This window comes from Pinus tabuliformis, chromosome Q, assembly GCF_031772625.1.
Source record: "Pinus tabuliformis cultivar Carrire ecotype Pingquan chromosome Q, CPIR1, whole genome shotgun sequence".
In the NCBI taxonomy this organism is placed as follows: domain Eukaryota; kingdom Viridiplantae; phylum Streptophyta; class Pinopsida; order Pinales; family Pinaceae; genus Pinus; species Pinus tabuliformis.
In genome coordinates this window covers 38,436,534-38,508,622 of record NC_142296.1, presented here as the reverse complement: position 1 = coordinate 38,508,622, position 72,089 = coordinate 38,436,534, and the positions used below count along the sequence as shown (strand labels likewise).

The window sequence follows — 72,089 nt, the reverse complement described above, 5'->3', positions numbered from 1 at the left end:
CTGCCATAAGAGCAGAGAAGAAAAGGTTGCAGGATAGCTTGGAGATGCAAAGGTTGGAAATCTTGTCTGAGGCAGAGAGAAAGAGGATATTACATGATGATCAGAATACTTTTGCAGCAGCTATGGCATCCGAAGGAACATCTAAGGAACTGAGAGAAAATGACCCACTGATTTTCCCAGAAAGCACAAGTGCAGATCATGTCCCAATGGATATAGCCAGGTGCAAAGACAGTACTCTTATTCTCCAGAACAGTAACTAGGCACAGTTTTGTGGCTCGAGATTGATTGGAGTGCCTGAGCACATCAGTGAGAGCAATGAAAGGAAAGCTGATACGAATGGACAGAAAAGTTTTGAATTTTTGAGGAAATGTCTGGGTATGACTGATAACCCAACAGTTGAAATTAAAGGGGAGTGTTGAAATATTAATTTCAAACTGCCGCGTCAGTTTCCAGAAAACCGTTGAGCCTTCCATCGCACCACTTTTGTTGAGCAAGTGGTATTCTCCGGAGGGGCAGCGATACAGTACACCAGCTGACGCGTGCCCTCAAGCAGTTTTGAAAACAACCATTTTTCCGGAGCGTAAAGGTAGTGTGGTTTGATCAAGCTTGAGTCGTCCAATTGAAAGGTTGGTTGGTGTCCGTTGATTGAAACCAAGTTGCGTACAGGCCTGCAGCAAATGAAATTGACGTGGAGTAAAAGTTTTGTTTGACTGCCAGCGTTTCAGTAAAACATTTAATGAAGTTTAATGTTATTCATAGTTTGTTGGTAAGAGTTTTAATTTTAATGTTTTTTAACTCACAGGAAGTATGCGCATAATAAAAACACATTTTTTATGTTTTATTTTGTGGTGTTGTTGTTCATTGTATATAGAATGTAAAGTGAAACTTGCCACAGCGCAGGAGAATTCTTTTGGCAGGTTGATTGAAATGAAACACATGCAGCAGCATGTATGTTTGGTTGTTCGTTGAGTGAAAACGAATGGGAATGCGCAGCAGCACTAGTGTGAATGAAAGTTTTTTTTGTTGTTGTTGAATATATAATGCGTAATGGAATACATAGCATGCAGCAGGGCAAGCGCATGTAAGAGATTTTACAGCAATAAATGTTAGCTTTATTTTTACACATAGTAGTGTAAAAATTTGGAGCTGAAACAGAGTAATTTTTTTTTGAGAGACAGTGAAGGTTTTTGGAACTGAAGTGTTCCTGGTTTAATCCCTCTGTTAAGAGGAAGATCTTTTTGTAACAGTTTGTTTTATTAATGAATACAAGCTTTTATTGTGCATGTGAAAAACTTTGTTCTGCCCAGAAATTATTTTAGCTTCCCTGTGTTAAAGATCCTGTGGAAAAAACAGAGCATTGTTCTCTGTTCAGTTTTTGTTTGGAATTACCAGAAATTCCCAACAAACATAACATGTATTTACTTCCATGTTATTGTGATTTTTTTAAGGAAATACGCTTTTCTTTATAAAATTGATGCTTTTATGAATCAGAGAAAGCCATCTTTATGCAAAGATAACATCGGCTTCCCAAATCCCTAGGGATTTAAGGGGAGCTGCAAAGTCTTCAAAAAAGTTGAAAGGATAGCCCAACCTCAAAATCTTAATTCACCAATTAGCAGAATCCACAAAAATGGATTTGCTGAAAAAGGAAGTTAATTACATGCTTCACTCTTTCATATGGAACATTACAGGCAATGATGTGAGACATTATCCTGCAAGGAAAAAGAAATGATTTGTATTTCTTTTCTATGATGAAAATCCATCGTAAATTTGTATTTTTTTTTTGTTTCTTATCAATCTAGAATTACATTCTATTTCAATCTATTTGTTTATTCTATTTCTTAAATTCTCTTTGGAATGTTGGAAATTTTAAAATACTAGAGAAGACGCATTACCTGTTTTTGATATACGTGCTGAAGGGCAAGTATGTGGCATGCATATATGGTTATGTCAGATAATATTATGCATAGATAAACACTATTAATAACTTGCAGCATATTGGGCTTGCTATTATCTTATAGGTCATTCGTATAACTTGAAGAAGAAGTCGTTGAATTGGGCTCTAGGCTTGCAGAGTTGGTCATCACCACTAAAGAAATTGCAGATAAAATTGGAGATAAGCTCCCTGTTTCACTCTTTCAAGTGACATCATCCTAGTCATCTTGTTCTTGTTCTGGTTTTAATGGTGATGATGTTAGTGAGTGTGTCGTGTGCTTAAGGAAATTTGTTGCATGCCTTATCGTCATATATTCCATAAGATTTATGTGGACAAATGGATTCTAGATTATCAGAATATGACACGTCGTATTTGCAGAGTATTCCTTGTTTTTCCTGTAGAAATTGGAATTTATATATAAATGGAATAGGTGAAGTCATCTACATTAACAATGTTATGGTAAGAACTATACTATATTAAATTATAATATATTCAAAAGTTGTATATCTTAGTTATCAATGTCCAAACTGGTGGCTTTGACAAAAGCAATATCCATGCTGATAGAGTAGAAACGATTACTCCTACGCTTCAAAGGACATTTTGAACCTCCACTACCCTTAGATTTGGTATGCATGTCAGATTGGTTTGTTGGAAAATTTCAATTGTTGATAGTAAACATTGGGCTTATGGGCCAAATTTTCAGAGTTTAAAATGGCCCCTTTTTTCTACAAAACCATCCAAGCGATCCAAGGTTTAATTGGACTTGAAATATGTAGAGTTTGTTGCTGATGTGATATTTTTTGAAAGTGATAACAAGATAATTATGCCTCTGTGATAACTATCGTGATAAAATTGGGTTACTCAGGAAAGCAAACATCAATTGGTATCTTGAAAAACTCAGAGTTTATTTTATACTCTGCATCAACTTATTAATTTATAGTTTGGATTATTTTAACTTAAGCTCTTGTAGACTACAAAGTTGGAGGAAATCAACCATGATTATAATCAGTATCTAAGTATAGATATTACCTTGGAGATGTACCATGAAAAAATAGAAGTATTGTTATAATTTTCAATTTCATATGCACTAAAGTAAAATAAATCATGCTCTCTAGGGAAAAGAAGTAAACAACAGAAATATTATAGCCATATATACATGCTGCAGATATGGATGAAATAGTAAATATGTATTTTATAGGTCCATAGTAGGGATGTTTACATAATGTCTTGAGGTCCATGAAACTCCACATTGAATTTGTGGATTCCACCATTCAACATCTCCACTTTATAGTCACTCACCATCCTACAAGAAGAATCAAGGACAAAATAATCCCAACATAAAAATAGGAATGTATTTGTTGGTTCAATCAATAAGAATCCAATAAAAAATGGAAAGAGGAGTTTGGGAAAAATAACAGTTAATGATTGCAAAAGTCTTCAATGGGTACTTGGTCAACAAGTGTAGAACTACATTGCATTTAAATTCAGTCAATAGGGCTATAATGCGAAATGAAAAGAGAAGAAGATAAAAGCAATTACAAAAAGATTCCTGTGAGGAATCCAAAATATTATGCAATTATCAAATAGCTTATCTTTTCATAGCAATGACTTTTTTAGTGCTATTCTTAGGGAAATGTGTATCACATTTTACTGCAATACAATACAAATGTATATCATGAATGATACATCATTGAACCAAAAGAAGGTCACATGCGCTCCCCCTCCCTACATCAACAAGGAGACCTAGAATGTCTGCTTTGGATTTCAAACATTTGACCTTTCTTTCCTCAATTTTTCTCCCATATCAGCTATGAAGCCAAAAAGGAGAATGAAATAAATATAACTATGGTTCCATGGAAATGCTGAAAAATCTAAATAATTATAAGGAGGTTTGAGGGTGATAGATCCATACATTCTGGGGATTCATTTCTATCTGCAAATATGCATAATACAATTATGCTAGTAGGAGTTGGACCAAATAGATTATCCTTTGAAAACTTAAAAGGGTTAATCCACATGGACTACTTTTCAAAAAAATGGAACCATTAGTAATGATATGTGCCTTTGAGGTTGGAGTGTGCCCATTTATTTGTGCAAATACTTTTGGATATCTTCATCAAGTGTTCACAACAACTTTTCTGGTACTTTTATCCTATTGTTAGAAGAAACTATGTTTATAGCTATTTTTTCGGTATTTTTGTTCTATTTTCAGGAGACATTATCATTTGGAATGCTCACTAGGGTGTAGTTTTCTAAACTCTCGTAACAAACTCTTGGTGTATTTTGTGGTTGATCTAGCTGCAATATATTCATATTTTCAACTATTATTGCAGTATGTGTTAACAAAATATTTTGGGTATGCTCAATAATAAGAGAAAAGGTTGGTTTTTAGCTTGGATTTCTAGCTTGTGTGCCCCTTTTCTTGAAGAAGGCTACTCCTCTCACTGAACATAAGACCCTACTACCAAACAATTTTTTGGGGCATACTAGACAAGATGATAAATGTCATGAGAATCAACATGGTCTTATAATTAGACAATAAAATATGCCAGCACACCCTTCCAATCATAGTGAAATTGATAGCCTTGATGTGGTCTTTGTGAAATCGAAAGGATTAAAGGACATTCTATGCAAGAGTTTATTTCATTTGGTTGGGCTCTCCATACAAAAAGTATGTTGCCTAAAATGTTGTCTCAAATAGACTAATGTTATAAGTTTTCTGACGAGTTGCACAAAATATATGAGATATTTTAGCATAATATCATAATGGTATATTCTTATGCCTATGTTAATTTACCATTACACATTGCTTCCAACTTCAATGCTTTGGTAAGAGAAGTCCCGCGGATATATTCCTCATGGAAAGGAGAGTGTTGTTGTACTATATCAGTTGGCTTTCTCTGAATAAAATTTTTGTAGCTTGTTATGGATAAAGAGTTGGACATGGGTATTCATGTAGGGGAGAGGTTGGTTCTACGTTGGAAGATAAAACTATAGCAAGAAACTTAGAAACCCTAATAATTGTTACCAAGTTCGAAGTTGAATTCTATTCGATATCAAAAAACGTAACTATGAAATTTGGTAGTATACAGCTTATCACTATTAAAATAAATAATTATTATTATTTTTTGTAGTTTAAAAAATTTAAATTTAACAATTTTGATATTCAAAATTATAACGGCTCGTCTAAAATTGTAAGACTATACCTCAAGGAAATTGTAAGAGACTTTGTCAAGGAAATGTTTTTTTTTAAATCAATATAAATAATCTTGTTATTCAAAGTTTAAAAGGATTTTCAAAAAAAAAAATTCAGCCATGTTGTGGAAACTACAAATAAAATAACGAGAAAATGAGATGGAATGATGAGATTATTCCCTTTGGCATAAACAAGAAAGGGATGAAAAGTCTCTATTAGTGTTGTTGGTTGGTTAATCAATAGATAGTAGTTAATGAGGTTTTTGTGAGGTAATTCTCTATTTTGGAGTAGTTGTTAAGTGCCACTATTTGGAGTTTTTGGTCAATTTTTGGGTGAAATCTAGTGAAAAAAATTGTGGTCAAATCTTGATTTGTCTTGTTTAAATTGGTTTTTTTGACTTCATAAATGGATTCAACACCCTCAAAATCCCCTTGGGCACTTTAATTGTAAATATTTCACCAGTCAAACTTGTGATTTCAATGAATCCCTGCTAGATTCTAGACAAATTAGATTAGAAAATAAACATAAAAACTTTCCAAAAGATCCTACTTAAAATCTAATCTATTTTCTATTAACTAACTGATCCAAGAGGATCCAAGAGGATTGATCCAGGTGGATCTCTAAAAAGTACCAGTGGCATGGTAAAAAGGCTCAAACTTGAAAGTGGCAGAATATTTATAAACTTAGCTTCAGATCAAAGTGGTCGTCATCCTAATTCTAACAATGTGAACGACACTCGCATCCGAGCTCATATGAAGAAGTTAGGGCAAATCAAAGTTCAAGTTTGACTTGGACCGATGGCAAGAAGAAAAATTACTTGGCAGAAATTCAGCGAATGGGGAAGCGCCAAGTGGCAGGCCGCCATTCGCCCCGCATTTCACAGATCGCAAAAGGAAGAGGTCCACGGTTAAAGAAATTGGCCCCCAGAACTACTGGGTTGTGATATCGTAATTGTAGATCAGAGGCAACACAACTTTAAATAAATCAGCCCCCAACATATCGGGTTGTGATGCGATAATCGTAATCACAGGTCGCAAGGAACAACGATTACAGAATCAGCCCTCGACAGTCAGGGTTGTGACTGCGATATCACAATCGCATATCGCACAGTGCAGAGTCCCGTATATATGTTATCCCCTCACTCCACCGATTGCGAATTGTGATGGATCCCAGATGTGATACGGTTATGGGTTATAGTTAATAGTTCCGTCGAGTCCGCTAGTTCGCACATCGCCCATTGCATAGTGCAACGACTGCTATGGAGAATCACCCCTAGTTCTCCAATTTCGATTTGTGGTGCCGATAGACTATGGTTGCCGATGATAAAGCCATCAGGTTCGGGGAAATATGTCGATTCTCTGCATTATTCCGTCGGTTAAGGAGTAAAGCGCCGATTCTTTATATTATTTTGTCAGTTTAATGGATTCAATGTGAAATGGTCTGTGAATTGTTTTTGATGGTGGTTTTTCCTTGTTCAACAAGCTTATTACCTGCATACTATTCTAGGCCTGAGACCCCCTGTTTGAAACGACCGCGAGTTGTCTTCGGACTAATATGCCGATTGTTGAAACAAACCATATGCTAAACTTGTCCTTTGTTGAAACTACTTGCTTTATGAAGGAATATGCTCACCAAAATATAAAGTGGGCTACCCGCACAACGATAAAGAGAGGGCAACAGAGAGGAGTATATTTACATAGCAGAGAAGCGACACGTGCTCCTGGCAGGTGGCCGGAACCTTACCCCAAAGGTCAGAAGGTTCCGAGAGGATGGAGAAGCTTCATTTCTTCGAATTGGGTGCTTGGATAGGCGATTAAGCACGATTTTTTTCCAGGAAGTTAGTGGTGTTGTCTCTTTCTAGAGTTTGGCTCTCCATTTTTCATCTATCTTTCAAATTGGAGGTATAAGGGTGTTTATGTAAAATCTTCTTGTACTTCTTCTCTTTTCATGCCATTTAATGAATGAAGGCCTCCCCACTATTGAGCAGGGCCTGGAGATGTAGTCAAAATTGGATGAACTCTATAATCAAATCTCTGTGTCTTGATCTCATGCGTGATTATGTCTTTTTATCTTCGTTTTATATGCATATGTTTCTATGGTTTTTAAGTGCTCTGTTACATGTAATTCTGATGCATCTATAAGCAAAAAAATCCTGGATCAAGTGGTATCAGAGAAGGGCTAATTTGATGCGAATTGCATGAGTAAGCTAGCCAGAGATAAGCCTTAGAGGGAGTGCATCACGAAGAGGAGACATGGCAGAGGTTGAAGCTCATTGGGAAGAGAAGCAGTCTTGTTGTTGTTAAGAGTTGTGAATGTGAATGACTAATTCTACATCCATGGGGAATGATAAAGAAATGCACGATACCTTCTTGCGAATGTCCAAAATGGTGGACATAATGTATGAAGCATATGAGAAAAGAAGAGAGGAGGAGACAAAGAGAGTGGAGAGAAATGTTACATCCACATATTCCAGTGCTTATGCATCTTATTCATCGCCTTCCTCGAATGGGGAGATTAACTAGAGACTTCAAGAATAAAACATTGAATTCAGAAGGCTACTGCGAGAAGAGAAAGAGGAGAAACAAAGGTTGCTATGCAAGTTGCAAGCTAAGGAAGAGGTCTTGGAAAAGTTGTAGCATGAGCCTCGTGAGGTAAAACGTAACTCTTCAATTTTGTGTTTTTCCTGATGTCGATTTCGCCATTTTTGAAAATCATACCACAGGAATCAGCTCCAAATTATTAAGGAGAATGGGGTATGAGGGGAAGGGCCTCGACATTGATGGCCAAGGCATCGTAAACCCCATCAAAGTATAAGAATTACCCTGTTGGGCTGGACTTGGGTATGTCAGAAAGGAGGTTGGGGAATGCGCCAAAACAACCAACGAACCGCCAACGATAGATGATGAGAAGCCCTCATCGATTCTTTCCAAATTGACATTGGAGGTAAAAGATGTTGATTTCTCCACAGTTTCGTCTTCGCATAGTATAATTTTTGTTGGAATTGTGGAAGTACCCATTACAGGGACAAACATGAGACTCCTTACTGAGATGAGGTACAAGGAAGAAGAAGGACTTGGTGTTAATGACTAAGGCATAAATCAACCGTTGGAGGTTGAGCAAAGACCTCAATTCGCAAGTTTGGTGTGCACTGAAGGACAGTGCTCAAAGATGTCAGAAGTTTCTACGACATTTTTGAAACCATCAAGGAAAGAGGATGATGGGAACATATCACCATTAATCTATGACAGTATGCATTGTAGAGAAAGAGCTGAGGTAAGCTCTCGTTCCCATGACCATACCAGAAACCAACAAGAAAGGTATAACCAGTCTCGGTATTCTAATAATCATTTTGATTGCAACCATATTGTTAATAATGAACATAAATCATGGCATAGAAGAACTTGCAGTTTTTTCAGATTGCATAACCATGTGTTTGTTGAGTGCTGAAGGAGAAGAGTAGCACAGAAAATGATGAGGCGTGAAACACCCTCTCAACAGCAGGAAAAGAAGAAGGTAAAGCAGATCTGGAGGAAGAAGGCTTATTGTAGTCATTGCGACAGAGGTGGTCATCAAAGAGCCACGTGTTGGAGGCTCCATCCATAGTAGTGTTGCAAGGACAAAGAATCCATGCATGAACTAGGTGAAACAATTGTTCGACCAGCGAATGCACCACAAGGAGATGACCGAATCACTTTGATAAGTGAGATATGGTTCTTATAGGTGTGGTAGAATGTCATGACCTTATTTTTGCAAATCATGTGTTGCATTTTAAACTGTAAAAGTGATGTGTTTTCCATCACTTGTTGCAACAACAATGATGTTTGGCCTTATTTTGCGTTGCATTTAAAACTTTGAAAGTGATGATGTGTTTCCATCACTTGTTGAAGAAACAATAGTGTTTGGCCTTATTTTTGTAAATCATGTGTTGTAGTGATGATGTGTTTTCCATCACTTGTTGAAGCAACAATGATGTTTGGCCTTGTATTGATAGCTAGAGTATTGTTTCCATTTTTATGTAAACTTGACCACAGAGTATGTGTTATAAACTCGTGGCAAGTATGGGATGTTTGGCTCATTTTTTTGGTCATATAGCTAAACATGTAATTTGCAAGATATTGTACTACAGGTTTGCAGGAGATGTAGATGTCGGCTCATCGCTTATGGCTCCGAAGGACAAAGGTGAAGGAGAAATAAGGATGACCTGTTAAGACACTTGTGGTGCAGACAATGTACATAAGGATTGTAGATTATTCAATGCTTTTGCAGGACCAGAAGCTTCTCTTAGTGGGGAGGATTGATCAAAGAGGATGGACCTAAGAGTATTGATCTAGGAGGATCCAGGTGGATCTCTAAAAAGTACTAGTGGCATGTTAAAAAGGATCAAACTTCAAAGTGGCAGAATATTGATAAACTTAGCTTCAGATCAAAGTGCTCATCATCCTGATTTCAATGATGTGAAAGACACTCGAATCCGAGCTCATATGAAGAAGTTAGGGCAAGTCAAAGTTCAAGTTTGACTTGGACCGATGGCAAGAAGAAAAATGACGTGGCAGAACTTCAGCGAATGGGGAAGCGCCAAGTCGCCATTGGCCCCGCATTTCAAAAATCACAGAAGGAAGAGGTTTGTGGTTAAAGAAATCAGCCCCCAGCACTACCGGGTTGCGATTGCGATATCGCAATCGTAGATCGGAGACAACACAATGTTAAAGAAATTAGCCCCCAGCGTACCGGTTACGATGCAATAATTGTAATCGTAGATCGCAAGGAACATCGGTTACAGAATCGGCCCCCGATAGTCAGGGTTGCGATTACGATATCGCAATCACATATCATACAATACAGAGTCCCATATATATGTTAACCCCTGGCTCTGCTAATTGTGAATTGCAATGTGTCACACCCCTACCCTGGCAGTAGTCTTTCAACCACGTATAGGAGGTGCGACACCACCACCCGATTTCTTTTCATCAATACTTTCAAGTGTGGACTATGCCTAACATTCCATACTTAGTTTATTTTTTCACTTTCTAAGTACAAACATTCATAACACAGCGGAAACATTCATTTTCACGTGAGGGGAAACTCCCTGAAGATGAGTCTGCCCACAATAATAATGATAATAATTCAAAATATACAATATTATCCTTTGGAGAGGAACCCCAACTTCCTTCTCACAGTAACAGTCAAAAACCACAACTTGGCCTGCCACCGTGCAGCCTACCCGAACTGTTGTTCAGGAGCGCTCACCCTTCACTGGGTCGGGTCGCCCAACTCATCGAGGAGAGGTGCCCACACTTGGACCGCCCTCCGTACCGACCGTCGTGACAACCGGTTCAACCTCGTCATGTCATTCGCTCTAGCTCGTCGGCTCGTGCAGAGTTGCCCGCAACGCCCACCAACTCGGCCTTCATTCAGTGCTCTCCCAAGGCACCCACCGAACTCGCCCCAATTCAGCATTCCACCCAGACTCACCGTTCAAGTCTGTCGCGACGTGTCGGCACTCCACCCGCAACTCATCTGCAGCTCGTGTGCCCGCCGGTCCATCACACAACATTGCAACTCATTATGCCCGCACGTAGAACCACCCAACCATAGACCCATTCAGATCAACCGCTAGTTCACCCGTTGTGTAGTGTGCCCACCTAGGTCGCTCGCCCAACCTGTGTCTCGCCCTCCCGTCCGCCGAACTGTCCACTCGCAACTCCGTTCAGCTCGACTCGCCTGTCTGTGCAGCGTGCTCGCCCGGGTCGCCCACCCAACCTGTGGCTCGTTCTCCCAAACTCTGCGTCTCGTTCAACCCGGCTCGGTGCTTTGGTCAAGGTACCCGCCTACACCTTGCCACTCGCCTTATGCGACCAACCTATTCACTCACCCTTCAACCTTGGCTCACACTTGTTAGACTTGCAAGACTTGATTGATTGCTTTCTCCATCCACTCGGCTACCAATATATACCCTCTCCCATGGATAACTCGTGGATCAACCTGCCCATTTGACCAACTTGCCCACTTCGCATGTCGGCTCGCCCACACTGTCGCCCCGTCGGGTCCACATGCCAAACTCGCACGGTATAAGGTGCCCTTCACGAAGTTCGCAATACTTACCTGAATTCTTAATTCTTGATTTTTTGACACCTCCATTAGCTCGTCGCACTCGTGCCTCGGGCACCTTTAACCGACCACCCCAGCTTGTCACTCTCCTCCAACTCGTCCCATTGTCGCAACCAATGTGCTCGCTCGCCGACTCGTTGCACCCGCTGACTCATCGCACATAACCGAGAGCACTCACCCAACTCGTCGCACGTTACATCCGCAACTCGTGGGCTTGACATAATGGATCCCGGATGCGATACGATTATGGGTTGCAGTTAATAGTTATGTCAAGTCCGTCGTTTTGCACATCGCCCATCACCCATTACATAGTGCAGTGGTCATTATGGAGAATCACCCCTGGTTCTCCGATTGTGATTTGCGTCATCAATAGACAATAGCCGCCGATGATAAAGATGCTGGGTTCAGGGAAATACGCTGATTCTCTATATTATTCCACCAATTAAGGAGTAAAGTGCTAATTCTTTATATTATTCCGTCGGTTTAATGGATTCAATGCGAAACGATCTGTGAAATGTTTTTGATGGAGGTTTTTCCTTGTTCAACAGGCTTGTTACCTGCATACTATTGCAGGCTCGAGACCCTCTGTTTGAAACAATCGTGAGCTGTCTTCGAACTAATATGCCGATTGTTGAAATGAACCGCTTGCTAAACTTGTCCTTTGTTGAAACTACCCAGTTTATGAAGGAATCTACCCACCAGAATATAAAGTGGGCTATCCACACAGCGATAAAGAGAGGGCAGCAGAGAGAAGTAGATTTACAGAGCAAAGCAGCAACACCTGCTCTTGGCAGGTGGCCGGAACCTTACCTCAGAGATCAGAAAGTTCTGAGAGGATGCATAAGCTTCATTTCTCCGAATTGGGTGTTCGGATAGGCTATTTTGCATGATTTTTCGCCAGGAAGTCAATGGTGTTGTTTGTCTCTAGATCTAGGGTCTTCATTTTTCATCTATCTTCCAGATTAGAGGTATAAGGCTGTTTATGTAAAATCTTCTTGTACTTCTTCTCTTTTCATTCCATTTAATGAATGAAGGCCTCCCCACTATTGAGCAGGGCCTGAAAATATAGTCCAAATTAGATGAACTCCATAATCAGATCTCCGTGTCTTGATCTCATGCGTGATTATGTCTTTTTATCTTCGTTTTATATGCGTATGTTTCTATAGTTTTTAAATGCTTTGTTACATTTAATTTTAATGTATTTATAAGAAAAAAAAATCCTAGATCACTAACTAAATAAAAAATAAATTTCAACAAATTTTATGAATATCATTCTCCTTACTCAATATATTCAATAGGGCTATATAAAAAAGGAATATTAAAATTTTAAAAAATTAACAAAAACACTAAGAAATGACTAACTAAATCATAAAATAACGTTCAAAAAATTCTCAACCATATGAAGATGACTTTTTAAATATTTCACTTTAATGGCGAAAATTTAAGTAATCAAATTACTTTATTTCGTTTTTATATCTACATTTTTAATTTTCATCCTTTTTTTAATTAAAATACTTCTCGCCTCCTCCTTATTTCACTTTGACGATGAACTTTCTTGGAACGTCCTTATCCCCTCCTTTTTCAATATTGTTTGACAAGACACATTGGGTAGGAGTCCTCTTTATGTTGGCATTATGACACAGGTGTTGTCCTTGATGGCAACTCTCTCAGATGACAGATCACAATGTAGCAGGTTAGTAGCTCAGAGTTACAGATCAGACTTCACAAAATGAAGAAATAGAGGTATACAAAGGTTCACCATTGGCCAAGCCGCATATACACGTTGGTTCACTGTATACAAGTTACGTATACGTACACACGCACTTTCACAAAAGGAAAAGCGCATATACCTTGGAAAACTAAGTTTTTGGTCCGAAGTATTTGGTCCATGGTATTTTGATCCATGGTATTGGTCCAAGGTATCGGGTCTGAGATATTGACCCCAGGTATTTGATCCAAGGTATTGGTCCTAAGTGGTTTTGGTACATGGTATTGAGAAATGCCTAAATCTATAAAAGGAGGAGAAGATCATTAGGCCAAGGCACTCAAGAATTGAATATCCGATGAGGAGTGAGATCTAGTATGCGGGTTATTGGGCTATGGTGCATTGCTAGATCTGGACCAAGGAGGAACATTAGGGGTTGATGGAGGATAAGATCTAATGATGGATCGGGATCTTAAGGCGTAAAGTGAACTATCATTATGTGTTTTTGCTCATGTATATTCTAGATCTAAATACTGACGCATATATTATTTTGTAAATGATATGATCTGGGTATAACTGAAGTCTGGTATAGCTGTAGAATTATGAATTAATATTTGCAGATGTATACGTTGGTTGGCTTTGAGGAAAGTGCGTATACACGTAGGTTCGGCACAAGAAAGTAGCGTATACCTTATAATCTATGTTTTAGTTACTGTTGTTTGTTGGTGCAGTATTCTGGGTTCTGGTTACTGTATTCTGGTGACAACATTCTAAAAGATCAGATTGATAGGTTGTCAAAGTGATTGATTGATTTGGTTGTGGTTGGTTCAATAGGAGATTGGTTGATGATTGAATGATGTTGTTGATGGATCCAGTCTGAAAATTTATGAAACATGGTCCCTGGAAGAAAAGAGAAGGTTGTAGCCTTCTTGTTGGCTTATATGGGATTGACCCAAGTTCGGAAGAATTATTTAGCTAAACAAATCCCACAGTTACTGGCCCTTTTGGCAACAGCTCGCAAAGCGCGGACTGAGGTCTCACCCAAGGTAGCAAGGGAGGGTGCTGTAACCAGGTTTCCGCACCCTGGGGATGTCTTGGATGTGGTTTGGGGCTCACGTGCTGTTCTACAGCCTCGCACTACGCTAGATCCGCACAGATCAGAATACCCTTATCGCGCTTATTACAGATTGAATCACTTATTACTGGTTTGATCTAGTTAAAACGGTTTTTAAGCAAACATTTATCACTTTTGGTTACTTCGCGCATGAAGATTAATCCCGTTCACATGTATTCAACCGTAGCAAATGCAGAAATCATAATAGTTCATTTATTATAAAAGAGTAAAGTCGCAACCAACACAGAATTTAGAAGAAAGTTATCTTTGTTATCAATCTTCAACAATACATCCAGATCCACCCTGCGCACTCAGCTGCAAGGGTCCGCGCACTCAGCTGCAAGGGTCCGCGCACACAGCTGCAGACTTTCCAGGCCTCTGCGCACACAGCTGTAGAACCTCTACCTTCTACCCTACTCCCTCGACTCGGACTTATAGATGCTTTCAAGCTATTGCCTTTATGGACCCATTACATTCCATCTTTCAAAAGAACTACTTTCCCTCATAGAGCCCCGCTCTATTTATACTTTCCCTTCGCCCGTGATCCCTCCACGGGCTGACTCTATTACTATTTATTTACATTATTTTTGGGCTGACTACCCTTTGACTCAACCTACTATAGTTTGCGCTTTCCATGGAGTCTTTTATCCTAATATTACCCACAATTTTGGGCTTCGCACCCCATACTCATTCCGTGGGGCTTGCGCTATGCAACAGTCCCCCAACACAATCATCGTGACTCGTCCCAAGTCACTGAGCTGGTGCATCCATTTTTTCACGAAGGTCTTTTAACAATTTCTACGCCATGCGTGTCTCTTCAACGAATTCTGCAACGGTTTGTTGTACCAGTGCCACTTGGGTCGCTGATGTATCCGTGTCTAATGGGTTCGCTTGCTCAGAATCACAGATTGCCTGCATCTGTGCTATCTTGCCCTCCATCATTGTAGAAATGGTAAACGCTTCCTCGATCCATGGCTGAATGTGGTATTTAAGCTCTGCCTCCTTTTGCTGGGCAATGCCCATTTGGGCCTTGAGGGCTTGAGCTTCCCTCATCTTAGCTAGCCATTGTGTGATAGTGACCATTTGCACATCTCCGTTTGCTATATCATAGGCCTGTTGCAACGTGCATACCTCAACTTCAACACGCTGAACGGTGGGGTCCTCCTGAAGAGATGTAAGTAGGTCAATATACTGATCCAAAAGTCCTGAATATTCTCAAACCGTGTTTTGCATGGTTTCCATGCCTTCTTGAATTTCCGCGTCATGGTGTCCATCATCGGGCCGAGGTTGCTATGCCCGAAGCTCTATAATCTATAGGGAAAGCTCCCCTTGTGCTCGTGTAGCCTCTTCCTGGACCGTGTGGACTTCTGCGGCCATGTGTTGAACCTTGGTCATAGTTGGAAGATCCTCAGGGATAGCTACCTCAAAACTGTGCGGCATGCTTCTGTGAAGGCTTGTTCAACGTTCCTGTAACGCTCGACCCAGACAGCGTGCTGAAGATTGACCTATTCAATCTCAGCTTTCTAATCCCGTAAAATGTGGAGGGCGCAACCTTCCCTAGCACGGAGTTCATTAGTGAGCCCATTCTGTAATTGAAAAAGTATGCTACTAGGTAGGGCAGCCAGATCTAAATGTCAACTACCCTCATCACTGGGTCTTGTAATAGTAGCGGCTAGCAATGTTATAGTGTTAGGTGCGGGCACGCTCATCAGTAGCTCAATCATACCTGTGTTGTTGGCTAGGTGAACCTTCCCCAGAGATTGTGCCTACAGTGTTTCCAACTTCTTCGGGATTTCCCCCAACACAGTTGTCTGTTCTGTAAGTAGAGCAGGCAATGCAAGGCTTGTTGTGAATTCATTCTCCACCCCTGTTATTACTTTGGAATTTTTCCTGATACTTGGTGGGTACTCCCACCATGACCGTTTGACCTGTTATCTAGGAGCTTATGTGTCTATTTCCTGTGCTAGTTCCAGTTCCTACGCTATCGAAGTCTCTTCAGCTGGCGGGTTTTGGGAAACCGCTTGTTGCGAAGCGAACAGTTGTTCCTGTTGTGCGTTTTCTACCAGATGCTGGAGCCACTGCTGTTGTTCCTTCTCCTGCGGTTTGGAAATGAGTTGGTCTAGGATGGCCTTGTTCGGAGCACACCATTTGAGAGGCCATTTTTCCAAAACCCCATAGATTGCTTCATCTGTTGCGATGAACGAAAGTGTGGTCCAAGATTGGTTTAGGTTCTTTCATGCCCGAATGTACACATGATGCATGTCAGATTTAAATTCAACCATGCATTGGAGATTATTGTAGATTGTGGGAGACATGCGCAGTCGGTGAGCAATCTGGATCCGTATTTGTTCTACCATGGAAGTCCAAAATGCTCGAATTGCAAAAACCCTTGTCACGTCCCTTGTTGCGCATAGCGCCATAAACCCTACGACCTCAGGTAGATCATCTGTTACCAAAACTATTGATAGAAGCAACCAAGCATAATGAAATGTCTTACCTTTGTCCTATGCTTCTCGACAGTTGGTCAAGAATCTATGCATAAGAACTATGCCCATTTAAACTGCACCCCCTAGGTGCACTACCCGGCCAACGCAATGACAAAGGTGGGTACCTGGTCTGCATGAGACTTCCTCATGAGTTTTCCCCTGAGGAGCTGTGTAGCCAGTTGGACGGCCCGGTCGTTGATGCTAGCTATGACATATTCGTGCTTTCCTTTCACCAGCTTGTACCGCGTCTTCATTGTTTCGAGGAGGCTGACTTCGCCGCTGGTTCCTGTGGCGTTAGCAGGGTCATCTCCTTTCAGTGGTAGACACGTTATGCGGTGGATTAAGTCAGCTGTGAGCGGAATCGGCTCTTCCAACCATAAGAATCTATCGTGTACAAGACAGAGGAGTTTCTGGATCACAAAGGCCGTAATAGTCGTGCGGTGGTAGTGAGGTAGCCATTGGAGGTTGAGGATCCCGGCCCTCTCTATACCCAGTAGCCACACCCATGGTAATAATTTGTCTGCGGCCAATTCAGGGAACTTATCACTGTCGGCCAAATCCCAATCTTCAAATTTGAGGGTCGGAACGTGTCCCCACGGCGAGCCTTCAACCTTTATATCATCTGGAAGAAGTGGGGTCTGAAGTTTGGCTTTCGCTCCGTCTAAGTCCTTTGGTATCTTTGTTGACCCTGTCCATGGAGACAGATATGGGGGAAATGACGGAATTTGGAATGCATCTACTTCATCCTCATCGATCTGGTCAAGGAGCTCCTGAAGAGCCTCATCCTCTTCCTCGTTGTCTGTCAAAACGGCTTTGCCCTTATCGGCTGCAGCTTGCTTGGTGAGCCGTGATGAGGCTCGGACTGTGCAGGTATTTTGCTTCATCTTCTACCTTCGTGGTGTTTGTGGGGATTTTGGAACCTATTGTTCCCGGCTCGCGCCTACTAACTCTTCCTGATTCAACTGCATTTCTTCGGCGAATCGTGCTCGGGTTCTGGCCATAAGACGCATGGGTTGATTTGTGGTCGGATGTATACTGATTGATTTTGGTATATAGGGCCAATGTGCCCGTATACTCCCGTAGTCATAAATTAAGACCGTCACTTTGAACAGCGTCATTCCTTTGTGTTTCAGTATCGTACCAACATTCCCTCGGATGATCTTAATGAATCCACCTTGGAAATTTCATCTTAATGATTCGCCGCCCGCTCCTTCCTGTCGCACCCTAACGTCTCCATTATGGAAAGGAGTGCTAATGGTTATCTTTCGACTGGGCTGCGCGGTAGCGCAACCCATCGCTATTGCGATCAAGGAGACAGGGTAATGTAGGCAGAACTCGGTACACTAGATCGGCTCCTTGCAGACTTGTTTATAGTCCCACGCCCTCTTTCAGCTACTTGGGGTGTTGAGACTGTGACCTTAACAACTAGTCAGGTGTCCGCATCGTTGGTGCAGATCCGTACTATCCCTACCTCCTTGTGCTGCAAGCATCATCTAAGTGCTTGGTCAGCCAGGGTTTTGTGCCACAGATGTGTGTGCTGTCTTGATAGCCTGGTCCCTTTTGGGTTAGTTCTAGCAATATTCTGCGAGGGTTTGAGTCGTCTTAGGTAAAGAAGGGCTGAGCTTCTGTAAGCATTGCGGCGTGGTATTCTTCTGAATTTAGTCCTTTCTACCATGCTTCGATCTCTGGATCGTACCTTAAGGGTGTTGTCAGTGCGGAGTCGGTAGCTACCCGACTTCTTCTGGTTTTTCTTCCATTGCCTAATGCAGAGCCATCTAGGTCGCAGTATCTGTAGCCTCCAAGAGAGTCGTGTTAATGTAGTGCCATGATGTATGTTATCCCTTGGGCTTCCATGGACCCTGTGGTCAGCTTCTAGTGATTTGTGCTGCTACAGGTTGTTCTTCATAGTTTGTCTAGCTACCAATATTAACGTGTGATCATGACCTCCACGCTTTAGTTTAGGCTTAACAACACCTGCCTCTTTTGTCGATGTCCAAGTTTTTCGAGATGCGAGTACCTTCAGTGCACCGGGTTTTGATTTCACCAAGACCATTGGTTCTCTGGTGACTTTTGCGACCGACGCTATGACTCCTACTGCGACCATTCTGTTACAATTCAATGTGGTTACTTTGTGCAGTTGATTTTTCCATCGTTCAACCTCTTCATCTGAATCTGACGTGCAAGAGCTATCGCGGTCCCATGAGAGTCATCCATCCATAGTTGGGTTCACTCGATCCCCATTTCGCATAGTGAGTTGGTAGATGTAGTATAGTTCCCTGTCACTATCGTTTTCATGCATTGGTTCAGTATAGCGGGCACCTTCAGCTGGATCCAAAGGAATGACTACTCAGAGTGCATTCTTTTCGAAGATTATTTTCCGCTTTTTGAGGTTGATGATTCCATTCATGTCTATTGCCCAGTCTATTCCTAGTAGTGTCGGATAGGGGTTACTATCGTCCATGATTTCTATGACTTCAAAATCAGCGTGCGTGCAAGCACCATTGATATCTACGATAACCCCTTGCAATCTTCCCATCGGCAGGATCTTTTGTTGGTTTTCCAATCGCAATTGGATCAGGGACCATTGCAGTGTAGGCCTGCCCATGCATTCCCAGGTCTGTTTTGGTAGGACATTCGCGTCGGAACCCAGATCTAAGATGACCTGGTCCATCTCGTAATCACCAATCTAGGCAGTCAGCCGCATCTCCCGTCCAGTGCATAAGACGTGTTTGCCCAATTTCCAGATTATGTGCGGTTCGTTTGCCCCCGCGCATCTAGCTATTATCTCTTGTAACCCTTTCACCGTGTTGGCATCCCACAGGAGCTTCATACAGGTTTCTAAAAAGGAAGTTACCAAGGCATTATCCTGTTGCAGGTTTGGTTGCTCCTTACTACCCGAAGTCGATGCTTTTGCAAAAAATTTCTTAGCCTCCAAAAAGGTTTCCTTTGCTTGCGCCAAATCAAATTCTGGTTGTTTTACGGGAGCCTTACGAACCCATGTATCCTCTTCCGGCTTCTTCCCCTTATCTTCCCCGGTAGCTGCACCGCTTCTGAGCATCATGTTTATGTTGGGGCCTTCAGTGCGGGGTTCAGCCTTCATCATCTGGACATTCTAGGCGGGACTAGCTGGGAGCACTCCTTTCTCCCTTAATTGCACGAGCAGCATGGGGCAATTAACTGCATCGTGATCAAATTGGTAGCATGACAGACAACAGGCTCTAGTAGGTTTCGTACAATCCCGCGCGTAATGTCCCTGTCCACCACAATTATAATAGATCAACTGTCCACAGCCCCGTCCGAGCCCCCACTCTCCACGCCCTTGTCTACGTATCAGGAATCCCCCGCGCACAAATGGTGTAGCCGAGTCTTGTCCACGCATCTATATTTGCATCATATACGTAGGGGGTCGATCCATCAACATGTGACAATCTCTTTCCTCGTGACCCATTGTTCTTCAAAAGTTACAAAATAAGTGTTGAGGAGGTTGTCGTACGTTCGACAATAGGTAGCAGTTGTCCGTCGCATGCTTCCCCCCTACCTGGCAAATTGCGCACCAAAGTGGGGAAATTGCACTTGGTCCCATCTGTACCTCTAGTCGCAAGGTTGTTGGCCCCCCCTATTACCGCAAAATTCACTATAATCAGACAGTGATCCTTATCATGTCCTTGGCTTCTACACGCCCTACACCATACTTCTTCCCGGACTTCTGGGCGTGGTGCCTAGTCTTGTTTTAACCTCTGTATTTCTAAACATAGATTTTGGACCTGCGCTTGGATTTGCTGAACTCCCAACCCTGGGTCCTATACCGGGGTTTCGCGCAGCCACATTGCTACCTCCAACGCTTTTGCTTGGGTTGAGATCTTCTGCTATGACAAAGCCACTTTTAGATATGGTGTTAGTGATACAATGAACCAAGCGCGGTGTTGTGCATCCGTGAGGGTCATGTTGGCCTTGAAAATAATGCTTTTTAACCTTTGATCCAGATCCCACAGCGTCTCGCCAGGGCATCATTGTGATCTCTTTGAATCCCACGACTGACTATGATTCTGATTTTGGCCGGCTGAACTCCTTTTTTAATTCCGTGTGGATGTCCGCTATCCCCGCCATTGGGTTGATGCCTAAATACTTCATATACCATGTTAGCACTCGGTCATGCAGTGTGCTGACTAAGATGGCTTTCTTGATATTATCATTCGTGATCTGTTGTGCGTTCCATACTGAATTCAATACAAACCAAAACTTTTCTGGATCTTCACTGCCTACTCCTTTGAATACTGGTAACTAGATGGCACTCGCCATTACTATCGTCCTGATCTTTCATCGCTCTTTTCTCTAGCATCCCCGCCTTTCACACCAAACACCCCTTAGGTAGATCCCGGTCCCAGAAATGGAACCATTTGTTGGCTTATATGGGCTTGACCCAGGTTTGGAAGAATTATTTAGCCAAACAAATCCCGCAGCTACCGGCCCTTTCGGCAACAACCCACGAAGCGCGGACTGAGGTCTCACCCGAGGTAGCAGGGGAGGGTGCTGGAACCAGGTTTCTGCACCCTGGGGATGTCTTGGATGTGGTTTGGGGCTCACGCGCTGTTCTGCAGCCTCGCGCTACGCTAGATCCGCGCAGATCAGAATACCCTTATCGCGCTTATTACAGATTGAATCACTTATTACTGGTTTGATCTAGTTAAAATGATCTTTAAGCAAACATTTATTACTTTTGGTTACTTCGCACATCAAGATTAATCCAGTTCACATGTATTCAACCGTAGCAAATGCAGAAATCATAATAGTTCATTTATCATAAAAGAGTAAAGTCGCAACCAACACAGAATTCAGAAGAAACTTATCTTTATTATCAATCTTCAACAATACATCCAGATCCACCCTGCGCACTCAGCTGCAGGGGTCCGCGCACACAGCTGCGAACTTTCCAGACCTCTGCATACATAGCTGTAGAGCCTCTACCTTCTACCCTACTCCCTCGACTCAAACTTACAGACGCTTTCAAGCTATTTCCTTTAAGGACCCATTACATTCCATCTTTCAAAAGAACTACTTTCCCTCATAGAGCCCCGCTCTATTTATACTTTCCCTTGGCCTGCGATCCCTCCGCGGGCTGACTCTATTACTATTTCTTTACATTATTTTTGGGTGGACTACCCTTTGACTCAACCTACTGTAGTTCGCACTCTACGCTTTCCGTGGAGTCTTTTATCCTAATATTACCCACAATTCCGGGCCTCGCACCCCATACTCGTTCCGCAGGGCTTACGCTACCCAACAATTCTGTAGGCCGGCACCTACGTACTAGTAAACATATCAGCTGGTACAAGAGCCAGGGGGTTGTAGCTCCCTTCCAGTAGAAGTTGGAGAATGAGAGAAGGTTGTAGCCTTCTGCAGGTAGAAGCCTGCGTACTGGTATAAGACTGCATCAGTACAAAAATTGTAAACAGAATTCTCTTATTATTAAAAGAAGATAGAGACGATTGCAGCAGGTGGTTTTCACCCACATTGGGTTTCCACCTTATATCTTGGTGTTCACGTGTGTTTCTTATGTGTGATGATCTGTTCTGTTTTTACTGCACCTGGTTACTGTTTATATGGTTCTGATGCATTGATTAAAGATCAATGTATGAAGAATTAACTGAATCATAAGTTTGTTGGATATACGCTAGTTTCACTAAACACAGTTGCGTGTACACGTGATTTCCCTTAACTGAAGTAGCATATATGAATCTGATTATGGAAATGAAAAATTATTAGTTTGATAATACTGATTCACCCCCCCCCCCCCCCTCAGTATTATTTCCAACAATTGCTATCAGAGCCGGTCCTTCAGAATAAGCTTGATCGCTTGAAGGAACATCCATCATCATGAGTAATCAAGAAAGCAGGGGATTCATCAAACCACCAATCTTTGATGGGAGCAACTTTGTTTACTGGAAGGTAAGAACCACAACCTATCTTTAATCTCTTGGAACAGATGTCTGGGAAATCGTGGAAGGAGGATATACATTTCCATCAGCAATTCCTACAGATGAAGCAGGTAAAAAGCAATATGAAACCAATGCCAAGGCTGTCAATACATTATTGGGAAGTTTGTCACAATCAAAGTTCGTCAAAGTTATGCAGCTCAAATCAGCCAAAGAAATATGGGACAAGATCGTTCTAAGCTACAAAGGAGACTCTCAGGTGAAACGTGCTAAACTGCAAACTCTTAAAATTCAATATGAAACTCTCAAGATGCACAATGATGAAAGTATATCTAGTTACTTCTTACGTATAGATGAGATTGTTAATTGCATTAAGAATTTGAGTGAAGAGATAAAGGAAGTTACCTTAGTTGAAAAAGTCTTAAGATCCTTATCTGCTAAATTTAAATCAAAAGTATCTACCATAGATGAAAAGCAGGATCTACAGACTATTACTATGATGCAGCTTCACGGAATCTTAAGTGCCTTTGAGATGAGAAAAGGAGGTCCATCAGATATGAGAGAAGCCGCATTTAAAGCTTCAACAAAAGGAAAAGAAGAACTCAATGAATCAGGACATATTTTAGAAGAAGATGAGGAAGCGAGCTTTGTCAAGAATCTTCAACGGGGTTCCGTAGATTCAAAGGTAAACTACCTTTCAAATGTTTTGCCTGTGGTAGAGTCGGTCATTATGCTGCCAAATGTCCTCATAAAGATAAATATGATAAAGGGAAGGAAACTGCAAAATGGAATAAAAAACAAAGTGCAAGTAAAAAGAGCTACTATACTCACGAAGAGAGTGATGGTTTATCAAATAGTGATGAAGATGAAAATAGTAATGACTATAGACTTCTGATGGATATGAAGATGATGATTTTTTGGATGCTTTAGATGAAGATGACCTTTATGAAGAAATCTCTAAACTCAAAATTTGTTTAGAAGAAAAGAATATGATTATAAATACCTTGACATTCCAACTTGCTGAAAGAGAAAAACACAATGAAAAGCTAGAATGTCAAATTGTGGGTTTAAGAAAGGATCTTGAGAAAACAAAAGCTCTCAATCTTAGATTTGCTAAAGGATCAGAAACCCTAAATGAAATTATCAAAGTGCAGTGCTCTTCTTTGGTAAAGATAGTTCTTGGATATACTGAAGAAACATGTCAGAAGTCGTCAAACTCCACTAAAAGCTATCGTGATGCAGCAAAGAGCAGTGAATAGTTTTACAATCGTTAGCAAAGGCATAAAGCATATCACCAGGTGAAGCAGGCTCAATTTACTTCAAGGATGAACATAAGCCACAATCAACCTTAGGTAAATCATACTCAATTTTCTTCAAAGAATATCAATCAACAGGTCAGTAGGAGGAACTTCAACTACAATCAACAGGTCAGTAGATTCGATAATCGCAGGAACTTCTTTAATGGTCAATGTTTCTCATGTCATAATTTTGGACACAAAGCTGCTCAATGTGTTGCTTACAAAACTATCATGACTAGAGAAGCACGAAATCAAAGGAATGTGACAGGGATCAAGAAAAGTTCCTATAATAACTTTTCTCTTCTTGAAAATGAAATAGAATGCTCAATCTGTAACAACTTTGGCCATGAAGAATCTGAATGCAGGAGTAAATTTCGGCAAATAGCTCAAAAATAGAAAACTCCATTAAATCCCAAAATATGGAGAAAGAAAGAACCACAAACAGAAAGATGTAATATAGCCTTGTATCCAAAAGGACAAGAAAACCAGTGGTACATCGACAATGGATGCTCAAAACACATGACAGGTGACAGAGAAAAACTTCACTCATATAATGCCTTAGAAAAGGAAAAGAGTGTCTCATTTGGAAATGACACTCCTGCTGTCATAAAAGGTAAAGGCTTTGTTTTCTTGAAAGAAAAAGTTAAAGCTAGGAATGTTATGTATGTTGATGGCTTAAAGCATAATCTGTTGAGTGTGAGTCAAATGTGTGATCAAGGAAATGAAGTAGTGTTTCGATCAAATGGATGTGTTGTTTGTGAGCTTGATACAGGAGAAACCGTGATTAAAGGGACAAGAACTCCAAACAACCTATACATACTCAAGGGAGGACAACAACAATGCTATCTAAGAAAAAGTGATGAAAACTGGCTATGGCACAGAAGATTGGGACATCTAAGCTTTTCTCAAATAAGAAAAACATGCAAATTCCAGGCTTTTCGTGATCTTCCAAATATCAACATTCCTGAAAATATTATATGAAAATCATGTCAATTTGGTAAGCAAACCAGATCTCAATTCATCAAAAAGGAAGGATCAGCTAGTAAGCCTCTTGAACTTGTTCATACTGATTTATGTGGTCCATCAAGGAAAAATTCACCTCGTGGAGAAGAATACTTTATATTGTTCATTGATGAATTTTCCAGAATGTGTTGGATAGGTCTTCTAAAGCATAAATATGAAGCATTTTACAAGTTCAAATCCTTCAAAGCCTTGGTTGAAAATGAATCATATCGCAAAATCAAATGCCTCATATCTGATCGAGGAGGGGAATTTACCTCAGACAAATTCTTTGACTTTTGTGAACAACATGGAATAAAAAGGTAGTTCTCCACCGCAAGGACTCCTCAACAAAACAGAGTGGTAGAAAGGATGAATAGAACTATTCAACAAATGGCTCGTGCTATGCTAGATGAATCTCGAACTCCTGTAACCTTCTTGGGTGAAGCTTCTTTCGCCGCCATCACTATTCTAAAACAAGAAAATGTTCGGGTAAACAACACTCAAACTCCACATGAAATTTGGTATGGTAAGACTCCTACTGTAAAATACTTCAAAGTTTTTTGAAGCAAATGCTACATCAAAAGGACTGATGAAAAACTTGGTAAGTTTGAACCTAGAGCAGATGAAGGTATTCTTCTTGGCTACTCTTCCCAAAGTAAAGGATATAAATGTTACAACAAAAGACTTGGGAAAATTATTGAAAGTATTGATGTTGTGGTTGATGAAGCATGCAAAAATCCAAAACAGATAAAAACCTAAGATTATGACAATGAAGAAGATGAGGATCATTTTCCCACATCGAATCACACTGATTCTAAAGAAGAAACCAATGAAGCACCAAAAGAAGAGATAACGGTAGAAGAAAAGACTTCGTCCAAGTATGTTCAGAAAAATCATCCAGAAACTCAAATCTTAGGAGAAAAAGGGGCAGGTGTGCAGACTAGAAGAACCATTTCCGAAGCTTCAAGCTATCTAGCATTACTATCTTCCACTAAACCTCAAAATGTAAATGAAGCATGCAGAGATGAATGTTGGGTCAAGGCCATGAATGAATAACTTGAGCAAATTGAAAAGAATAATACTTGGGAATTAGTTCCTAGACCTCATGATAAGAATATCATAGGAACTAAATGGATATTCAAAAACAAGCTGAACGAAAATGGAGAAGTTATTAGAAACAAGGCCAGACTTGTTTGTAAAGGATATGCTCAACAAGAAGGTATAGACTTTGAAGAAACTTTTGCACCTGTTGCTAGACTTGAAGCCATCAGAATGTTTCTTGCTCTTTCTAGTTTTCAGAAATTCAAAGTATACCAAATGGATGTAAAATCTGCCTTTCTTAATGGAGACTTAGAAGAAGAAGTCTATATTGAACAACCAGAAGGATTCATTCTTGGAAATGATGCAAAACTTGTATGCAAACTCAGAAAAGCTCTCTATGGTCTAAAACAGGCTCCAAGGGCATGGTATTACCATCTTGACAAATATCTCCACCAACAGGGTTTTTCAAAGGGGTCAGCAAATAGCAATCTATATACAAAGATAGACACTGATAAATTGCTAATAATGTTGTGTATGTTGATGATATCATTTTTGGTAGCAATGAAGAATCCATGAGTCAAAATTTTGCTTTAGTAATGCAGCAAGAATTTGAAATGTCCTTGCTTGGTGAGCTTACCTACTTTCTTGGTCTACAAGTTCAGCAAAATAAAGATGGTATTTTTCTCTCACAAACCAAATATCTCAAACAGATCCTGAAAAAGTACAGCATGGAAGATTCTAAACCAGTATGTACTCCAATGGTAACAGGATGTAGTCTCAGCTCAAATGATGAATCTGCAGCGGTACATCAACCAACTTACAGATCCATGGTTGGCAGTCTGCTTTATCTAATAGGTATCCGACCGGACATCGTGCATGCAGTGGGAATAGTTGGAAGATTCCAAGAAAATCCAAAGGAATCACACCTTTAGGAAGTCAAAAGGATTTTCAAATATCTCCAAGGAACATAGAACTTTGGTTTATGGTATCCCAGAGATACAAATCTTACACTTCATGCATATACAAATGTAGATTGGGCAGGAAGTATTGATGACAGAAAAATCACTAGTGGTGGTGCATTCTATATGGGTTCTAGGTTAGTGTCTTGGTTCAGCAAGAAACAAAGTTCGATTGCATTATCTACAGCTGAAGCAGAATACATGGCTGCTGCACACAACTAGTTTGGATGATGCAAACATTGTAAGACATTCAGATCACATGTACTCCACCCATATCCATTCTATGTGATAATACAAGTGGCATCAGTATTTCAAAGGATCCAGTCATGCACTCCAAGACCAAGCACATACCCATCAAATATCATTTTCTACGTGAACAAGTGCTTGAACAAAAGGTCAAATTGGAGTATGTTCCCTCCAAAGAACAGGTTGCTGATATATTCACTAAACCACTGCCCAGAGAGACATTTGAATATCTCAGACAGAAGCTGGGAGTAGTTGTTGCATCATCCTACTATTAAAATCCATTTTTCAGAGAAAGGTGGTTATACGCGAGTTTCATGAAGCATAGTCACGTATATATGCTGGTTTCTGTGGGTACAGTCGCGTATATGCTGGTTTGAGGAAAAGCAGTGGGCCAGACTCAGGAGAAAGGAGTCTGATATGGTTCAGTGAATTATCTGCTCTGCTTGATAATGGGTACAGTCTGTGGATGACATGTGGAAATATGTTGGATCTCATAAGTTGTTGATAACTTGCTATATATCTGAATGATGATGATGCCTTGATAACTCTTGTGATATATGAAATAATCAGATCTAACAGTGAACATCTGACACAGGTTCAGGAGGAGCATATGCTTCTAATAATGCATATTGTTGGCATTATCTTAGAAGGTCTTGGTGCAGATTTTGTTTCAGGTGGAACAGGTACAGGGAGAGAACATGGTTGCTGGTCTGGATGCTGGTTGACAAATGATGTTGATGATAGTTGTTGATGACTATCATGGTCTTGTTTAAGACATTTGGTCTCTGTTATATATGTCATGTATATCTTTTAATATAGCGGTCATGAAAAGACCTAATGTGTAACCCCACTATGCATGGGATGAATGATGTAATGTTTCTTGTTTTTTACTTGTATAAACAATTTATATACCCCCACTTGGTTGAGTGGATGAGTCAAATTTGGTATATCCCTACTTGGTTGGGAGATGGATGTATGTATGAGTCATTGGTGATATGAAGGTCATTTGTGATGCATGTATAGAGTCATGTTCTTCTTTTAGAACATCTTTTTTGCAGACCTTGCTTGTGCTCAGGGGGAGCATAGACTCGATCATGGGAGCTCAATCAGAACACTTCAGCATATCAGAGAATTCAGCATGCACTCAGGGGGAGCATGACCCTTTGCCCTTGATGTCAAAGGGGGAGAGTGACTTGGTGTGGTTGTTGCCATCAAGTCCAAAGGGGGAGATTGTTGGCATTATGACACAGGTGTTGTCTTTGATGGAAACTCTCTCATATGATAGATCACAATGTAGCAGGTTAACAACTCAGAGTTACAGAATAGACTTCACAAAATGAAGAAAGAGAGGTATACGCAGGTTCACCATTGGCCAAGCCACGTATACACGTGGGTTCACTGTATACAAGTCACATATACATACACACGCACTTTCACAAAAGGAAAAGCACTTATACCTTGGAAAACTAAGTTTTTGGTTCGAAGTATTTGGTCCATGGTATTTTGATCCATGGTATTGGGCCAAGGTATCGGGTCCGAGATATTGACCCCAGGTATTTGATCCAAGGTATTTATCCTAGGTGGTTTTGGTCCATGGTATTGAGAAAGGCCTAAAACTATAAAAGGAGGAGAAGATCATTAGGCCAAGGCACTCAAGCATTGAATATCTAATGAAGAGTGAGATCTGGTATGCAGGTTATTGGGCTATGGTACATTGCTAGATCTGGACGAAGGAGGAACATTAGTGGTTGATGGAGGATAAGATCTAATGATGGATCAGGATCTTAAGGCGTAAAGTGAACTATCATTATGTGTTTTTGCTCATGTATATTCTAGATCTGAATACTGACGCATATATTATTATGTAAATGATATGATCTGGGTATAACTGAAGTCTGGTATAGCTGCATAATTATGAATTAATACTTGCAGATGTATATGCTGGTTGGCTTTGAGGAAAGCACGTATACACGCAGGTTCGGCACAAGAAATTAGCGTATACCTTATAATCTATGTTTTAGTTTCTGTTGTTTGTTGGTGCAGTATTCTGGGTTCTGGCTTAGGTTTTGGTTACTGTATTTTGGTGACAGCATTCTAAAAGATCGGATTTATGGGTTGTCAAAGTGATTGATTGATTTGGTTGTGGTTGGTTCAATAGGAGATTGGTTGATGCAGAATTATTTGATGATTGAATGACGTTGTTGATGGATCCAGTCTGAAAATTTATGAAACATGGTCCCTGGAAGAAAGGAGAAGGTTGTAGCCTTCTGTAGGCCGGCACCTACGTACTAGTAAACATATCAGCTAGTACAAGAGCTAGGGGGTTGTAGCTCCCTTCCAGTAGAAGTTGGAGAACGAGAGAAGGTTGTAGCTCCCTTCCAGTAGAAGCTGGAGAACGAGAGAAGGTTATAGCCTTCTACAAGTAGAAGCCTGCATACTGGTATAAGACCGCACCAGTACAAAAATTGTAAACAAAATTCTCTTATTATTAAAAGAAGACAGAGACGATTGCAGCAGGTGGTTTTCACCCACATTAGGTTTCCACCTTATATCTTGGTGTTCATGTGTGTTTCTTATGTGTGATGATCTGTTCTGTTTTTACTACACCTAGTTATTGTTTATATGGTTCTGATGCACTGATTAAAGATCAATATATGAAGAATGTACTGAACCATAAGTTTGTTGGATATATGCTAGTTTCACTAAACACAATTGCGTGTACACATGAGTTCCCTTAACTAAAGTAGCGTATATGAATCTAATTATGGAAATGAAAAATTATTAGTTTGATAATACTGATTCACCCCCCCCCCCCCCTCAGTATTATTTCCAACAATTCATTTCACTTTGACGATGACTTTTTTTTGGCGAAACTCCTTGTCCCTCTTAATTCAATATCGTCTGACTGGATACGATGGGTAGCACTGTAGGAATCGAAATTAGGTTTCAACCATTGAATATCCTTAAACGCCTACGTGAAAATAATAATGAAAGGCCACGATGATGGTTTGTTGTTATCACCTTTTCCATTTTAAACACAGGTGAAAGGGGAAATTTCACCGATCATCTACATTTGCATTTTTCAAATCGCCAGATGTTTGACGAAACTGATGCATGGAAAATGATTTTCCCTCAAAATTACAAATTGCAGAAAATTTTAACAATTTTTTTCAACACCGTGATCCGTACTGAATCTAATTTAAATTTTAACATATTAATGGGAAAATCCAACCAACGAATTTTCAAATTCTTCAGCATGATTCGACCAAATTTGATAACAATGAGAAACTTTTCATACAACATTAGGTTTCTAGAAGGACCGGTTCACACAAATTGTCACTCGCCAGATGATAAGGTGGCGAGGTCCTCCACGAAAAGTTGAATTAGTTGAGAAAGTACATGGGTAGATCATTCCAAAATTTTGCTTTATTTATTTGAAGTTTTTGTCAATGGATTGTTAAAATGTGTGATGATGATTCTGTTTTTAAGATATTTTTTTGTGTCAACTATGTAATTCAGATTTCAAAAGTGGGCTTGCTCGTCAATGGCTAATCTTAAAAATTTAGATTTTTATTTTTTCAATAAATTATGTTTAGCGTTAATATTTACGAACCCTAATAGTTAACCATTTCAATTAAACATTCCTCATATAAAATCAGGTGTTACGCAGGGCCGATCCATCCAAATTGTCACTCACCATACAATTAGATGGCAATGCCCATGAAAACTTGATGTAGTTGAGTAGGCAAACTTATTTTTCTGAGTTATTTTTATTTAAAATTTTGGTTTATTGTATTGAAATTAGTTAGGAATTATAATTATATACATTTTTTTTTAAGAATATTGTGATCAATGAAAGGTTTTATGGGATTTTAGAATAGTCTTATCTAGACTTTAAGTCTATCTTGGTGAAGTATTTTTCTTATTCCAATTGATCTAATAGATCATCTATCTTGAGCAAAGGGTACTTGTTTTTAAGTGTGATTTTGTTCAACACCCTATAATCTATACACATTCACCAAGCCACGTCATTCTTTGACACAATGATGATGGGTGACCCACATGGTGATGTGCTTGGTCTAATGACACACTGTTCTAGCAGTTGCTACAACTGTTTCTTCAGCTCACTTGCTTCTATAACAAACTGCTTGTATGGCCCAATGTTTGGCAATGGGGAGTCTGACAATAACTGGATCTCGTGCTCCACTTCCCTCTTAAGTGGTAACCCTCTAGGCTCTAAGAACACATCCCTATATGTTTGTATCAACTCTTCTAGTTGTTGTTTCTGTTTCTTAGTACACCCCTCTAGGGATGCCTTCCCTCTTCCTCACTCTTATAGAGATTTATTTTCCCTTAAAATCAATAAAACATATTTATTTTCCCTTAAAATCAATAAAACATACTTCTTGCTAGAACTCATCAATTTCTTGGCTTGATTGGCACATACTAATGAAAATTTTGAGTTTCCTTTGTACACATTGATGATGAATGATTTTCCATCCTTGACGAGCCAATACTGGTTGGCTCTCTGCATGAATATTGCATCTCACATGTACATGCAGGGGCTCCCAATCATGACTTCACATACATCAAGGGGAAACACATCTAGTTCTACTTCATCAATAAAATCAGGAAAAATGACAAATCTAATTTTTCATTGTTTTGTTACCTTCAGTTTGACATCCTTATTTACCCATCCTAGTGGATATGGGCTTTGGTGATCACAAAATTCCAACCCCAACTTCTTGACCAACTCCGTTGCAATGAGATTCGCCTACGATCCTGAGTCAAACAAAGCATTAATCTTTGTCTTCTTAACATGTATTTTTATATGGAAGAGTTTGGTTATCTCTTTCTCTTCCTCTTGTTTAAGGCTACTCGGATCCACCTCATTCTACACTGACGTATAGACAATATTCTCATCCACGTATGAGTTTCTTTCAACTTGGTTGCTTGAATCAGTGGCCATGAGATTCTTCTTCTTACTATCTTTCTTTTTGTTCTTCGAGTTTAGCTCTTGATGTAACTTCCAACACTTCTCCTTTGTATGGTCGTCAATGTTGCAATTCCAAAGTGACAAAGTTTTACCCCCAAAAAAAGTCATTTGGTGCCTCAAAATGCTCCCGAAAGGTTTCAGACCTTGTTTTGTGAAACAAGGTCCTCCTAGTAAAAACGGTGATGTGAGTTGATTTCTCCACTTTTTCCACTCTGAGAGTGGTTAGATGTATGGAAAACAATATAATTAACCAATCTAGATCATGTAATGTATTTGGGCCATTGTTTTCTCTTCTAAGCTCACACCATCAAGGGTCATTTGTTAACCTTTATTTGACACCATATGCTAAGACATATATAGAAGATCAAAATATACTATCACAACATGAATATTTTTCTCATAGAAGACATAATTAGCAAAAGGATATTGTAGTCACACTTTTCATAGGATTAAGGGAAATACTCTTGCACTTTTCCTTGGAATTAGAGCAATTGTTCATGGATTCTTAATGACAAACTTGTGACTATCTATTAAAGCTTTGGAAATCCTGAGTAAAACCAAGAAAAACTAATTTTTGAAATTTAAAAGGATCGCGTGAAGCAATGCATGACTCATATATTCATATTTGTGCATGTCATGCAACCTATTATTAGCTTCCATAGAATCCATGAGTATGAGAGCCAAAGTTAGGGGTGGGGATCCATAGAGAAACATCCTTATGTTGACAATTTTTAGCAATAATCCTTGGTCTCGAGTGGGGTACTATTGTTGAATGTTGGACATCAACATTATTGTGATATGTTCCTAGGTGATGACTATTAATCATTCACTTGGTTATCTTTCCTTGATATGGTTTTAGATTGTGCTAATTCAACGAAAACATACTTAGGATTGAGGAGGGGGAGTTTGGATCTTAGAGCCATGTGTATAATAGTAAATCCCAATGAGATCAGCATTGTAATTACTCTCTTTCCATAAATATAGATATATTCTTCTTCCCCCCCAGATCTCTATGTTTATGCATGTTTTTTGAATAGATGATGAAATTTTATGGATCTAAGTAAGCTTGAAATTACTAGATTAAGACTTCAATCATGCAAGTTTTTATTTATAATTTATAAAAGAATGTGTTATGCAACCAAATCAAAAAATAGAAGAAAAGATAGAGCAACGACTTCAAAATTAGCCTCTTCGAGGGGGCAACCTCCTTTACATTACACAAATGAACAATTATTGGATGATACAAATGAAAAAACCTCTTTTCTATATATAGGAGTCTAAGTGGTCACAATATAATCAAAGCAGACATAACAATAATAATATAAAGGCACAACAATAACAATAGTGGGCTTCTATGGGGCACAATAATAATAATATGGGGACAATAGGGTCAAAACAATAACAATAAGGGCTACAATGACAATAGTAATGGGGGAATCACTAGTATTATAGGGACCTAATAGAATGAGAAAACTATTGCTTATTGGATGGTTGTGAAGGTTGGTAGTGAATCAATGAAACTATAGTAAGGTTAAGCCTAAGTGACTAGACACATTAAACAAAAATATGATATTAGGTATATCCCTTCTTGCTTCTCATATTTACTTTAAAAAAACATATTAATATTTTTTTTTAATCTAATTATTAAATTAGATTAAATACACTCATTTAATAAGAATTTTAATTACTTATTTGGACATAAATTATTCCATAACAATGTAAAAATAATAAATAATGATCATTATTAGTTAGAAATGCGTAAATACCTATATATTACAGCTAACAAATTAGTTTCATTAAAAAAATTGAAAGGAAATGTTAAAAAAACCGTAACAACCACATTTTAATACTATGTGATGGTCCAATGTCACATTGTGACAATCATGGTCAACCTTGGTCCAACGTTGCGTTCTGACACAAATTGTCTCAATATGAAAATCAACTATCGTGAATCATGGTCAACCAGGGTCCAATGTCACATTGTGAGAATGTTTCTCTCAATAGGAAAATCGATCATGGTGAACCATGGCCAACCATGGTTGAATAATGCATTTTGACAAAGATTGTCTCAATATGAAAATCAACCATCGTCATCTATGGCCAACCAGGTTTGTTTTAGGGTTTATAATATTTATCTAATGGTTTATATAGCTTGGGTTTACAATATTAATCCCTTGGGTTTATTAGTGCCTTGGGTTTATAATATCAATCCCTTGGGTTTATTAATCTAAGGTTTCATATTCCTAGGGTATAATAATATTGATAGGGTTTATAATATTATTCCTAGGGTTTAATATAAATCCCTTGGGTTTATAATATAAATTCATTGAGTTTATTAATCCTTTGGGTTTATATACATTGGGTTTATAATATTAGTCCCTTGGGTTTAATAATATTCCCTTGGGTTCATAATGCCTTGGGGTTTTATTATTAATCCCTTGGGTTTATAATATCAATCATAGTAAACCATAGTCATTCATAGCCAACCATGGTCAATCATGGTCAACCATGTTTATTTTAGTGTTTACAATATTTATCTTAGGGTTTCTATACATTGGGTTTATAATATTAGTCCCTTGGGTTTAATATTATTCGCTTGGGTTCATAATCACTTAGGGTTTTAGTATTAATCCCTTGGGTTTATTATTCTCTTGTGTTCATGGTCAATAACCATGGTCACATTGTGTCAAAAATTGTCTCATGGTCCAATGTCACATTATGACAACCATGGTCAATCTTGGTCCAACGTAGCATTCTAACACAGATTAACAATATTTATATTCAACAATATTTATATTTAACAATATAAATATTAATTATTTAATTAACAATATTTAATAATTGATAATCTTGTCGTGACCATGAACTACATAGTTGGTTCGAAACACGTCAACAAATGAATCTTGATGTGATTATCGCCAAAAAAATTGTTAAAAACTAGATATGGATCATAAAAACCTAAATTCGATCAATATTTAATAATTAATTAATTTACAATGATTATTTAACAATATTTATATTAATAAATATAATTAACACTATTTAATATATTAATTTAACATATTAAATTTATAATATTAATATATTAAATGATGATGACAATATTAATATTAAAATTAATTTTAAGAATATTATTATTAATTTCAAATTTAAGAGTGTAATATTAAAATTAATATTAACAATATTAATATATTAATTTAGTATATTAAATTTATGATATAGCATATATTAAATTGATAACTACCTCATACATCAATTACATTTATATAATTGTACTGATATTTACTTATATTAAATATAAATATTGATTTGATTTGAGGAGTACATATAAGTCTCCCCATTCCAATATAAGAAACGCGATTGATACCTATCAATTGATAACGACCTCATACATCAATTACATTTATATAATTGTACTGATATTTACTTATATTAAATATAAATATTGATTTGATTTGAGGAGTACATATAAGTCTCCCCATTCCAATATAAGAAACGCGATTGATACCTATCAATCATATGATATAATATTTGATTGATCCAAAGTCGCTTTTGTCTGGTTAATCCAAAGTCACTTTTGTAAAATAAAAAATAAAAAAATTGAGAGTGTGGGGTCAAAAACTTCAAAGGCAATGAATTGTCTTTATAATGTATCCTTCGTAAAGCCTGTAGCTTAATATTTCCCCCTTAATGGCAATGAACGATGGGAAGCTTCTTCATGAATCTTACCTTGTTGGATTGCCACCTACCAGGAAAGATGTGAATTGACCAAGAACTTAATGGAGGTTGACAACTGTTTTTGCCAATTTGATTTAACAAATCCTCTTAATCTGGGCGATTCCTATTTCCGTCACAGTTTTTTAATTAATGTCCCCTGACATGCGAGGGCATTAGGGAAATATAAGGTGAGAAAAAAAATTAGAGGAGAAAAAAAAACAGCTCGCGTTATATTTCCCTAATGCCCGGCATGTCAGGGGCATTAATTAAAAAACTGTGGCGAAAATAGGAAACTGTGGCGAAAATAGGAATCACCCCTAACCTGAGCATTGGTTGACTCTGCTATTTTTAACGAGGCAATTTAAATGCCTCTGATGCCTTGACCGCATACATGTCCGAATAATGTTATGTGGGAGTAATGGGCTTTGAAATCATATTACTGTTTGTCTGAATAATGTGATGCGGGAGAAATGCGGTTTGAAATCTAGTTTATTGTACGAAATATATCAAAATTTCAACCATCTACGACGAGGCTATAAAGTCCAGGCCGCTCAATAAATTAACCTGTCATAAAGTTGACGATGGTAGGCTTTTATTATCGAAACAGATATGTATCTTCTCGATGTTTGACTATTGATCACCATGACGACAACAACTATGTGAACTGCCCTATCTATATATCTCTCTCTCTGTAACTGTTGCTGCTTGTACCCATTACAGATACATAGACTGTTCAGTGATCATCTGAAGAGCAATATCATATCAGTTTTCCAGATGGCGAAGTTGTTGGTGTTGGTTGTGATGATATCGTTACTCACTTGCCACTCAATCGCCTTGCGATTGCAGAAAAGAGTGAAGTTTGGGTTTCCAATTGTAAGGAAAATTCCATTCAAAACACTCCCAACAAAGTAAGATATAAATTATCGAAACTCATATATCTGTGAAATGAGTTTCTAATCCATAAAATAATGTTCACTTTGAAGGCAATCAAGTTACTTTATTTCTTTTTTATATCTACATTTTATTTTTCAATTTTAATACTCCACGTCTCCTCTTTATTTCACTTTGACGACGAACTTTCTTGGAAAGTCCTGGTCCCCGACTCCCCTCTTCTGGATACATTGATTCGCAGTCCTTTTTATTTCACTTTGACGATAACTTTTTTGTTCGAAACTTCTTGTCCCCACTTTTACAATACTGTTTTCGAAACTTCTTGTCCCCTCTTTTTCAATATTGTCTGACCGGATACAATGTACATTGAGAGGAGTCGAAATTAGGTATACATTTTTTTCGAATCTTCTTGTCCCCTCTTTTTCAATATTGTCTGATTGGATACAATGTACATGGGGAGGAGTCGAAATTAGGTTTCAAGCATTGAATATTCTTAAAAGCCTACGTCAAAGAATAATCAAAGGCCACAAAGACGGTTTGTTATTATCACCTTTCCAACAGGTATCTGCACTTGCATTTTTCAAATCTCCAGATGCTGGACGAAAGTGACGCGGCCAAAATGGAAGAGGACGTGCCCTGAAAATTACAAATTGCAGAAATTTTAACAAATTTTTTTCGGACTAAATCTAATTTTAATTTTAAAATAATAATGGTAAAATCGAACCGCCGAATTTTCAAAGTTTTCAACTTGATTTGGCCGAAAAATCCAGGCTGATAGTGGTAACAAGCTTTTCTCACATGAGGAAATTTCAAAGGAAGCAGTGTCATACTTTGGAAATTTCTATAAAAGGAATGATAATATTAACAATGAGGACATCTTATGGGGAACAGCTCCTTTCCCTTCTATGTTTGATGATGAACAAAACAATATTTTTTTCCAGCCTGTATCTGAAAATGAACTTTTTGAAGTAATGAAATCTTTCAAAAAGATAAAAGTCCTGGCCCAGAGGGCTGGACTATTGAATTCTATATCCATTTCTTTGATCTACTTAAGAAAGATATCCTGGCAATGGTGGAAGAATCGCGAATGAGGGGGTCTTTCCATCCCCATTTCACGTCTACCTATATTTCCCTTATCCCCAAAAAGAAGAAAGCAATTGCATTCTCAGACTTCAGACCGATCTCCCTTTGTAACGCTATCTATAAAATTTCCTCCAAAATAATCGCTAATAGAATCCGAGGCATCGTGTCAAATCATATTTCTTTAGAACAACATGGTTTTCTCAAGAATAGGAATATCATTGAAGCTGTGGCCAATACTCAAGAGTGTTTACATTCCTTACATCACAAAAAGCTGGATGCGGCCATTCTGCAATTGGATTTGAAGAAAGCATATCATAGCCTAGATTGGGGGTTTCTTAGATGCATTCTTTGTAAGATTGGCCTAAAATATGAATGCATTGAATGGATCATGGCCTGTGTGGAGAATGTAAATTTTGTTGTCCTCATAAATGGTCTCCCCACAAATTTTTTTGCAGCTGCCAGGGTCTACGTCAGGGATGTTCTTTGTCTCCACTTTTGTTCATCCTTTCAATGGATTCACTTAGTCTACACATTAATGGTGCGGTCAAAGAAAATAAATTCAGACCTATCATGATATGTCGTGGTTCCTATATCTCCCATGGCCTATTTGTTGATGATATCATGATTTTTGGGATGATATGTTGACTATCTTGGAAATGCATTCATGGCATTCTTAGAAATTTTCAAAAAGCTTCAGGAATCTTTATTAAGGAAGGAAAATCTTCCTTTTTTTCTAAAGTTGAAGATAGGGAATCTTTGGACTTTCTGTCGGCTCTATTTAATATTGGATCAAAGTCTTTAAAGGAGGGCTTTAAATACCTGGGTTTTCATCTTAGACCTGCAGGTTACAAAAACGCTGACTGAATGTGGTTGTCGGATAGGTTTTATAAAAGAATTGAAGTTTGGGAGTTCAAATGCCTTTCCATAGTAGGTAGAGCGGTTCTGGCCCAGATTACTGTGTATTGGGCCCACTCATTCTATTTTCTCTCTCGTATCATTGCTAATCTGAATAGGCTTATGGCAAATTTTATATGGGGAGGAGGAAAGCATAAAAGCAAATATCATCTGACTAGTCTTTCGAAAATTTCCCTTCCTAAGATCCTGGGAGGATGGGGCATCATGAACATTAGGAACTTTGGTAAGGCCCTCTTATGTAAATCCATTTGTAGGAGCATTAATGAGGACAGCTTTTGGAGTGCCACTATCAAAAAGAAGTACATGAAGAATAAAGACCTTACATTCGGGTATAGAGAAGGCACAATTGGGAAATTACAGGGATCAGCTATCTGGAAAAGTTTTCGCAGAATAGAATCCTTCTTCCATAAGAATTTATTCTGGAATGTCCAAAATGGGAAAGATGTGTTTAGAGGTTATGATATTATCACTGGCCTAGGGGAGGATTTTATCATTCCACATTCTATCATAATGGCTTTGCATAGATCTGGAATTTTTTCTTGGAACCAACTAATTGAAGACTGGCAGGGGGGCATTCCTATATGGAAGAATTTTCAATCTTTGGGCCTTAGCAAAGTTTATGCACAGCAGTGGGACAATATTATGATATCAATCAGGGGCTCTGGAATATGCAATTCTGAAGGAAAGGATCATCTTACATGGAGAGGTGTAAAGAGATGGGACGAATTAAAAGTCAAAGACATCTATTTAGTTCTGACAAGGTCTATTCCACTCCCTTTTCAGCACATCCTTCCCACTACTTTGTGGAATACTGGGGTGCCCAACAAAATCATACATTTCTCCTGGCTCATATTTCATAACAAAACCTAACCTGGGAGAATCTCCAAAAAAGGAACTGGTCAGGTCCTAGTATATGCCTCCTTTGTAAAAATGGGGAAGATAGCAGCAATCATATTTTTCTTACTTGCAAATATACTTATAAGTTATGGAAGGAACTTGCAGATTTCTTTGATATTCGTCTAGTGGATCACTCAGATGTCCAAGTGGCCATAAGCTGGTGGAGCTCGCAGAAAGTCTCTCACAGATCTATTCCCCTCTTGCTCTTCTAGACAGTATGGAAGAAAAGGAACAATGCCATATTCCGAGATGGGAAAGATACAAATTTGCCTCTGTTAGTACAGATCACTTCAATGTATTATTCCATTCCTAAAAAGTTGTCTTCAGGCAAACCTAACTTTCCAAGGAACCATTCAATGAGGTTGATGGATTATCCAAGGGCATTTTTTGATGGAGCTGCACAAAGAGGCATGTGTGCATGTGGTGTAGTTATATCGATGTCCGAAGATCTTCATTACTCCATATTTTGGAATGGTGGTCGTGGTACAAACAATAAGGCCGAGGCAATGGCCTTGGTGGGCCTTCTTCATATTAGCTCTTTCCTGAATATTCAATCGTTGGAGATATATGGGGATTCCAATAACATAATAGGATTGGCTTCAGGGAAGCTAATAAACAAGAATCCCATGCTCACTGGATGGATTAATAGGATAAAAATGCTATGGAACAGTAATCCGACTTTCACAATCAGCCATGTGGACAGGTCTCTGAATTCTAAGGCGGACAACTTGTCAAAGAAGGGCCTTGCAATAGATCCTGGTATATGGAAAATGGAGGTACAAATACAAGACTCAATATATCTGATAGAAGATTTCACCCTTCCAGGTACCTAGCTTTCTATTGGTTTCTGCTTTCTCTTGAATCATCACCTTCTACTTTCACATATAGGTACGTTGTTCATCCCTTGACCCATATGAGTGTTGGGACCAGTATATATATGTGTTTTTGGCTCCTCATTATCTGTCTATCTTTCTGATCCAAATTTTGATACAGAGAATTTTGTTTCCTATGCTTCTATGATGGTCCTGATCGGTTTTTATCTTATCAGCAAAATATTCCATCTATAAAAATATGTTATTGCTCTTTATAGCACCTCTCTTATGTAAATATCTTTTATATTAATATAAATCACGCTTCTTCTTTTTTCATACCGAAGAAAAAAAAAAAAAACAAAAAAACAAAACTCTTCCTACAAGGTTTGCAAGGTTTGGTTTGTTGTAGGACCGGTTCACACGAATGGTGACTCACCGCATTATAAGGTGGCGACGTCCCCGAATACAAAGTTATGTTTGCTGAGAAAGAAAGTGGGGCAGATCGATCCAAAATTTTGGTTTATTTATTTGAAGTTTTTGTCAATGGAGTGTGTTAAAATGTGATTATGATTCTGGTTTTCTAAATATCTTTTCGCGTCAATTATGTAATTCAGCTTTCGAAAGTGGGCTCTCTCATTAATGGTTCATCTTCAGCTTTCCAAAGTGGGCTCACTCGTGAATGGTTCATCTTTACTTTTTTAGCGTTAATATTGACCACTCTAATAATTAACTATAATATATATATATATTTGAAAATATATAGAATAAGGTTTTTATTCATAGACATTTATCTCTATTTTAATATAGGCGTTAATTTTGCTAGCTTTGGGTGGGAAAATGTTGTTTACCCAGCCAATCAGAGTGTTTGGATTTCGCCTTTCTGGCCAATACAATAGTGACATGTGTTTACCTTTCCATCTTGCCATCCGTCAAACTACATTTCTACAAAGGCCCACCTACACCATTTCAGTATACATTTTTTTCGAATCTTTTTGTCCCCTCTTTTTCAATATTGTCTGATTGGATACCATGTACATTGGGAGGAGTCGAAATTAGGTTTCAAGCATTGAATATTCTTAAAATCCTACGTCAAAAGAATAATCAAAGGCCACAAAGACGGTTTGTTATTATCACCTTTCCAACAGGTATCTGCACTTGTATTTTTCAAATCGCCAGATGCTGGACGAAAGTGATGCGGCCAAAATGGAAGAGGACGTGCCCTGAAAATTACAAATTGCAGAAACTTTAACAAATTTTTTTCGGACTAAATCTAATTTCAATTTTAAAATAGTAATGGTCAAATCGAACCGCCGAATTTTCGAAGTTTTCAACTTGATTTGGCCGAAAAATCCAGGCTGATAGTGGTAACAAGCTTTTCTCACATGAGGAAATTTCAAAGAAAGCAGTATCATACTTTGGAAATTTCTATAAAAGGAATGATAATATTAACAATGAGGACATCTTATGGGGAATAGCTCCTTTCCCTTCTATGTTTGATGATGAACAAAACAATATTTTTTTCCAGCCTGTATCTGAAAATGAACTTTTTGAAGTAATGAAATCCTTCAAAAGAGATAAAAGCCCTAGCCCAGACGACTGGACTATTGAATTTTATATCTATTTCTTTGATCTACTTAAGAAAGATATCCTGGCAATGGTGGAAGAATCGCGGACGAGGGGGTCTTTCCATCCCCATTTCACGTCTACCTATATTGCCCTTATCCCCAAAAAGAAGAAAGCAATTGCATTCTTAGACTTCAGACCGGTCTCCCTTTGTAATGCTATCTATAAAATTTCCTCCAAAATAATCGCTAATAGAATCCGAGGCATCGTGTCAAATCATATTTCTTTAGAACAGCATGGTTTTCTCAAGAATAGGAATATCATTGAAGATGTGGCCAATACTCAAGAGTGTTTACATTCCTTACATCACAAAAAGCTGGATGCGGCCATTCTGCAATTAGATTTGAAGAAAGCATATGATAGCCTAGATTGGGAGTTTCTTAGATGCATTCTTTGTAAGATTGGCCTAAAATATGAATGCATTGAATGGATCATGGCCTGTGTGGAGAATGTAAATTTTGTTGTCCTCATAAATGGTCTCCCCACAAATTTTTTTGCAGCTGCCAGGGGTCTTCATCAAGGATGTTCTTTGTCTCCACTTCTGTTCATCCTTGCAATGGATTCACTTAGTCTACACATCAATGGTGCGGTCAAAGAAAATAAATTCATACCTATCATGATATGTCGTGGTTCCTATATCTCCCATGGCCTATTTGTTGATGATATCATGATTTTTGGGATGATATGTAGACTATCTTGGAAATGCATTCATGGCATTCTTAGAAATTTTCAAAAAGCTTCAGGAATCTTTATTAAGGAAGGAAAATCTTCCTTTTTCTCTAAAGTTGAAGATAGGGAATCTTTGGACTTTCTGTCGGCTCTGTTTAATATTGGATCAAAGTCTTTAAAGGAGGGCGTTAAATACCTGGGTTTTCATCTTAGACCTGCAGGTTACAAAAATTCTAACTGGATGTGGTTGTCGAATAGGTTTTATAAAAGAATTAAAGGTTGGGAGTTCAAATGCCTTTCCATAGTAGGCACAGCGGTTCTAGCCTAGATTGTTGTGTATTGGGCCCACTCATTCTATTTTCCCTCTGGTATCATTGCTAATCTGAATAGGCTTATGGCAAATTTTATATGTGGAGGAGGAAAGCATAAAAGCAAATATCATATGACTAGTCTTTCGAAAATTTCCCTTCCTAAGATCCTGGGAGGATGGGGCATCATGAACATTAGGAACTTTGGTAAGGCCCTCTTATGTAAATCCATTTGGAGGAGCATTAATGAGGACAGCTTTTGGAGTGCCACTATCAGAAAGAAGTACATGAAGAATAAAGACCTTACATTTTGGTATAGAGAAGGCACAATTGGGATCAGCTATCTGGAAAAGTTTTCGCATAATAGAATCCTTCTTCCATAAGAATTTATCCTGGAATGTCCAAAATGGCAAAGATGTGTTTATAGGTTATGATAATATCACTGGTGGCTTTGCATAGATCTGGAATTTTTTCTTGGAACCAACTAATTGAAGACTGGCAGGGGGGCATTCCTATATGGAAGAATTTTAAATCTTTGGGCCTTAGCAAAGTTTATGCACAGCAGTGGGACAGTGTTATGATATCAATCAGGGGCTCTGGAATATGCAATTCTGAAGGAAAGGATCATCTTACATGGAGAGGTGTAAAGAGATGGGACGAATTAAAAGTCAAAGACATCTATTTAGTTCTGACAAGGTCTATTCCGCTCCATTTTCAGCACATCTTTCCCACTACTTTGTGGAATACTGGGGTGCCTAACAAAATCATACATTTCTCTTGGCTCATATTTCATAACAAAATCCTAACCTGGGAGAATCTCCAAAAAAGGAATTGGTCAAGTCCTAGTATATGCCTCCTTTGTAAAAATGGGGAAGATAGGAGCAATCATATTTTTCTTACTTGCAGATATACTTATAAGTTATGGAAGGAACTTGCAGATTTCTTTGATATTCGTCTGGTGGATCACTCAGATGTCCAAGTGGCCATAAGCTAGTGGAGCTCACGGAAAGTCTCTCACAGATCTATTCCCCTCTTGCTCTTCTAGACAGTATGGAAGAAAAGGAACAATGCAATATTCCGAGATGGGAAAGATACAAATTTGCCTCTGTTAGTACAGATCACTTCAATGTATTATTCCATTCCTAAAAAGTTGTCTTCAGGAAAACCTAACTTTCCAGGGAACCATTCAATGAGGTTGATGGGTTATCCAAGGGCATTTTTTGATGGAGCTGCACAAAGAGGCACGTGTGCATGTGGTGTATTTATATCGATGTCCGAAGATCTTCATTACTCCATATTTTGGAATGGTGGTCGTGGTACAAACAATAAGGCTGAGGCAATGGCCTTGGTGGGCCTTCTTCAGATTAGCTCTTTCTTGAATATTCAATCGCTGCAGATATATGGGGATTCCAATAACATAATAGGATTGGCTTCAGGGAAGCTAATAAACAAGAATCCCATACTCATTGGATGGATTAATAGGATAAAAATGCTATGGAACAGTAATCCGACTTTCACAATCAGCCATGTGGACAGGTCTCTGAATTCTCAGGCGGACAACTTGTCAAAGAAGGGCCTTGCAATAGATCCTGGTATATGGAAAATGGAGGTACAAATACAAGACTCAATATATCTGATAGAAGATTTCACCCTTCCAGGTACCTAGCTTTCTACTGGTTTCTGCTTTCTCTTGAATCATCGCCTTCTGCTTTCACATATAGGTACGTTGTTTATCCCCTGACCCATATGAGTGTTGGGACTGGTATATATATGTGTTTTTGGCTCCTCGCTATCTGTCTATCTTTCTGATCCAAATTTTGATACAGAGAATTTTGTTTCCTATGCTTCTATGATGGTCCTGATCGGTTTTTATCTTATCAGCAAAATATTCCAGCTATAGAAATATGTTATTGCTCTTTATAACACCTCTCTTATGTAAATATATTTTATATTAATATAAATCTTGCTTCTTCTTTTTTTCGTACTGAAGAAAAAAAAAAAACTCTTCCTACAAGGTTTGGTTTGTTGTAGGACCGGTTCACACGAATGGTGACTCACCGCATTATAAGGTGGCGACGTCCCCGAATAAAAAGTTATGTTTGTTGAGAAAGAAAGCGGGGCAGATCAATCCAAAATTTTGGTTTATTTATTTGAAGTTTTTGTCAATGGAGTGTGTTAAAATGTGATTATGATTCTGGTTTTCTAAATATCTTTTCGCGTCAATTATGTAATTCAGCTTTCGAAAGTGGGCTCTCTCATCAATGGTTCATCTTCAGCTTTCCATAGTGGGCTCGCTCGTGAATGGTTCATCTTTATTTTTTTAGCGTTAATCTTGACCACTCTAATAATTAACTAGAATATATATATTTGAAAATATATAGAATAAGGTTTTTATTCATAGACATTTATCTCTATTTTAATATAGGCGTTAATTTTGCTAGCTTTGGGTGGGCAAATGTTGTTTACCCAGCCAATTAGAGTGTTTGGATTTCGCCTTTCTGGCCAATACAATAGTGACATGTGTTTACCTTTCCATCTTGCCATCTGTCAAACTACATTTCTACAAAGGCCTACCTACACCATCCACCTACACCATCTGGCCATACTCCTCTCCCTTCCAAATTTACTTCTCCTTCTCCTGTAGACTGGCAAGGCATGGTTTCAGTATGCTAACCTGACGAGAGTGAATAAGTTCGAACAGAGACCTACAACTTGGGACCTGTTGTGGTCACCAACAACCCCCCCTCTTTGCATGATATTAGCAATAACGTCGAGCAAAGGGGGGACCCTGAACAAAAAATCCCAAACAATATTTTGTTAAATTTTTGTATTTTTCTCCCTAAGGCTTAAATCGCATCGCAAAGAGAGGTTGAAGCATTACTTAAAGCGCGAAAAGTAAAACTGCGAAAGAGCGACGCGAAGTTCATCGCGTCGCATGCATCTCAAGCGCGCTCTAAAAGGAGAACCTCCAAGAAGCACCGATCACCGATATGCGACATCGCACATCACAAACGTCACGCTATGGCTCCATGAACCATTGAACAAAAACTGCGATCTGCAATCTGCGATGACTGCGATCTGCGATATCAGTAAACTGCGATCTGCGATCTGCGATCTGAAAAGACTCATCACACGATAAACCCAAGACCAAGCGCGCGCCTTAAAGGAAATTAATGACCGCATGCTTGAGTATCAAGGAATGATTGCATCGCATTTATCAAAGAGTCAAGTCATGATGCATGTCAGGATTATGCATTCATTAGAGTTTAATGCTTTTTATGTCAATCTTTTCATTTCCCTTCTTCTTTGCGTAGACTGCAAGACACGCAACTGATATAAATCTATATGCAGGAAACATCTGAGAGAAAGGGGAAAGCGCCAATCAAATAGCAGAGAGAAGATGCCTCCGCAAACGAATGCCGCATGCAGCAGGACCGCGGATTCCAGACTATCACACAACCGGCACTGATGAAATTAGACTATCCAAGACTCAGAGTCAAAGGCGCACAAAAGCAGCGTGTTCACAAAAGATCTTGAAGCTCAGACTGGGTAAAGCAAAAAGAGAAACGCAAAAGAAGGAGGATGCTCCAGAAAAGCCTGGAACAAAGAGCGGAAACAATTCTCGAAACAGGGATTGTCCATACAGCGCGACTCCTAACCCACTCAGTCATTCGCACGACCGGAAACCGAAACAGCAACAGCAAAATCAGTTCGAGAAGAACCTGGGTTGTGCTAAGTATACACGCGGCGAATACACCCAGCTAGAGAAAGCTTTTCGAAAATATCTTCTGGTCTGTCAGAAGGAGGTGCCAGCTCTTGTTATTTCCACTTTTATCTCCCGAGCAAAAGAAGAAGGCAGCTAGCCGACTCTTCCCAGGAAAGCGTTGCGCTGTTGACAGCACTAAAGAGAATATACAGAAACGGTCAGAAATTAGATTTAAAGTTTTAGAAATAAATTTGCTTTTAGTAAAGGGCGGTCATTTGAAGCCGATTCCCTAAATTCGTGTAATTAAGATCAATTAGCTAGTATTATTTAACCCTTCTCATGGCATTTGGAGAAGGGTCCGGAAATCTGTCAAAAAACTTGTCCTCAGAACATGCACTTCTGCACCCTCAAAGGAGGTTTTTGATGAATGGATGGATCGAGATTTATTTATGTTTGCATTTTAATGTCTGTTACTGATGTTGCACTTCTGTACTCTTAGCAGATATTAGAAACAAGTAGAAGTAAATCATTATTGCTTGAAGTTTATTAGTGAAATCAGTCATAAATGGTACTTTTATCTCTTGACTAAATTATGCTAGTATCCCTAAAGTGATATACAGCTGAGTTCTTTATATGTTACTATATGAATGTCTGTATTAACATTTGGCACTTCTGTACGGTGGAGTCATTTATTTATGCTTGACATATAGAAAACTGATTATGCGATATGTTGTTCACAACTACTCTGCCTAACTTCTTATGCAGAATGGTTTATCTTTATCGATTTATATTCTGATAACAGTTGAATGATCTTTATTACTAGCTGTTGTTAGAAATCTTTCTAGATCGCATAACAAAAGAGAACACCCCGGGTTAGCGTAGATTAGATGTATTGTTTCTCTTCATTAGAGTACATTATTATAGAAGTAATTTAGCTGTTAGAATTAAGACTAGTTCGGAGAAACCTTTTAGATTAATATCATCAAACTCTACACACACACGCACACCCTTCACATTGGGAAACTGGTCCCATTACCCCCAGTCGGACCCGCTACTCCAAACGGGCAAGGAGCCGCCAACCAGGTTCCGGACCGGGTGGGTATCCCCCTTGTTGTCGACCCGACTTCGGGGCCCTCAACATTTCTGGCGCTAGAAGGAGGGCTCGAGCTATGAATGGCGCATAATTCAAAATCCAAATACCATTCTGAGAGCAAATCACCCTCACCAACTTCCCCGACTTCTCCAGTACGACTAAACTCGGAACTAGAAGTCGCTCGGACATCCACCGCTGCTATACACCCCGATACATCAGACCGTCCTATTATCGATCCCCCTGAAGTTCAAACTTTGATCCGTAAACTCCAGGGATTCTCTATTTTCACCCAGAAGTCTGATAAATCTAAAGGCAGCTTGACTTCGCAGTACAGCCCTGCTCATCCCCTGACCCGATTGAAGAGTGAAAAGTTTGGCATCCAGCCAACTGAAACCCCTCTCCCTACTAGGAAAAGAGCAAGGAAAGCACTTCCAGAGTCTGACAGCGAGACTCTTTCATCCACTTTGTCCATTTCAACTCCCTCTCCGCGAAGTCTACCACCCACGTCGTCACCTCAAAACACTCATCCATCTCCCACAACCCTTCCTCCGCAAACATCGAAGATCGTAACATCTCCATCATCTCAACATCAAAGATCATCTTCTGCACTTTTGTTAACTAGTCACTCAGCGATGGCCCAATCTCCATGGAACAATCCTGGGGCGGTTTTAATGCCTCCACCCCTAAGTCCAATACCTGCCCATCCTGAGAAATGGCTGCCGAAATTCAATCCAGAAACAGGAATGCTAGCTGAAGAACATATCAATAATTTCATGCTTTCTGTTAATCTCAACGGAGTTACCAACGAAGATGCCGTGGTCCGACTTTTCCCCTATACAATGCAAGGGACAGCCGGGTCATGGTACTTTTCGCTGCCCTCCAGATCTATCACCAGCTGGGACATTTTTCAAAATCAATTTCTCGCCAAATTCGGCGATGATAGATCGACAGCGACACTGATCAACGATTTATCCAATCTCAAAGCTGAGGCTAGAGAACCCATTAAAGATTTTAACTTACGGTTCAACAAGATCCTCAACAAGATCCCCGTTGCTTCTCAACCCAGCGAGGAAGTGAGATGCGAATGGTACATCACGACCTTACCTTCAAACTTGGCCATCTTCGTAGATAGGGCGAGCAAGACAACCTTAGTCGAAAATTTGGCTGAGGCGTTGGCAGTTGAAAGACGCGTAGTAGCCCTAGAAAAGAGATCTACAATCGAAGAGCGTAAATCTAAGAAAATCTCTTTCAAAGAAGACACCAAGAAGAAGCAAACGAAAGATCCTTTCGACATGGAAGGATTACAAAAGGTATTAAAGGCCATGTCCAATGAGATGATTGACATAAGGAAAAAAGTAGCAGAGTCGTCCCCAAGAAAGCCTTTTAGGAGTTTTAAGAGAAATCCTCCTATGGAGACGAAGCCACCCAACGTGGTCTCAAACGTGGAATCTGACGAAGAAGAAGAAGAGAGCACCATCGAAACGCAGACCAACGATGAAGAGGTGGTGGAACTGCAAGGAATGTGGGATTTCATCCTCCCACAAGAGGAAGATCAAGAAGCACTTCCGGTCAGCACACGAAGCAAAAATCAGCTTGATCCTCCCCAGAATATCCCAAAACAGAAGGGCGCAAGCCCTGCAGCAAAAGAAAGGGTCGCACCAAAGAAAACAACTGCTAAAGCGACCTCTTTTAGCCCAGTCCAATCAGAGCAAACGCCTCCATCAAAGACACTAATAGTGTCGGATGAAATGGAGTATAACATCATCGATGACATGAAAAAGACTAGGGCTAATATCACCCTGTACGAGTTGAGCAAATTGAAACACCAACAGAAAATCATGATGAAAGAGTTACACGCCGTACCTACTACGCCTTTACCTACAGCCGTAGCTTCCCATAATATAGGAAGACCTCCAATCAACACGATCAATAAAATCGATCCAAATGACATCGCTTTGTTTGGAGGGAGATCGAGATCTCATACTCCTCCTTTCCTCCTCACTTATGAAATATTTAACAGAAACGTGCACAACTGCTTGGTTGATTCTGGTGCTTCAACCAATATTCTACCCAAGTCAATATGTGCCAAGCTCAACGTTCAACCGCAAAAATCCGCAGTGCGCATAGTTCAACTTGATCGATCACAAGTCGAAGTGATAGGCGAACTGAATCAAGTGACCATAAGACTGTCGTCTAACCCCAAGGTATGCCAAGTTATCGACATCCTAGTGGCTAACATCCCTGAATTTTATGGCCTGATTCTTAGCAGGGACTGGTCCGAGAAACTCCACGGATACTTTTCGACCGACTGGTCGCACATGTGGTTACCCTTCAATGGGAAACCAAATCAAATAAAGGTTGAACGAGAATTGCACCAAAAATACATAGTGACGAATTTGGAAGGAGAGAATGAAGCCATAGCATACAACAACAGCATCATAGGCAACTACTCGGTAGACTCTTTCCTCGGAAATTTCAATGCTCACATATCACCATATTTAGAAAATTTAGTCTTGTCCCAAGTAGAAAACTTTTCCCAGACTGATGATTCAAAATGTGTTAGTTTCTTAGATAACCCTGTAAATACTTCTTTATTTTGGAAATTATATTTTGATGGCTCTAAATCCAACGAGGGAGCGGGAGCAGGATGCGTTTTGATTAGCCCTGACGGAAATAAGACCATGCTCACATGCAGACTGGAGTTCGATTGCACGAACAACACAGAGGAATACGAATCCTTGGTGCAAGGCCTATACAAAGCAATCGGCTGCAACGTCAAATATCTTCAAGTCTTTGGAGATTCCGAGATCGTCGTCAAACAGGTACGTAACACCATACACTGCCTGTCTAGTCATTTAAAGCACTATCAATCTTTAGTACAAGATCTCACTGCACATTTTACAGCGTTCAATATTTCGTCAATCTCAAGACTTCACAACGCAAGCGCAGACCTGTTAGCTAACGTAGCCTCCAAACTCATTCCCTCCGAAGACTTTAGTCCAGATAGGTTTTCGATAGAATTTATTTTTAAACCGTCTATCCCTGACAACATCACTAACTGGAGAGTATTCAACGACGACCCAGACATCGTAAGTTTCCTCACCTCCGAAGGATCCTACTCAAACCAGATAATCGACGAAGACTGTCATGATCACCAGATACAACAAAATAACACTGATAATGCCATACCCAAATCGGTGGTCAAACTAGAAGACTTATACGACTTGAAAAGTCGGTTCAAAAGGTCAGCTAATGCCAAACTTTACAGTTCGACTCTGAACTACGAATCAGTGAACCTAGGAACCGATGAGAAGCCGCAAAACGTTAATCTAGGCCAAGGCCTGGCTCCTGAAGAAAAATCAGCATATATCCGTCTTCTACGACAGTACAAAAACGTCTTCGCCTGGAATTACGATGAGCTGAAGACTTACAACACTTCTATCATTCAACACACTATCCCCATGATTGACAACGAGAAACCTGTCCAGCAGAAACTCAGAAAAATCCACCCCAACTTGGAAAGTCAGATAAAAACTGAGCTGAATAAATTGTTGAGAGCCAGAATAATCTTCCCGGTCAGACATTCCAAATGGGTATCCAATATGGTACCCGTTAGAAAGAAAAACGGAGATATTAGAATCTGCATTGACTTCCGGAACCTCAACAAAGCCTGTCAGAAAGACAATTTTCCCCTCCCACCTATGGAGCAAATATTACAGGCAGTCGCAGGCTCAGAGTTAATGTCTTTCCTGGACGGATTTTCAGGATATAACCAAGTGTTGGTACACCCAGATGATCAGTTAAAAACCACCTTCCGAACTAAATGGGGTACCTACGCGTATCAGAAAATGCCGTTCGGTCTGATCAACGCTGGTGCTACTTTTCAAAGGGCCATGGACATCGCGTTTAAAGGTTTAGTCAACAAATCGGTAGTGATTTACCTGGATGATATAACTGTGTACTCCAAGAACCAAAACGACCACCTCAAAGATTTGAAGCAAATCTTTCAAAGATGTTTAAGGTATGGGATCTCGCTTAACCCGAGGAAATCTTTTTTCGCGTTGAGTGAAGGAAAATTGCTAGGATTCATAGTGTCCAAACCTGGCATTCACATTGAACCTGACAGAATCAAAGAAATTTCCGAGATATCCATGCCCCATAACAAAAAGACCATGCAATCTTTCCAAGGACAGATCAATTTTGTCAAAAGATTTGTCCCAGATTTTTCACGTATTATTTCTCCTTTACAAAAAATGATAAAAAAGAATTCAAACTTTAAATGGGGTCTAGACGAGCACGAAGCATTTAACTTAATCAAACAAGCCATCATCAACGCTCCATCTCTAGCAACCCCAAACTTTTCAGAGCCTTTTGTCTTATACACGTTTGCCTCAGAGAATTCTTATGCTGCAATCTTGACTCAAGCGAATCAAGAAAAGGTAGAAGCTCCGATCGCATTCTTTAGCTCAAACTTACAAGGTGCTGAGCTGAAATATTCAGACGTAGAGAAACAGGCATATGCCGTTTTTAAAGCGATTAAATATTTCAGACCATTCTTGCTAAAGGCCCATACCAAGGTCATAGTACCGTTCCCAGCGGTAAGAAATCTCCTGATACGGAAGGATTTGGGCGAAAAGAGAGCGAATTGGATCACCGCCTTGCAAGAATACGACCTGGAGATCAAGCCGGCACACATCGTTCGAGGCCAAGGCTTCTGCAAGATGTTAGCTGGAGCATCGCAAATCCCCGAAAAATCGTCTGAAGAGGTACACGCGTATGAGGTAAGCCTAAACGACGCAGAATCATTATATGCTAACATCATTTATTTCCTGAAGAACGGGCATGCTCCATTTCACCTGGATCACATCAAGAAGAGAGCCCTGAGATTAAAAGCCAAACAATACCAACTCGTGAATGATGTCCTGTTTAAAAGAAATTATGATTCTGTGCTTCTTAGATGTCTTGAGAAAACTGAAGCCGAAAAGGTTTTGCGGGAACTCCACGATGGACCAGCAGGTGGACACTACGCTGGAGAAACCACCGCGCACAAAATCTTACGTGCAGGATACTACTGGCCCACGATGTTCAAAGACTCGTACAATCACGTGAGAAAATGCCAAGTCTGCCAGACTGCTGCAGGAAAACAAAAGAAGTCATCCATGCCACTGCAGCCGGTTAACATCGAACAGTCGTTCAGCCAATGGGGCCTGGAAATAATAGGTGAGATCATTCCTCACTCCTCTAAACAGCATAGGTATATCCTCACGGCAACTGACTATTTTACTAAATGGGTAGAGGCAGTTCCTCTCAAGACAGCTAATTCTGAAAACATTATTGAATTCATAGATCAGTTTATCATTACTAGGTTTGGATTGCCAACGGCCTTAATATTCGATAATGCTTCATATTTTTCTGGAAATACCATGACTGAGTTCGTGCTCAAAAGAGGGTTCAAACTGAAGTATTCTGCCAACTACTATCCGCAAGGTAATGGGTTGGCTGAATCAACGAACAAGAACCTAATCAGGATTATCAAAAAGACAGTCGACCAAAACCAAAAGAATTGGCATAAAGCGCTAGTAAACGCCCTATGGGCAGACAGAATTACAAAGAAAGCCTCTATCGACACTTCTCCCTTTAATTTAGTTTACGGGAGAGAAGCAGTTGTTCCTACTCACTTAGTCATTCCCTCCTTGTCCTTGGTACAATACATTGATGAAGTATCCACTTCTCCCTTACAACTAAGGCAAACGGAAATAATCAAGCTAGAAGAACAACGAGAACAGGCCAAGAAAACCCATGCTCACCACCAAGCGCTGATAAAATCCTCTTTTGATTCGAACATAATGACCAGAAAAAACTTTCAGATGGGAGATTTAGTTTTGAAGTGGGATAAGGCACATGAAGAAAAGGGAAAACATACGAAATTCCAGAAGCAGTGGCTTGGTCCTTTTCAGATTGTAGAGGTCATAGGCCCGTCGACTTTTGTGTTGCAGGACTTGACAGGCAGAAGAGATTCTCTTCCTGTAAATGGACAAATCCTCAAAATGTATTTTCCATAGAAGGTTATCCTTCTAATTTTTGTAGGATAATTTTAGTTTTATTTTAGTTTTAGTTTTTTATAAATAAGGTTGGTTGTGAATGATCATAAATTGTATTTATGAAGAATATACCATTTCTCTATCAGATTTTGATTTCACTTGTATAAATAGCAAAACTTTTCGAAAAATCTGACTTTTATTATTGACAGATAGAGTTAACTTTAGCCTGAATATGATGTTAGTTTCAACTTCACAAAGAAATCTGGGATGAAAGTAACTTTTGGCAAAAAATTGTTTTATGCCAACGCAATGAAAAGTATCATCAATAGCAAAATAAGTATTCTCTGCAAAACTGTTGTTCTTAAACTCTATTATTGTCGTCCAGAGCTTTCTTAAGGAAAAACAACGACTTCCTCCCTGTTAAGGAAAATCGCAGCATCCAGAGAAACAATCCAAGAAAACACTATATCTCAAAGAATAAGAGGTCTCATCACGAGCCGGCTTATCATGATCACAGATATTATAACTTGCTGACTTTGCCACTACTGTCTATCAAAACAGGGCAACGACTCAAGATTGTTGCAATCAAAAGACAAGGGGTCTCATCGTGAGCCAGCTTGTTCAGCAAAAGTGTAAATCAAGTGAATGACTGTGTCATAATTTGGCCACCAAACCAAGACATTGTTCTTTAGAGAATAAAAAATTAAAAAAGAAAGAAAAGTGTCAAAAGGATTTTTCTCTGGAATGTTGTAAATAACCTCAAGCAGGAAAAAGGATCATTGCTGGATAATATGGTAACCCTGTCGAGGCTATGGACGCTTGCGAGCAGCAGAGGCTCTACCTACGACAAATGAGCATACTTTACAAAGCTAGTACACAGAGAAGACCTTATTTTGTCTTTGAAAAGACAGAGTAATGTCTAGGTGTGAATACAAGAAATAACCCAGAGGAAGCAAACAATCGGAATGAAATAAAAAGTTGTGACGAAACATCATTGACAGGATAAGGGGTAATACTCTACCCGTCCATAAAAAAATTTAGACATAAGAAAATTTTTCTGTTTTGGAAGTGAAAATGCAATAGAACAAGCAGAGATAACTGGTTCTTCACAGTGAATCGCCATTGTTGTGGTCACCAACAACCCCCCCTCTTTGCATGATATTAGCAATAACGTCGAGCAAAGGGGGGACCCTGAACAAAAAATCCCAAAAAATATTTTGTTAAATTTTTGTATTTTTCTCCCTAAGGCTTAAATCGCATCGCAAAGAAAGGTTGAAGCATTACTTAAAGAGCGAAAAGTAAAACTGCGAAAGAGCGACGCGAAGTTCATCGCGTCGCATGCATCTCAAGCGCGCTCTAAAAGGAGAACCTCCAAGAAGCACCGATCGCCGATATGCGACATCGCACATCGCAAACATCACGCTATCGCACCATGAACCATTGAACAAAAACTGCGATCTGCGATGACTGCGATCTGCGATATCAGTAAACTGCGATCTGTGATCTGCGATCTGAAAAGACTCATCACACGATAAACCCAAGACCAAGCACGCGCCTTAAAGGAAATTAATGACCGCATGCTTGAGTATCAAGGAATGATTGCATCGCATTTATCAAAGAGTCAAGTCATGATGCATGTCAGGATTATGCATTCATTAGAGTTTAATGCTTTTTATGTCAATCTTTTCATTTCCCTTCTTCTTTGCGTAGACTGCAAGACACGCAACTGATATAAATCTATATGCAGGAAACATCTGAGAGAAAGGGGAAAGCGCCAATCAAATAGCAGAGAGAAGATGCCTCCGCAAACGAATGCCGCATGCAGCAGGACCGCGGATTCCAGACTATCACACAACCAGCACTGATGAAATTAGACTATCCAAGACTCAGAGTCAAAGGCGCACAAAAGCAGCGTGTTCACAAAAGATCTTGAAGCTCAGACTGGGTAAAGCAAAAAGAGAAACGCAAAAGAAGGAGGACGCTCCAGAAAAGCCTGGAACAAAGAGCAGAAACAATTCTCGAAACAGGGGATTGTCCATACAGCGCGACTCCTAACCCACTCAGTCATTCGCACGACCGGAAACCGAAACAGCAACAGCAAAATCAGTTCGAGAAGAACCTGGGTTGTGCTAAGTATACACGCGGCGAATACACCCAGCTAGAGAAAGCTTTTCGAAAATATCTTCTGGTCTGTCAGAAGGAGGTGCCAGCTCTTGTTATTTCCACTTTTATCTCCGAGCAAAAGAAGAAGGCAGCTAGCCGACTCTTCCCAGGAAAGCGTTGCGCTGTTGACAGCACTAAAGATAATATACAGAAACGGTCAGAAATTAGATTTAAAGTTTTAGAAATAAATTTGCTTTCAGTAAAGGGCGGTCATTTGAAGCCGATTCCCTAAATTCGTGTAATTAAGATCAATTAGCTAGTAGTATTTAACCCTTCTCATGGCATTTGGAGAAGGGTCCGGAAATCTGTCAAAAAACTTGTCCTCAGAACATGCACTTCTGCACCCTCAGAGGAGGTTTTTGATGAATGGATGGATCGAGATTTATTTATGTTTGCATTTTAATGTCTGTTACTGATGTTGCACTTCTGTACTCTTAGCAGATATTAGAAACAAGTAGAAGTAAATCATTATTGCTTGAAGTTTATTAGTGAAATCAGTCATAAATGGTACTTTTATCTCTTGACTAAATTCTGCTAGTATCCCTAAAGTGATATACAGCTGAGTTCTTTATATGTTACTGTATGAATGTCTATATTACCATTTGGCACTTCTGTACGGTGGAGTCATTTATTTATGCTTGACATATAGAAAACTGATTATGCGATATGCTGTTCACAACTACTCTGCCTAACTTCTTATGCAGAATGGTTTATCTTTATCGATTTATATTCTGATAACAGTTGAATGATCTTTATTACTAGCTGTTGTTAGAAATCTTTCTAGATCGCATAACAAAAGAGAACACCCCGGGTTAGCGTAGATTAGATGTATTGTTTCTCTTCATTAGAGTACATTAGTATAGAAGTAATTTAGCTGTTAGAATTAAGACTAGTTCAGAGAAACCTTTTAGATTAATATCATCAAACTCTACACACACACGCACACCCTTCACATTGGGAAACTGGTCCCATTACCCCCAATCGGACCCGCTACTCCAAACGGGCAAGGAGCCGCCAACCAGCTTCCGGACCGGGTGGGTATCCCCCTTGTTGTCGACCCGACTTCGGGGCCCTCAACAGGACCTTGACGATCATTCCCTGAAATTAATGCTCCATGCAGCTTAGTATCGACGGCCATCCCTTGAAATTAATGTTACCCGCACCTTGTATCTTGAGGAGCATTTCCTGAAATGAATGATACTTTCACAGAAGTTTGGGGCACAAGTATGGAATTTCTAGAATTATTGGTGAAATTTGAAGTCGAGACCTGCGGTTTGTTATAAATCGCAAGCATCCCAGCATGGAGGGAAAGAAGCTCATACAAACATTTAATTTTTCTATCCTGTTCCGAAATTTTATAATGAAAATTTACCTGATGCTATCCTATTCATTTGCGGATAATCAGATTTATGGTGTGTGGTTGATGTTTGCCCGCATATGACTATGGCCATAGATATCTACTCTGTTGCAACAAACTAAGGCTTTCAATGTGTAGGAGATGACATATGTCTTCAGCAAATTCCAAAACCTTATCATTTTCATGAACTAAGTGGTTCAATGTCACGAGGTCGATGCTCCATTTGTCAATCGTTATCTCGCACATTGAATTTCATTGTATGGGATGGCATTGAGTACTACATTGCTATTTAAGATCGCAATCGTCCACGCGGAGAACAGAGCTTTGAGTTCAAACCCCGGACTGTTGGAACTACTACACACCTACATGCAGACTCTTAGTTAAGCATGGGACTACATGCAAGATTCCTTTTGCATGATTTACTCCTTGATTTGCTCCTTCTTTAACTCCGCAACTGACTAGTTATCTATAGAACTTGTTGTAGGTGTTGAGTCTTCTCATTGATCACCACTATAGTGCATTACCTTGGGATCTTCACCCAATGATGCTATATCATGAGCATTGTAACACATTTTCGAATGTATCATTCTTTTCTTCTTTCGATTTTCTTTTAGTGTTTTTGCTCTGCAAAGCTGTGTGTTCAACCTTTACTAGCTAGATTCATCTGTGCAGGTTTTCTAACACATTTACATGGCATCAGAGCCCACAGGTTGCTAGATAAAAGGTGCACCAGTACTTTATTTTGCAAGTATTACAGCTTGGAGATCGAAGATCGACAGAAAAATGGAGTTTCCCAAAGCATCGATCCTAACACTGTACAACTATCATGAATGGAAGGACCAAATGGCTCAATACCTTCGTCATAAAGGTTTGTATAGGATTACCATGTCTACAGAAGTGGAACCCACTTCAGCCATAGAGAAATCCAAGTACCTCAACCGTATGGATGAGGCCCACGGATCCATATGCATGTGCATCTCTCCAGAGTTGCAGTTTCATCTATCTGCCTGCAATACTCCCAATGACATTTGGAAAAAGGTTGAAGATCTCTACGGGAAACAAGATGAGATGAAAGGACATCTGCTCGAAGTGGAGCTGCTATCATTGGATCCACGGAACTATGACAGAATTCAAGACTTCTTCACCAAATATAATGATCTATTGCTGCAACTCAAGGGTTGTGGAATTGACAAATCCAAGGAGGAGAGTCGCGAAGTTCTCTCTATTATGTCAAAGCTCGGACCGAAATACTCTGTCTTTGTGTCTACATTTCATTCAGTAAGGCTCGCAACAGGTAAATCCTACACTATGCCTTCTCTCAAAGAATTTATGGAGTCCCTTATTTTTGAGCAAGATAAACTCATTGGCATGGGGAAAATCAAACCTCCAAAAGCACATGCACTTGCTGTGCATGATGGCAGCCACAATAAAAATCACAGATCTGATTCAAATCAGAAAAATCAGCAGCAAAAAGACAAAGGAAAAGCACATTCCCATCCAAAGAAGGAAGGGTACACCAAGCCCTTCAATGAATCCTCCGGCTCGAGAAATGAGAAATGGAAGAAAGGAAACAGATGCACCTACTATCAAAGAGGATTCCATCCAGAATCCTCTTTCATGAAGAAACAAATTGACCAAATCGTAGAAATCCTTCAGAAGCACAACCTTGGGGACCACATCCCTCAAGGCGCCAAGAAGAAAATTGAGGATCCGCCACACGGGAAAGGTAACATTTTCATGCTTTAGTTGCAATTAATTCTTCTCCTGATGCATGGATTATAGATTCTGGTGCATCACATCATATGGCTACTGCAAAGGAAGTATATTCCTCTTTGGATGCATGCAAAGGACCTCCCATCCTCATGGGAGATGACTCACCTATTGAGGTCACCAGAAAAGGTAGAGTGGAACTTTTACACGGAAGCTTTGAAGATGTGCTTCATGTTCCAAAACTTTCGGTAAACCTGCTTTCAGTTTATCAGATCACTCATTCCGGCACCGGAAAGAGAGTGGAATTCACTCCAGATGCAGTGAACATATATGATCTACATAGCAATGCCAAAATTGCAACTGGTGAGGTAAACAATGGAGCCAGACTATATACATTTTCTGAATTTATTGAATCTGAATCCTCCTTATTGCTTACACATGTTGATGATAGTAGTAGGCTTTGGCACGAGAGGTTTGGTCACTTAAATTACAGGTATATGCAGTAGCTAAGCAAGAATGAGATGGTGGAAGGCTTGCCAAATATCAGTTTCTCCAAAGGAGTTTGTGAAGGGTGTGTTCTTGGCAAACATCCCAGAGAAAAGTTTGACACCAGCAAGACTCACAGAGCATCCTCTCCTCTAGATCTGATCCATAGTGATCTCATGGGGCCTTTTCCTCATCCTTCCATCAACAAAGCAAGGTATGTGCTTACATTTATTGATGATTTCTCACGGTATACTTGTGTGTATCTTCTCAGGAACAAATCTGAAGTTTTTGAGCACTTTGAAGATTTCAAAGCACTAGTTGAGACACAGTCAGAGAGAAAGATCAAAGCCCTCCGTACAGACAATGGGGGGGAATATGTTAACACAGCACTTCGGAACCTTTGCCTTCAGTCCGGCATACAGCTGCAGTACACAGTTCCATACACTCCGCAGCAGAACGGAGTTGCTGAGAGAAAGAACTGATCTCTCAAAGAGATGGCTTCCTGCATGTTGCATGCCAAGTCACTGCGTCATAAGCTCTGGGCCGAAGCACTTAATTGTGCTAAATACATCCATAACAGATCTCCTCATAGGTTTGTCAAGGATCAAACCCCCTTTGAGGCTTGGAGCGACACTAAACCAGAGGTCACTCACCTCCGTGTTTTCGGCTCTCGAGCATGGGCCCGGATCCCCTCTGAAAAGAGGAAAGCTCTTGATCCATAGAGCATTGAGTGCATCTTTGTTGGATACCCTGATGGTGTGAAGGGATATCGACTCTTGATTCCCTATACGGACAAGCTCATCATTGAGCGAAGTGTCAAATTTGAGGAAAGTCTCTTGCATGCACCTCAAGCGCTGCATGCAGACACTTTTTATCTACCTCATGTCCGAGATGATGACTCAGTGCACTCAGATGTAGATTCAGATCATGCAGATGCCAAGGAAGAGCATGCAGATGCAAAGACAGAGTCTTCAGATACAAATCTAGTGCATGCAAATGATGATCCACATCTAAGCCCAGATCAGGATTCCAGCAGTGAATCATATTCCCCTGTCATAAATCAGAGAACAAGGAGCTTACGTGAGATATATGCACAAGACCAACCAGGTGCTAGAAATGGGCTTGTGGGGGATAATTCTGATCTACAGAGGACTAGCTCAGAGTTTATTGAGCCTCCTCTTGTCCTCACTGCCACTGAACCATTGCCCTCCTGGCATTGTCATTTGGTTCAGTCTTCTGATCCACAGTCTTATGCTGAGGCTGCTGGGCATCCATCTTGGGAGTCCGCCATGGAGGAGTATAACTCCCTCCTCAAGAACCAGACTTGGGATCTGGTCCCCCTTCCTTCAGGAAGGAAACTTGTCCGATGCAAATGGGTCTACAGGGCCAAGAGTGCTGCAGATGGGCAAATCACCAGATGGAAAGCAAGGCTAGTAGCCAAAGGCTTCCAACAAGTGCATGGCATTGATTATGACGAGACCTTTGCTCCAGTAGCAAAGATGGATTCCATACGCCTTACACTTGCCATTGCGGCTACCCAGCGGTGGGAAGTACATCAGATGGATGTGAAGAATGCCTTTCTTCACAGAGACCTATCTGAGGAGATCTACATGGAGCAGCCACATGGTTTCATTCAGGATTCATCTTTGGTCTGCAGACTGAAGAAATCTCTCTACGGCCTTAAGCAGGCCCCAAGAGCTTGGTAGGCGAAGATGGATTCTTTTCTCTTATCACAAAACTTTGAAAGATGTAAGTCTGATCTGAATGTTTACATGCTTAGGACACATGATTCTCTTCTTATCTTAGTTTTGTATGTAGATGATCTCCTAATCACTGGCAACTCGGCTTCAGCCATTGCTACAGTCAAGAGGGCCTTGCATGATAGGTTCTTGATGACAGGCATGGGTCCATTACACTTCTTTCTTGGTCTTGAGATTAGCCAGAATGCCACAGGCATCAAACTCTCTCAGGCTAAGTATGCACGGGATCTCCTCCAGAGATTTCGCATGACTGGCTGCAAGCCAGCAACAACTCCTTTTCTGCCTGGGGTCCGCCTTGAGGATGGAGGTGACACTCCATTAGTTGATAGCACTCTCTACCGACAGCTAGTGGGGAGCTTATTGTACCTCACCCACTCCAGACCAGATCTCTCATATGCAGTAGGGGCAGTTTCCAGAGACATGCAGGAGCCGCATGAGCAACACTGGAATGCTGCCAAGCGCATCCTCTGATATGTGCAGGGCACCATCACCTTCGGGATTCACTATGCAGCAGGCACTGCATTGAATCTCCTTGGCTTCACAGATTCTAATTGGGCAGGAGACAGCATTGATCGCAAGTCCACCTCCGAATATTCACTAAGTCTAGGATTTGGCCCTATCTATTGGTCGAGCAAGAAGCAGGCTGCTATTGCTCTCTCTTCAGCTGAGGCTGAGTACCGAGGAGTAGTCAACATCACCATTCAGGCTTTGTGGCTACAGCACTTCCTCACTGAGTTGGGCGTCCAGTTCCACCAGCCCATTGTCATCTGGTGTGACAACCAGAGCACTCTCAAATTTTGCAGGGATCCAGCACAGCAGCAGCAGACGAAGCACATAGAGATCCATATGCACTACATCAGAGACTTAGTACATGATCGGGTCATTGATTTGCAGTTATGTCCTTCAGCAGAACAGACTGCAGACATCTTCACCAAGCCATTCACTGAGAAGAAGTTTCTCTCTTTGCGCGATCGTCTTGGAGTGAAGGACACAATTGCTTAGCAACTGTATTTTTCTTCCTATTTTCTTTTGATTACATTGTATTTTGAGGGGGGGTTTTTCCCACGAGGTTTTCCCTCTTTCCTCAATTTTAGTACAAGTTGCACTGTATTTTGGGTGACCTTTGGCCTTAGTTGCCAGGGCCCATTTTCTATTTTTTCCCATAGTGGTGTTCAGGGGGGGTGTTGGAACTACTACACACCTACATGCAGACTCTTAGTTAAGCATGGGACTGCATGCAAGATTCCTTTTGCATGATTTACTCCTTGATTTGCTCCTTCTTTAACTCCACAACTGACTAGTTATCTCCGAAACTTGTTGTAGGTGTTGAGTCTTCTCATTGATCACCACTATAGTGCATTACCTTGGGATCTTCACCCAATGATGCTATATCATGAGCATTGTAACACATTTTCGAATGTATCATTCTTTTCTTCTTTCAATTTTCTTTTAGTGTTTTTGCTCTGCAAAGCTGTGTGTTCAACCTTTACTAGCTAGATTCATCTGTGCAGGTTTTCTAACACATTTACACGGACACTATTATCTTCACTGTTGCATGAAAAAACACAAGAGTTTCTCATGGATCTCTTGTGGCAAGACGAGGCTTGATGGGAAAAGGGGGTTGATACCTTTATACAGAGAATGCAAGCCGCCGCCTATGTGGTGTGTTGCAGAAGAAGGCAGCGTCTCAATAGCAGAGGAGGTGCCATGGGAGGGTGCCGTAATCTACAGGCCGAGCGCCTCCCAAACCCATTTCGAGTATTGTACTACTCTAAAGAGACTCGACCTTTCTAATTTATCCTTCAAAATATCAAAGTCCACAATGTCTTCCTTGGGCATTAGGGTTACGAGAGGAGGAACAGATTATCCCTCGGGGATGCCGGTTCAAATCTGGATCGATTTCAGTTGGAGAAAGAGAGATTTGAAGCTTGATGGAATCATTTGGACATTCATAACCTTAATGTGCAATAGGCAAATATCTAATTTTCCGTACCCTAACAATCTATCTAAACTCTAATGGAAGGGTTTTAGCTTTTTGTTGTTTACTTGCTTTTATTTTTAGTATTACGAGGGTTTCTAATGGTAATGAATGAACCAGGTGTGGGGGGCCAACAACAGAGCGTGTATTCTCAAACTTTTGCCTGCTGCTCACCAAAATACCTCTGAAGGCACCCATTCAAAAGACGCTTAGGATTGTATCGTGGGTAGAAAAAGTAAAGGGAGATGGTGAAATTGGTGAGGATGAAAAAGAGACTAAGATTGAATTGGATGACCAAATGCATTTCCCTGCACAGGAGAAAGAAATAGATATTTCAATATATATTCGTGATATCGTGCACCTTGAATTCACTATCAATGGTGTTTATGATGTAAATTGCAAAGGATTGTGTCTTAGTTGTGGTACTAACCTCGATAGGAATAGTTGCACATGTGGAACCCAAAACAAATATGTTGCTTATGGGCTATTAGGGGCGTTGAAGAAATAAATGCAAAAGCAGTAAAATGTTATTCACATGGTTAACATAACATGTATTTACTTCCGTTTTACTGTGATTTTTTTAGGGAAATAGGTTTTTCTTTTTAAAAATGATGCTTATATGAATCAGAGAAAGCCATCTTTATGCAAAGATATTATCAGCTTCCCAAATCCATAGGGATTTAATGGGACATGCAAAGTCTTCAAAAAAGTTGAAAGGATAGCCCAACTATGATTTTTTTAGGGAAATAGGTTTTTCTTTTTAAAAATGATGCTTATATGAATCAGAGAAAGCCATCTTTATGCAAAGATATCATCAACTTCCCAAATCCCTGGGGATTTAACAGGACATGCAAAGTATTCAAAAAAGTTGAAAGGGTAGCCCAACCTCAAAATCTTAATTCACCAATTAGCAGAATCCACAAAAATCTTAATTCACCAATTAGTAGAATCCATAGAAATGGATTTGCTAAAAAAGGAAGTTAATTACATGCTTCACTCTTTCATATGGAATATTACAGGCAATGATGTGAGATATTATCCTGCATGGGAAAGGATATGATTTGTATTTCTTTTCTATGATGAAAATCCATCATAAATTTGTACTTTTTTTGTTTCTTATTAATCTAGAATTACATTCTATTTCAATCTAGTTGTTTATTCTATTTCTTATATTCTCTATGGAATGTTGGAAATTTTAAAATACTAGAGAAGATGCATTAGCTATTTTTGATATACGTGTTGTAGGACAAGTATGTGGCATGCATATATGGGTATGTCAGACAATATTATATAGATAAACACTATTAATAACTTGCAGCATATTGGGCTTGCTATTATCTTATAGGTCATTCGCATAAGCTGAAGAAGAAGTTGTGAATTGGGCTCCAGGCTTGTAGAGTTGGCCATGACCACTAAAGAAATTGCAGATAAAATGGGATATGAGCTCCTTGTTTCACTCTTTCAAGTGACATCATCCTCGTCATCTTGTTCTTGTTCTGTTTCTGATGGTGATGATGTTAGTGAGTGTGTCATGTGCTTAAGGAAATTTCATGGAGGAGAGGAACTTTGTTGCCTGCCTCGTCGTCATGTATTCCATAAGATTTATGTGGACAAACGGATTCTAGATTATCAGAATATGACATGTCGTATTTGCATAGTATTCCTTGTTTTTCCTGTAGAAATTGGAATTTATATATAAATGGAATAGGTGAAGTCATCTACATTAACAATGTTATGGTAAGAACTATACTATATTAAATTATAATATATTCAAAGGTTGTATATCTTAGTTATCAATGTCCAAACTGGTGGCTTTGACAAAAGCAATATCCAGGCTGATAGAGTCGAAACAATTACTTCTATTCTTTAAAGGACATTTTGAACCTCCACTGCCCTTAGATTTGGTATGCATGTCAGATTGGTTTGTTGGAAAGTTTCAATTATTGATAGTAAACATTGGGCTTATGGGCCAGATTTTCAGAGTTTAAAATGGCCTCTTTTTTCTACAAAACCATCCAAACGATCCAAGGTTTAATTGGACTTGAAATATTTAGAGTTCATTGCTAATGTGATATTTTTTGAAAGTGATAACAAGTTAATTATGCCTTTGTGATAACTATCGTGATAAAATTGGGTTACTCAGGAAAGCAAACATCTATAGGTATCCTGAAGAACTGGGAGTTTATTTTATAGGCTGCATCAACCTATTAATTTATAGTTTGGATTATTTAAAATAAAATTCATGTAGACTACAGAGATGGAGGAAATCACCCATGATTATAATTAATATCTAAGTATATATATTACCTTGGAGATGTACCATGAAAAAACAGAAGTATTGCTATAATTTTCAATTTCATATGCACCAAAGTAAAAGAAATCGTGCTCTCTAGGGAAAAGAAGTAAACCACATAAATATTATAGCCATACATACATGCTGCAAAGATGGATGAAATACACAATATGTGTATTATAGGTCTATAATATGGATGTTTACATATTTTCTTGAGGTTCATGAAATTCCACATTGAATTCATGCATTCCTTCATTCAACATCTCCAATTTATAGTCACTCATCATCCTACAAGAACAATCAAGGACAAGATAATCCCAACATAAAAATAGGAATGTATCCACTGGTTCAATTAATAAGAATCCAATAAAAAATGAAAGGAGGAGTTTGAGAAAAATAAGAATTAATTATTGCAAAAGTCTTCAATGGGTACTTGGTCAAGAAGTGTAGAACTAGATTGCATTTAAATTCAATCAATATGGTTATAATGCATAATGAAAAGAGAAGAAGATAAAATCAATTGCCAAAAGATTCTTGTAAGGAATCCAAAATATTATGCAATTATCAAATAGCTTATTGTTTCATACCAATGACTTTTTTAATGTTATTTTTTGGGGAAATGTGTATCACATTTCACTGTGATACAATACAAATGTACATCAGGAATGATACATCATCGAACCAAAAGGTGATCACATGGGATCCCCCTCCATACATCAATAATGAGAGCCATAATGTTTTCTTTGGATTTCAAACATTTGACCTTTCTTTCCTCAATTTTTCTCCCATATCAGCTATGAAGACAAAAAAGAGATTGAAAGAAATATAACTATGGTTCCATGGCACTGTTGAAACACCTAAATACTTATAAGGAGGTTTCAGGATGATAAAGCCATACATTTTGGGGATTCATTTCTATCTGCAAACATGCATAATACAATTATGCTAGTAGGAGTTGGACCTGATAGACTATCCTCTGAAAATTCAAAAGGGTTAAGCCACAGGGACAACTTTTCAAAAACATGGAACAATTGACAACGATATGTGCACTTGAGGTTGGAGTGCACCCATTTCTTTGTGCAAATACTTTTGGATATCTTCATCAAGTGTTCACAACAACTTTTCTGGTAATTTTATTCTATTGTTAGAAGAAACTATGTTTATAGCTAATTTTTCGGTTTTTTTGTTCTATTTTCAAGAAACATTATCATTTGAAATGCTCACTAGGGTGTAGTTTTCTCAACTCTCATAACAAACTCTTGGCGTATTTTGTGGTCGATCTAGCTACAATATATTCATATTTTCAACTATTATTGCAGTATGTGTTAAAAAAATATCTTGGGTATGCTCAATAATAAGAGAAGAGGTTGGTTTTTAGCTTGGATTTCCAGCTTGTGTGCCCCTTTTCTTGAAGAAGGCTACTCCTCTCACTGAACATAAGACCCTGCTACCCATCAATTTTTTGGGGTGTACTAGACAGGATGATAAATGTCATGAGGAGCAACATGGTCTTATAATTAGACAATAAAATATGCTGGCGCACCCTTCCAATCATAGTGAAATTGATAGCCTTGATGTGGTATTTGTGAAATCGAAAGGAATAAAGGACATTCTATGCAAGAGTTTATTTCATTTGGTTGGGGTCGCCATACAAAAAGTTTGTTGCCTAAAATGTTGTCTCAAATAGACTAATGTTATAAGTTGTCTAACGAGTTGCACAAAATATATGATATCTTTTAGCAGAATATCATAATGGTATACTCTTATGCCTATGTTCATTTACCATTGCACATTGCTTCCAACTTCAATGCTTTGGTAAGAGAAGTTCCGCGGATATATTCCTCATAGAAAGGAGAGAGTTGTTGTACTATATCAGTTAGCTTTCTCTGAATAAATTTTTTGTATCTTGTTATGGATACAGAGTTGGACATGGGTATCCATGTAGGGAAGAGGTTGGCTCTACGCTGGAAGATAAAACTATAGCAAGAAACTTAGAAACCCTAATCATTGTTACCAAGTTCGAAGTTGAATTCTATTCGATATCAAAAAACGTAACTATGAAATTTGGTAGTGTACAACATATCACTATTAAAATAAATAATTATTATTATTTTTTGTAGTTTAAAAAATTTAAATTTAACAATTTTGATATTCAAAATTATAACAACTCGTCTAAAATTGTAAGACTATACCTCAAGGAAATCGTAAGAGACTTTGTCAAGGAAATGTTTTTTTTTTTTTTTAAATCAATATTAATAATCTTGTTATTCAAAGTTTAAAAGGATTTTCAAAATTTGTTTTCAGTCATGTTGTGGAAACTACAAATAAAATAACGAGAAAATGAGATGGAATGATGAGATTATTCCCTTTGGCATAAACAAGAAAGGGATGACAAGTCTCCATTAGTGTTGTTGGTTGGTTAATCAATAGATAGTAGTTAATGAGGTTTTTTTGTGAGGTAATTCCCTATTTTGGAGTAGTTTTTAAGTGACACTATTTAGAGTTTTTGGTAAATTTTTAGGTGAAAACTAGTGAAAAAATTTGTGGTCAAATCTTGATTTGTCTTGTTTAAATTGATTTTTTTACTTCATATATGGATTCAACACCCTCAAAATCCCCTTGGGCACTTTAATTGTAAGAGTTCACCAATCAAACTTGTGATTTCAATGAATCCCTGCCAGATTCTGGACAAATTAGATTAGAAAATAAATAGAAAACTTTCCAAAAAATCCTACTTAAAAACTAATCTATTTTCTATTAGCTAACTGATCCAAGATGATCTAGGAGGATTGATCCAGGTGGATCTCTAAAAAGTACCAGTGGCATGGTAAAAAAGGCTCAAACTTCAAAGTGGTAGAATCTTGATAAACTTAGCTTCAAATCGAATTGGTCGTCATCCTGATTCTAACGATGTGAACGACACTCGAATCCGAGCTCATATGAAGAAGTTATGGAAAATCAAAGTTCAAGTTTGACTTGGACTGATGGCAGGAAGAAAAATGACATGGCAGAACTTCAGCGAATGGGGAAGCGCTAAGTGGCAGGCCGCCATTAGCGCTGCATTTCATAGATCGCAAAAGGAATAGGTCCGCGGTTAAAGAAATCAGCCCCCATCACTACCGAGTTGTGATATTGTAATCACAGATCGGAGGCAACACATCATTAAAGAAATCGACCCCCAACGTATCGGGTTGCGATGCGATAATCGCAATCACAGATCGCTAGGAACAACGATTATAGAATCGGCCCCCGACAGTCAGGGTTGTGATTGTGATATCGCAATCGCATATTGCAGAACACAGAGTCTCGTATATATTTTACCCCCTATCTCCATTGATTGCGAATTATGATGATCTCGGATGCGATACAGTTATGGGTTGTAGTTAATAGTTCCGTCGAGTCCGCCAATTCGCACATCGCCCATCGCATAGTGCTACGACCGCTATGGCGAATCACCCTTGGTTCTCCGATTGCGATTTGTGGCGCCGATAGACTATGGTCACCGATGATAAAGCCGTCGGGTCGGAGAAATATGCCAATTCTCTGTATTATCCCACCGGTTAAGGAGTAAAGCACCGATTCTTTATATTATTCCGTCGGTTTGATGGATTCAATGTGAAACGGTATGTGAACTGTTTTCCATGGCGGGTTTTCCTTGTTCGACAATTTTGTTACCTGCATACTATCCCAGGCCTGAGACCCTCTGTTTGAAACAACTGCGAGCTGTCTTCGGACTAATATGCCGATTATTGAAACAAACCGTTTGCTAAACTTGTCCTTTGTTGAAACTACTCAGTTTATGAAGGAATCTTCTCACCAAAATATAAAGTGGGCTACTCGCACAATGATAAAGAGAGGGCAGTAGAGAGTACTATATTTATAGAGCAGAGAAGCGACATGTGCTCCTGGCAGGTGGTCAAAACCTTACCTCAGAGATCAGAAGGTTCTGAGAGGATCGAGAAGCTTCATTTCTTTGAATTAGGTGTTCGAATAGGCGATTCTACACGATTTTTCGCTGGGAAGTCAATGGTGTTGTCTGTTTCTAGAGTTTGGCTCTCCATTTGTCATCTATATTCCAAATTGGAGGTATAAGGGTGTTTATGTAAAATCTGCTTGTACTTATTCTCTTTTCATGCCATTTAATGAATGAAGGCCTCCCCACTATTGAGCAGGGGCCGAAGATGCAGTCAAAATTGGATGAACTCCGTAATCAAATCTTTGTATCTTGATCTCATGCTTGATTATGTATTTTTATATTCGTTTTATATGTGTATGTTTCTATGGTTTTTAAGTTCTCTGTTACATGTAGTTTTGATGCATCTATAAGCAAAACAATCTTGGATCAAGTGGTATCAGAGCAGGGCTTAGTTGTTGAGAATTGCATGAGTGAGCTAGCCAGAGAAAAGCCTCAGAGGGCGTGCATCATGAAGAGGAGACATGGCAGATGTTGAAGCTCGTTAGGAAGAGAAGTGGTCTTGTTGTTGTTAAGAGTTGCGAACGTGAATGACCGAATCTGCATCCATGGAGAATGATAAAGAAATGCACGAGACCTTCCTGCGGATGTCAAAAATGGTGGACATCATGTATGAAGCAAATGAGAAAAGAAGAGACGAGGAGACAAAGAGATCGGAGAGCGATGCGCCATCCACATATTCAAGTGCTTATGCATCTTATTCATCGCCTTCCTCGAATGGGGAGATTAACCAGAGACTTCAAGAAGAAAACATTGAATTAAGAAGGCTACTATGAGAAGAGAAAGAGGAGAAACAAAGGTTGCTACACGAGTTTCAAGACAAGGAAGAGGCCTTGGAAAAGCTGCAACATGACCCCCATGAGGTAAGAAGTAATTCTTCGACTCCATGTATTTTTCCTGGTGTCGATTTCACTGTTTTTGAAAATCATACCACAAGAATTAGCTCCAAACTATTAAGGAGAATGGGGTATGAGGGGAAGGGCCTTGACATTAATGGCCAGGGCATCATAAACCCCATCAAAGTAGAAGAATTACCCCGTCGGGCAGGACTTGGGTATGTCAGGAAGGAGGTTGGGGAATGCGCCAAAACAACCAATGAACCACCAACGACAGATGATGAGAAGCCCTCATTGATTCTTTCCAAATCGACATTGGAGGTAAAAGATGTTGATTTCTCCTCAGTTTCATTTTCGTATAGTATAATTTTTGTTGGAACTGTGGAAGTACCCATTACAAGGACAAACATGAGACTCCTTACCGAGATGAGGTACAAGGAAGAAGAAGGACTTGGTGTTAATGGCCAAGGCATAAATCAACCATTGGAGGTTGAGAAAAGACCTTGATTCGCAAGGTTGGGGTGCACTAAAGGACAATTCTCAAAGATGTCAGAAGGTTCTACGACATTGTTGAAACCGTTGAGGAAAGAGGATGATGGGAACATATCACCATCAATTTATGGCAGTATGCATTGTAGAGAAAGAGTTGAGGCAAGCTCTCGTTCCCATGATCATACCAAAGACCAACAAGAAAGGTATAACCAGTCTCGGTATTCTAATGTTCATTTTGATTACAACCATATTGTTAATAATGAACAGAAATCATGGCATAGAAGAACTTGCAGTTTTTGTGGATTGCATAAACATGTGTTTGTTGAGTCTTGAAGGAGAAGAGCAGCATGAAAAATGATGAGGTGTGAAAGACCCTCTCAACAACAGGCAAAGAAGAAGGTAAAGCAGATCTAGAGGAAGAAGGCTTATTGTAGTCATTGCGACATAGGTGGTCATCAAAGAGCCACGTCTTGGAGGCTCCATCCAGAGCAGCGTCGCAAGGAAAAAGAATCCATGCATGAACAAGCTGAAACAATTGTTCGACTAGCGAATGTGCTACAAAGAGATTACCCAATCACTTTGATAAGTGAGATATGGTTCTTCTAGGTGTGGTAGAATGTCATGACCTTATTTTTGCAAATCATGTGTTGCATTTTAAATTGTAACAGTGATGTGTTTTCCATCACTTGTTGCAACAACAATGATGTTTGGTCTTATTTTGCATTGCATTTAAAACTTTGAAAGTGATGACGTGTTTCCATCACTTGTTTAAGCAACAATAGTGTTTGGCCTTATTTTTGCAAATCATGTGTTGTAGTGATGATGTGTTTTCCATTAATTGTTGAAGCAACAATGATGTTTGGCCTTGTATTGATAGCTAGAGTATTGTTTCCATTTTTATGTAAACCTGTGTATAAACTCATGGAAAGTATGGGATCTTTGACTCATTTTTTTTTTCATATAGCTAAACATGTAATTTGCAAGATATTTTACTACAGGTGTGTAGGAGATGTAGGTGTCGGCTCATTGCTTATGGCTCCTAAGGACAAAGGTGAAGGAGAAATAAGGATGACCTGTTAGGACACTTGTGGTGCAGACAATGTACATAACAATTGCATATTATTCAATGCTTTTGGAGGACCAAAAGCTTCTCTTAGTGGGGAGAATTGATCCAAGAGGATTGATCTAGGAGGATCCAGGTGGATCTCTAAAAAGTACTAGTCACATGCTAAAAAGGCTCAAACTTCAAAGTGGTAGAATATTGAT

The 72,089-nt window shown here is 39.3% G+C and overlaps 1 protein-coding gene and 1 pseudogene across 1 annotated transcript; both read left to right on the top strand.

Moving 5' to 3' along the window:
* The first annotated feature begins 39,888 nt into the window (after positions 1–39,888).
* Positions 39,889–40,356, top strand: LOC149218170 (uncharacterized). Its single transcript, XM_089386495.1, has one exon. It carries the CDS (start codon positions 39,889–39,891, stop codon positions 40,354–40,356), a length of 468 nt encoding a protein of 155 aa, XP_089242621.1.
* A 3,849-nt stretch (positions 40,357–44,205) lies between these two features.
* LOC149218169 (large ribosomal RNA subunit accumulation protein YCED homolog 1, chloroplastic pseudogene) lies at positions 44,206–63,737 on the top strand (annotated as a pseudogene).
* Positions 63,738–72,089: the final 8,352 nt, after the last annotated feature.

Excerpts from the sequence above, each read along its gene's own strand:
- LOC149218170 (XM_089386495.1), top strand. The coding sequence starts at position 39,889 with ATGGATTATCCAAGGGCATTTTTTGATGGAGCTGCACAAAGAGGCATG.